Raw genomic sequence first — 72089 nt, 5'->3', positions numbered from 1 at the left:
ATAGGCATAACTACAAAGGAAAATGGGATTCTATGACAATCAACCTCTATATCACAACCCCTAACACCTTGTTTCAAAATCAATTCACCCCCAAGAGGTGACACTACACAAATAGGAGATGCTAACTGTGCTAACTCCAACTCCAAAACAGATGCAAATGCAGCAGACACAAAGGAATGAGATGCACCCGTATCAATCAAAACACTAGCAACCGAGTTGCAAAACAAGAAGGTACCTCTCACAACTGATGGTGCCGGCACAAGATCCTGCGCGGTAACAGCATACACGCGCCCAGACGACCTCTGATCAACCTACTCACCCCTAGGAGCATAAGATTGCTGCACCGACTGGGACGATGAAGCCCCCTGATTGGCTCTTGAGGCCTGACCTGACTGAGCTGGCTGCTGACCGTGAATCAGCCTCAAACCAGATGCACCAGGTGTGCCACCCAACTGCGGGCAATACCTCTTCATATGCCCTGGCTGACCACACTGATAACACGAAAGTGGCTGGCCTCTACCCTGACTCTGGCTCTGAGATCGAGCCGAAGATGATGCTGCTCTCTGCACTCCTCCCCTCTGAGGACAAACTGGAGACTTGTGGCCCAGCTGGCCACACTTGAAACAGGTAATGTCTCCCTGACTGCCTTTCCCCGAACTAGCACTCGGCACAGGAAAAGTCGATCTAGAAAAGCTACCCTGAGACTGCTGAGGATTAAAACCCTTCTGTCTCCTACCATCACTCTGACCATCCTGACTCCTCTTGGAGCCCTTCTGTCCTTCCTCCTTCTCCTGCATCATGATTTCCATGTGGGCTGCAGCATCAACCATACGCCCATAATCCCGAATCATAGTTCCCCCAACTCTCAGCTTGAGGCCACGCCTCAACTTCTTCTCAAACTCGATACAACGACGTTCCTCAAACGCCACCAACTCAGGTGCAAACCTGGACAAGCTAGTAAATGCAGCCTCAAACTCGGCCACTGAAGAACTCGACTGCCTAAGCTAACAAAACTGGTCTCTCAGCTTCTCCCTGACTGCTGGAGATAAGAACTTCTCCTGGAAAGCATTCACAAAAGCCTCCCATGTACCTCCTATACGACCCTTAGTGAACTTCCACCACTGACCCGCATCCCCCTTCAACTGGAAAGATGCCAAGGTCACTTTCAACCCCTCGTCTTCGATGCCAAGCATCTCAAATGTCTTCGTTGTCTGTTCGAGCCATTCATCTGCCTTAAGCGGCTCTTTAGGATCACTCACAAATTCATCCGGATTAGACCGGAAGAACTCCCTCTTCAGAAAGGAAGGTCCTGCATCTGCAACAACATCCCGAGCTTGATTCTCAGCTCTGAGAATCCCTACTGACTCCCTGAATGCCCCTGCTATCTCTCGGGCTAGAGCGCCCATAGCCTGTTGGCCTACTGGCTCGGCCACATTGGCCTGGCCAATTCCCTCCTGAACTGCCGGAATCTCCTCTGGCACAGGCACCTCCTGACTACCCGGCCTACCATGCCTACCGCGTCCTCGTCCTCGTCCTGACATCCTAATAAAGGAAACAAAGACGTTAGTACATTAATAAATGTGCCGAAGCTAAACACTCGCGTCCTAATGCATTGGACAACAATAATTCATTCCACGTAAGCACATAATCACATAAGCACCTACGAATTTCATTCCCGGATAATGATAGTCCCAATGCGTTACTATAGTTCCGGTTGGAAGCAGCAGTGATCAAGTGCCTTTCCAACAAGACTACTAGAAACTCAAGGGTCCAATCAACATCCTAGAAACTACATTCCATACCGACATAATCACATAAACATATAAGATTACACTAAGTCTCTATCAAATGAGACGAACCCAATGTGATACTAATCACTTCCCACGTACCCAAAGTATTCAAACCCGGTACGCTCTGATACCAAGTTGTCACGCCCTCAAAATAAACCCATTATATATATATCATTGGCATGCAATATTAAAAGAAACCAAATCATTATCTCATTCATCAGAGTATTACAAAAAGAAAACATTACATGTAATATCAAATTAAATGCCCTATGGGCTTACATCTTTCCAAGCCAGCACTTGGACACAAAAATATGAGTTCTAACTCAAATACAAATAAAGCCCTAGGCTTGAATGTTTATCAAATAAGAACAAATAACTAAATATAGTCTTCAAAATCCAAATCCTTCCAAGCTAAGTCCTTGGAGGTAGCTTATCACCTGCACCTGAAAATGATGTTCCCATAAAGGGTGAGCCACAGCCCAGTAGAAATATACTAAACCAAATATAAGCATTGATTAAAGGAATAGCATTCAATAGATGGTTAACCAAGATAATCAATTACATCATTTTACAGTTTCATGACACTATTGTCTAAGACACGTTTTACTTTCCAACTTTATCAATATGGCTCAGAACCTGGCCAAACTTACAACAGTGAACTATATATATATCATATTCACATTCTTCCAATGTCAACAAACAGATGAGACTCAGGCTCAAATCAAAACATTTCATACTTCCAGTTTAATACACATTTTAGTGCTGTATCAATAAAAACACTTCAATATAAATAAGCACACATAAAAGTGATGCTAATGGAGTCCATCCCCTATCTCCTCCCAAACAAAATCCGGTTTAGAGGTCCATCCCCTATCTTCCCCTAAACCGTGGAGTACATCCCCTGTCTCCTCCCACACAAAACAATGTATGCAAACACATAACATATACAACACACAATCAATACACATAATGTCTGTATTAATTCAGCAGTCAAAATTGATGACTTAATCAATGATTAGTTTCAGTTATCCCTAATCCACATGCAGTGTCTACAACAAGCACGGCTATCCCCCACTGATAGCCCAAAACAGTTATTTCTAAACTGAAAATAAATATATCATCAATTCAATAGGCGAGTGATTTAAATTATCCCACTACACCATTTAATCAATGAATTTCTCAATTCCATGAATTTAACCATATTTCCCCAATCTCCTTAAATTAATTATATAAATTAATTTATTAATACAACTAGGGTTTTTCCCAAAATTACCAAAGTACCCCCAACATATCAAAATACTAAAACTTAGAACAAAACTTATAAGATGGAGTAGGAAATCCCTACCTCGAAGAAAATAATCCGAATGGAGAAGACAGAGATGAATACCCAAATTCCAATATGCTCCAAATCACCAAATGCTCAGATTAAATGGAAGCCCTCGACTCACTCTATCTTTTTAATAAAGGATCTAAGGTAGAAACTCACTCTAAGTAGATCAAACCTAAGAGAGAAGGTGAGTAGAGGGAGAGAAAAGTCGGACCTAGGGTTTTGGAATCAAAAAGAGGATAAAAACTGATTAAAATCCCGCTGCTGCCTATTTAAACTGGACAGGCTCGCTCGAGCGAAGACTTGGTCGCTCGAGCTACCAGGCACACGAAAACCTCGCTCGAGCGAAGAAAAGCTCGCTCGAGCCAAGAATGCAATGCTTCAGGTCTGCAACCCTGGAGCACGCTCGAGCGACAGAATGCTCGCTCGAGCAAGGAACTCGAAAACATACACCTCGCTCGCTCGAGCGAAGAAAATCTCGCTCGAGCGAATAAGCACTGCCCTCAGGTCTATACCAGACGCAGTCGCTCGCTCGAGCGAAGCAAATCTGGATCGAGCCAGAGGACACAAAAACAAACCTCGCTCGAGCGACCAAATCCTGGCTCGAGCGACCAACCCAAAAACTGGACAGCAACACTTGGTTTACGAACCCAACCAACTTGAAACAAACCTGCCCAACACATCCTATAACTCCAAATGAGAAAATAAAGGACGACAACAACAAATATACAATGACAGAATAAACGGAACCTAAGTCCGAATACAATAATCAAATGGGAAAAGACCGGGGTCGCTATATGTCACAAATACGAGAATTTAAATAAAGTGTATCTTGGGTTTGTCTTTTCTTGGATTTCAAAGGTGTATAATTTCCGTATTCAGACCCTCCATATTTGTGTACCTAGAGGTCATTCGTCCTTTAAATTCTTTCTCCCTAAACTTGTGTTGGTCTCATCAATCCATGATTCTGGGAGGATGGACTGTGTACTGATTTAGGCTTTACTTTTTTCTTTTTTCTTTTTTCTTTTTTTGTGCTTGTCCTCGGATTTCTATCTCATTCTTTTTGTGAGTTAAAAATTAAAATGGGGCACTAATTCTACCTCCGATTACGAAACCTATCTCTTTTTCTACTACTCTTTATTCTCTTGGATCCTATGACTAAATTTGTTTGGTAATTGTTTCTTGGGGTTGTTGCCTAAATATTGTATGTGATGGTTATGGGTTGCATTTGACAAAGAATAGTGAGTGGCTACTCTTTCACTGTTATTGTTACAACTTGTTTTTGAAGTGGTAGAACTTTTAATGTTGTAGGTGAGGCAATAGGAATCCTTTGATTTTCAATTAACATTCAAAGAAACTTCCAGAATCCAGGAAATTTAAAAAATACTAAATATATGAAAGTTGTGTGTGCAAGCTTGTAGATGCCCATTGACCAATTATTGTGGTAGACTATGGCTGATGGGGTCACAGTCGCTTATTTCTTGCCCGAAAAGGTCCTAAATTTTTTTCTGCTAATTAAATGATTTTTGTCTTGTGTCTTTCAGGCTTTAGAATTCTACTGTAAATATTGCTAAATCTATTCAACAGGGGGGTATACCATCAGTTGGTTCTGTTTCCCCATCCTTAATAGAGGTACTCATGACACTTATCATCTTATTAATTGCTCGTAGTAACTTATTTTTGTGCCATTGTTTTATAGAGTGGAAAAGCTTTTACTGCAAAGAGAATGCAAGATCAACATATATTTTGTGCATAGTTTACCTTCGCATCTTGCTTGTATTCAGCCACAATACTCAAAATGTGTCTGCCCTTGTAAAAAATGTGTGTACATACGCAGAGGGCTTCAAACTAAGTTGATTTAAATCTTCAACACTATACCTTGTGGCATATACTTTTAGCCTCAATGTGCAAATCTCACAAAGCTTTGAAAATGATCCAGGATAAGATTTTGAATTTCAGTATTGTCTTAGGCTATTGGAAATAACTCTAGTGGTCTAGCCTTAAGGCATCGATTATATTCCTCACGTGTGTTTGACGAAAGGTGTGAACCTCAATTAAATGCATGTTTTGAGTGTAATCTTCACATGGTGGCAAAATTGATTTGTCTTATTACATGTAGGAACAAGGTTTTCAAATTTATTCAGGTTTATATATATTTGGAATGTTATGCTAAATGAGTTGGGAATTTACATGTTTGGGTCGATTTGCAATGAGTGACATTTTATAATTATTCCAGGCAGATTCAAATGATCTGATGCATCAGGCTCAGATATTCCTGTATGCAAATGGAAACACTCAGCCTCCAACAGCAATCAATCTTAACAAGTCACTATTAAGGGACTTGTTATTCAACCAGAGTCTTGCCAAGGTATGTATTAACTTGCTTATAGTTTCTTTTTGACATATGATTTGCTTCCAACAGAAGTCCTGATACCTACTCAATATTTGATACATGATTAGCTTTCTGGTTGATTATGTTTGTGCATGTGAGCATGTTTTAATCTTTGCTAAATTCCATTTTGTTGCTTGTGGTCCAGAATGTTTGCCCTGGCATCTGTGTCAATGAGGTCAATCCCTTTTGCACCAGTTTTAGAGAAGCTCTCTCTTTCTGAGATGAAGTATGGCTCTGTTAGGCGGTTTTATATAGAAACTCTGAAAGATAATGCTATATCCATCACAGTACAGGAAAACATGATAAACAAAAGCCCACCCAAATAGGTTTTTCATCTTAAAGGTGCCGACCACTCCCCTTTTTTTCTCAAAACCCCAAGCTCTACATAAGCTATCGGTAGAGATCTCAAAGATCCCATCAACTTAACATCTGTTTGCTAGTAAAAAAAATGTTTAGCACCCAAATGTCTACTTGGGGATTTCAATTAATTTAACATGTTCATATCCAAGTTCAGAATTCAATTTTTCTGCACTATGAGAAAATCTTCACAAGCAATGTTGTAGGGTTATTTTATTTTATTCTTTTTTTTTTTTTTTTTTTGTTTATATATTTGATGTTTTATGATTTAAGGAAGGATGTTCATTAAGCCTATGAAAATGTTGAATCGAACCTATGATTAATTGGATCCTACAAATAGTGCATAGAGATATGCATAGGTATATTTGCTTGGGATGAAATTTTTTCCATAGGCCTGTTGCCAATTAATTTTTTGAATTTTTAATTGAGATTTTATTTCAATTTTTGGTTGGAATATATTGCTTCCTTTCCTTTCAAGTGACACCAATCCAGAACAACATATGTGAAATGTGGTGCATTATATGTGTGTTCCCTGTTATTAAAATTCTAAGACAAATTTTTGGGGATGGCAAGCCCAAAAACTCACACCGACAGTAGCGCTCTCTCTCTCTCTCTCTCTCTCTCTCTCTCTCTCAAGGTGCTGCGTCGTACTCCAACTATTGGTTGACAGCTGTAGTTATAAATGTGACATGATGGAGAAAATTTTATTGATTGGTCATGAGGTATTTCTAGGCTAATCACAAATTCCTATGTTTTTTCATGTTTTTTTTCGTATCACTCTATAAAATTTGAGTCTTATCTCCTTTACTAGTCACAATGATGTTGTTTCTGAACCAACCAATAATTATGTTATTTTATTCTTTTGATTTTGTCCTCATGCATTTTAAAATTATTGAATTATTGGTGTTTTTTTTTTTTCAATATAACTTAATTGTAATTAAAACTGTTAAAATTCAAGTATTGTTGATTGATATTGATTGATTGTTATTCTGTCTATTACAAATGGTTCCTTATATAGATGTAGGTGTTAAAATTCAAGTATTATTGATTGATATTGATTGATTGTTATTCTGTCTATTACAAATGGTTCCTTATATAGATGTAGGTGTAGTGGATGGTGGTAGTGGTGTAGTGGGTTAGGTTTAGTGGAGTAGGTGACGTGGTAGTGGTGTAGTGGGTTAGGTTTAGTGGAGTAGGTGAGGTGGTAGTGGTGGTAGGTGATGGTAAATTCTAACAGCCCCCCGCAAACTCAAGGAGGATAGAAACTAACCAACTTGAGTTTGAAGAGAGGAACAAAATAATAAAATACATAAAAATAAAAAAGGATAGGAGACACTGTATGGGGGTGTCATAACGTGGTAGAGGACACTGTATGGTGGTGTCATAACGTTGTAGAGGACACTGTATGGGGGTGTCATAACGGTGTAGAGGACACTGGATGGCGGTGTCAGACCGATGTAGAAGACAGTTTATGGGGTCATGTCGGACCGTTGTAGCAGACAATGTTGTGACAGTTTACGGAGTCTTGCTGGACCCTTGTAGAAACTAACCGGAATCAATGTCGGGACAGTTTACAGAGTCTTGTCGGACCCTTAAAAAGTCGCACCCTCAAAAGGTGTGCCCAATCTTTCAAAAGGCGTGCCATCAAAAGGCGTGCCCAATCCATAAAAAGGCGTGCCATCAAAAGGCGAGCCCAAGTCATAAAAAGATGTGCCGGACATGATGGCGAGGCACGTGAGTGCCTTGGTTGGCGTGCCCGTTTGTCGTCTGGCGGCAAGTGGCGCGCGATACGCGTGGCTGCCTCGGCTATTTAACCAAGACGAAGGCTGAGGCTGAGGCATACCATTCTGAAACCTCTGAAACCAACCCTTCTCTGAAAAACTCTGCCTCTTCGGAGAGAGAAACTGTGGAACACTTTGTAGCCCAGAAAAATGGCTTCGTCTTCCCGCGGGCTGCTCACCCTCTTTCCCGACCTCAACGAGTCAACGAGAGAGAGAACTGGTGCGGTGGCACTGGAAACTCAACCAAGCGCCCCGGAGTTTGCTCCGTTGAACTTTCCGATGCGGTCTGTGGAGCAAAGAATGGCAGTGCAGTCGGATGTGGAGGCCAATCAGTATACTTTGAAGGCATGTGTGGAAAGCATGACGGCGGTCACAAACTTGTCGAACCGGCTGCAGAGTAGGACAAATGAGGTGCAGCATTTAAACTCCCAGCTGGCTCTGCTCCAACGCATGTATAAGGATGCGCGAGCAGAGATAAGTGTGCTAAAGGCAGAAAACAAAGAGCTGAAGCGGAAGGCCATCGTGATGTTCCGATTTGGAGGGCTGCCATATGCTGCAGTGGAGGAGTATGGGGGAGTGAACGTGCTCGGCGGCGTGGAAAACACGGAGGTAGCACCGTCAAGGACTGCCCAGGACGGAGGCAAAAAGAAGAGACCTGCAGTAGAGTAGAGGAGAAAAATTCCGCCTGTGGATGAGGTTGTTGTGTGTGGGTTTTTTTTTTTTTTTTTTTTTTTTTTTTTTTGTGTAAAATGGTAAGCGGGGTTGATCCCGATATGAATAAAATGAGTGTATTGTGCAAATCCGAATGGCGTGAAGGGACAAGACGGAGCAGAAAAATTAAACTGGAATGAAAGTTTTTTTTTTTTTTTTTTTTAATAAAATAATAATAAGAATAATAATAATAAATAAATAAAATGAAGTGGGGAACAAGGAGGGCATCAATAAGTTTGATAATTAAAAAAAAAGTTTGGGCGGTGGATGCAAAGTGAGGAGAGAGAGTGAATGTAAAGTGATGAAAAAAATAAAGAAATAAAAGAAGAAAAGTAAAAAAGGGTGGTGAAACCAATTATGGTGGGGGGACAAAAAGAGAGAGAGATGTGACGGCCCGTGGTAGGGTTTGATTTGTGCCCTGTTCCGTGAGTTGCCAGTGACAATGAAAGGTTGGAATCAAAACAACGGCAAAGGAAGCAAGATTAAGCAGAGTGCATGTCTAAGGCAGTTTGAATTGGTTGGGGGGGAAGACACACACACACACACTGAGATCTTCAGATCCAATCACAGAAAAGCTCCCCAGATATTTCAGATCCAAAGTCTCCCACCATCAAACCATTTAGATTATTATATATGGTTTTTAAGCACAGGCGCAAGGATTGTCAAGGAGAAGCACATCTTGATCGGCACTCCTGAAGAGCAAGTAGCCAAAGGCGAAGCCGACGACGATGGCGAGGAAGACGCCGGCGTTGAAAGACATGACAGCGAGCATAAGGAGGTATCCGAGGGCGGAGTTGACCCCGAAGAGGAGGGCTCCAGTGAATCTGGCAGGGCTCCAGCGGCCGCCGGAGGCGGAGGAGATGGTGGTGGAAGTGAGCTTCGAAGACGAGGGCTTCAGAGGGTCCTGTGACGACGTGACTGGGCGGCTCAGCCTCGGCAGAGAGGCGGTCGAGGGAGGAGCAAGGGGCGCCGAAGTAAGCGACGGGAGTGAGAGGGAGCGGTTGGTCTTTGAGCTCCTGAGACATGGCGCCGATGATGGCGCAGAGGCGGTGGTGGTGGTCCTCCGTGGAGTGATGTGGATTTGCACCTAGGACATGGTATGATCTTGTATGGTCTCTTGTCTGTTATTGTTTGATCAGGATGATGATGATCATCAGCTTTGTTTGGATGATCATTTTGTGTTGTTTGATTTGTACTGCGATTGTTGTGCCAAATAGCTTGATGCCTTGTGCTCCTCCATGATGAACATCCGCCATACTTACAAAAAAATTAAAGACAGAAGACACATGACAAATCAAAATAAACTTGATCGGTGAGGCTTACAAGTCTATTTATATATGTTTTTTTATTTTAAAAAATTTGTGTCATAGTCCTTGGCGCACGGTTTATGCCACAAATAATTTTGTCGCCAAAACGTTATGTTTGGCGACTAAGTTCGTTTTAGTAGTCGAAGATAAAATAATTAGTAACCAATGGCAATTTAGTCGCCATTGACTATTGCCGACAAGGCTTTGGCGACCAATGAGGCGACGAAGAACTTTAGTCACCATGGCAGTAGGGTGAAGGTGGATGTGGTGGTAGGGTAGTAGAAATGGCGGTGGTGGGGTAGGGAGTGACTGGTGGTGCTAGAGTAGTGGTTGTAGTGGAGTTCAAGTGGTGATAGGGCATGACAACTGTTGTAAGAGTGGTGGTGGTGGTGGTGAAATCGGTGATGTTGGTGTAAGAGGTGGGGTACCCTTTATCCAATCCATTTGTTTCATTAAATTTTAAGTTTGTAAGATAAAAGTCATTTAAATTATGACGAATTTCTCACATAAAATTACATAATTATTTAATGCTAATTAAATTTATAAATATTTATACACAAGCATCAACATATACCATTATAACCTCACAATCGCTACAATTATCACCAATATTGTTGCTACCATCATCACCGTCACTGTCACTGTCACCACCATTATCAAGCTACCATTGCTATTACCACCATCTTCATTATCATTATCATCATCACCATAAAACATACTATCATTTCACTGCCAGCATCATAGTTTCTATTATCATTGTCACTGCCTCTCCACCACCACTTTTACTAATACAATCATTCACTTCCATAATCATTACCACTATTACCAATGATTTTTTTAATTTTGGGCTTTCAAAAATCCAAACTAAAAGTAAATTATTTTATTAGTCAGGCACATGAACACGTAGTATTCTTGATCTATTGGATAATTTATGCAAATAGTAGCATTTTTTAATTAATTTGTTGTCTAATTAATTCTAAAATATTAAAGCTTTGTTTGACATTAGCTACAGTAGCCAATTTTTTTAAACAATAATAAATTGCACCAAACAATCTTTATATTGGGAAGTGCCATTACTAGCTAGTTTTTTTTTTTTTTTTTTTTTATTTTAAATAAAAATAAACTAGCCCTATATCTTTTTTTCTTTTTCATTTTTTTTTTCCCCTTTGTTCAGAACTTCATGCATTTTGCTTTTGATACCTAAGGGTATTACTTTTGGATTGGCCACCTGGCCAAACCTACATAACTTCAATCAGAGCAATTCCAATGGTTCTGCCAAATGCTTTGCCAGAAATTTGTCTTCCATTCACAAAATCACTCCTCTAATGGTGAGGATCACGGTTTTGTTAGTGAGTAAAATATCTTTAGGTTCTGTCATTGTATTTAAAGTTCTTTTATTTCCTACTGCTGTAAAAAAATTTCTTTGGGAATGATTTCCTTCTGTCGATCATCCTTCAAATTAATGAACCAACCAAAGCTAATAAAGAAAGATTATTTGGAGAACATTGTACATAATGCTTTAGATCAAATGAGCTCACTCAATCATCTGCATTGCACAATTACAAAATGATAACTTAGATCAAATGAACTCACTCAATTATCTACATTGCACAATTACAAAATGATAACTTAAATTGAACCCAAGTTTTGCAATATTGTTTTGCAACATTTTAACAATTTTGCTAAACCGGCTACAACATTCATAACCAGATTTTTTTTCCCCCTTAGAAACACTATCCTTTTGATCTACATCAACAACATAAAAAAAAAAAAGAAATTTAAAAAATTATCAAATTGACAGCGACCCTAGATAATAATAAACCACTGGAGGCATGATTCACTGTCCTCCAGTTCCTCGACAATCTAGATCTCTTATATTCGGCAGGTCTTTAGAAAAGGATCTGCAAACAAATCAAATTTTAAAACATAATCATTGCCATTTAAAATTTTGCATAGCTTAGTTCCAATAGCAATTTAATCTACACAATTCAACAAACAAATTGAAAGGTAACATGCTTCAATAGCAACATGACATCCTTTTCAATTCATTCAATTATCTCATTATCAATTGAATCAAATAATTAAACAATTCATAATGACGTCTAACAAAGCATCAAATACATTTTATATAATCTTATGAAATGAATGCATATGCCATGTCATGCTCAAAATATTTTTTTCATCTTTTGAAAATTTTATGCACAATGCCAATTTGAAAACACATTAATCCAACAATTTCAATAAATTCCAAGGTGGTAAATACGACTCAGGTAATCCCTAGGCTGGTGTCTGCAAGTAGGCATATCGAGCACTACCAAATCCCCACTTTACCAGTCTCTCACCGGAAGAGCAGTGGTTCCTCCTCCACGCGTGTTTTCGATCTTTCACCCTGGACACTCAGGCCAACTTAACCAACATTGAACTACACCCCCTATCCGGACTTACCAATGTATTTACCCAAAATAAATCAAAATGATTTGTTTCACCAAAAACAATTCCTCTTTCAAAATAATAGTTTTCAATTGCAATTCGAAATCCATAATAACAATGAAATGGAATGGCAACGTAATATGTAACAATGCATTAGAATATTTCCAATTTCAATTCTACCACACAATGCTCCATTGTGATCAATTTCCATATCTCTATCAATGTAATACTATGATACAATCCCAAGAGACAATATAATAATGTCAATGTTCATGTATTTACCACATGTAAATCAACAACTTCCCACTTAGTCTTTTCAAGAGAATTCAACAATATTCTTTATATAAAACAAACTTCCAAAATCAAACATTTTCTTACCTTTCCAAAAATCTCCTCATTTAAATACCAACATGGTAATCCTTTACCGGTTACCAAAACCAAAACTTTTAAACAATAGGTTTATTAATAGCAATAACATATTACACCAAAACGAGTTCAAGGTTTCATCAATTTCTAACTCACATACTTTATCAATGAAATGTAATTACAATCTTTCCAAAAATCATCCCCATCCCAAACAATAAATAGAATCAAATTCCCATTTTCTCATGCAAGTGAAATCTCGGGATTTTCAAGTTCAATCATAATGCTCAACAAGCATGAGTGAATATTCCAACACTTAATCAATTATATCAAAATCATCTCTTGACTATAATTATAAAATATAACACAAGTGTCCATCGAATTAAACCAAGGAAAAATAATAACTAAATAAAAGTTTTGATAACTCATTTTTATTTTAATCCAATTCATCCATTTACTTCAAGCGAGTTAAAAATCACATTCTATTCTTTTTTTGTCAAAAACTGCCAAACAATTCAAATATCTCATAAAAATTTTGAAGTATGAAATTATTATTGTAACATTACTCAACTGGTAAAACTAAGAACCCAATATCGTACCACATCAACTCAATCTCACTTATTTCTCCAAATCTCATACTTGGTCAATTTCGTCACTTTTTACCTCATAATATTAAAGTTAGAAATTAAACCAATAACACCCCTTTAATTAAAAAGTATTGAAAATATTAACCAAACTAATTTAATTCATCAAATTAGTAAGTTCATTATTTTCACCATCTTCCAAATTAATAACACCCACCTTAACCTCACATGTCTCATCTCTCAAATACGCACACATTTCATGCTTAGCCAATTTTCCCTAAATCTCTACAAATAACAATTTCACAACTTTTTCTAAAATTACCTAATCAACATGATATTTACCTCAAAAATTATAAAATATGCCCAAGAGTAACATTTTCAAGGTTGTGAGTTCAAAAGTCCACATTTCACATTTTTATTTTCACAAAAATGAACACAATCTAATCATCAACATATTATCGTGCATAAAATATCATGACTATAACACTTTTAGAGTTTTTAATCCCAAAACAACTCTATAATCCCAACTCAACAATTTACACAATATTCCTCAATGCCAATTTATTTTTCTCAAAAATAAATTTCAAAACTCAATGATGAGATAAATATTTCAATATTATTTTCTCAAAAAAAAATAAATTATCTAACCATAATATGAGGTAGATACAACCAATACAACTATAAATTTTATTTTTGAATTTTTAACGGAATTATTAACACAAGATGATTTTCTCAAATCAAGTTTCAAATATCAATGTCCTTAACACTTCAACATAATTTTTCTTTCAAAAAATTACCAAACAAAAATTTGAAAAAAAAATATAAATATATATATGCAATACTTCTTTTAATGACATATTTTCTCAAAATAATCCTAACATAGCTTTAATGTAATAATATGAAGAAAGTCCCTACCTCAAATATAAAGAAAAGCAAATTCGAAAATGCAAATATCGCCCGATCATGGATCCAAGACCACCATTGCGAAGATCACGACGAGCTCTCTGACTTTCATTTACAATACTTTTGTCAAATCTCACTCTAAAGACTCTCATTTCAAGTTCAAAGATTGAGCAAAAATGGTGAACATGGAGCGAGAGAGAGAGAGAGAGAGAGAGAGAGAGACGAACAGAGAGGGAGAGAGCAGGAGCTCTCTGCTCCAAACCCAAAAAGAAATGAATGGGAAAGGGAAATGATGGACAAGGCAGAAAAGGGGAAAGCAACCCCACGTGGGTTTGCTTTCCTAAGAATGAGTTTTTCAAAAAAAAAAATATAATATAATTTTTTATAATAATACTTTTAAATTTTATAATATAAATTATAAAATGATATAATTTTTCTCACTACAAAATATAACATTTTTGTACACCACAAAATATAATATTTTGCTCACCCTGAAATATACATTCATTTTATTCATTATAATTTTTCACCATATGGTACACACAATAAAATCAACTATCAAATATTTATTATAATCCTATACAATAAATAATAAGAACTCCCAATGTGGTTACTACCAATCACCTAATTAAAAAGGACCAAACAGTTAAACATGAGTCATTAAACAAACTCAATTCAAATTAAATCTAAGTCATGGGTCCCACCCATAAGCCAAACATGGTCCAAACACCCAAAACTCAATTTCAAATGCTACTATAAATTAAATTGAATCAGTCTGTGAATTTTTAAAAAAATTTAAAAATAAATACTCACCATTAAATTTCAAAATTTTTATCCAACATGCTAGACTCTTATAAGAACAACATAAATTTTTTTTATAATTTTTGAGATCGAAAATTATATATTAAAAAAAATATTACAAAATTGAACCATTTCGCACATAACTTTTCACAACACTCCAATCCAAATATTACTCAATTAATTTATGCACTGACTATTTAAAAAAATATATTTTGGGTTGTCATAGTCATAAAGGAAAGAACTGATAATAAAGACCAACCAAAATACTCTTGTTTATCTTCTTCCCAGAAGTAGTAGATAGTCTTAAACTATGCCTATACTTTGATATAAAAATCAAGCAGCATGATAAACACTATAAAATGTAGAACAAGGCTAATAGTTTAAAAAGACAAATTCAAATAATCAAATGAAAATACTAGTATTGTAATACAGTAAAATGCACTCACAGATTTATATAGCATATGCCCTATAAATTTCTACACGTAGGCGACTAGACAAGCACTGCACCAACCAAAAGAGTAACTACTTGGGGCCAACTACACGAACTCTTTCGATAGTTTAGCTCAATATGCCCATACCATTCATTAAATCATTGCCTATTACCTTTCCTAAAAGCCCAAATGCAAATTCCTATAGGATTTCCTATAGTCCACATGAACCCGTCAATTTTTTCAGAGTATATGCAGTCTCAATTTGAAATCAACATAAATAAATAAAGAAAATGTGGTTTCCTGTTGGTTTCCTATGGCAGATTTGGAAGCAATAAGAAGGTCGAAACATTGCGGTCTTGCATTATCTTTGCTATCTTTTGGACCATTTTGTTGGAAAAAAATGATAGAATTTTTAATGAAAAGGAATCTGGAGTTGATGCTTTGTTGGATAAAGTGAGGCATCTCACATCAGTTTGGGCCTGTGTGTCTGCCTCTTTCAAGGACATACCCCTTTTTTCAATTACTAGGGATCGAACTGCTGTTTGTTATACTTAGGCGGTTTATTTTATGTTTTAGTTGACACTTCTTAGATTTTGACGTAGATCTCTCGACTTTGTACAAGGACATCTTGTCCTCCCCTTATTTTCACCTTTTAGTTCAATAATATTGTTTTGTTGATGTTCAACGAAAAAAAAAAAAAAGAAGTGTTTTGTAAGTAAATTTTGAAACATCTATGACCTAGCGTTTTAGTTTCAGCAAGATAATGTATAGGATACAACTGCAAATCAATTCAATCTCCAAATTTGTTTCACTATTTCCATACTTGTTCATATTATTTGCAAATTTTAATACAAAGCTAAACCCAAAATCATCTGTTCTCACTTAAATATAGTAACTTTCAAAATAGAGTAAACCCATGCATTTAAGACCAAGAGAAAAACTCCCTTCTGTGTCATTCAGCCATTCAATCAAATCTAATTTCTCAAAATAAGAAAACCTATAAATCTGCAAGCAAAATTCAAGTTTCTTTAGAAATCCAAAATTTTATATGATGTTAATCCATATGAATAAATTGAAGATGAGCAGAACATTTTCACATCAATCCTAAGCAAGAAACTGTATAAAGAACCAATTTTGATACATATTTGAACATACTCACATACTAACCTTCAAGAACTCTATTCATTCTATTCCTCTTACCAGCAAAGCTGCCTCTTTTTTCTGAGAACACACACACACACACACACACACTCATTCCTCTGATTTCTTAAAGCTCAAACCCTGAAATCATTATCATCTAATCCATTAACACCAACACATCCACTATGTATACACTTGGGAGATACAGGTAAAAACTCAAAATTCAACAACCACATAATAAAAAAGGAATCAAAATGTCATAGCCCTCAATATATATGGAAACTACTAGAAATTATTTATAAAAAAACATATTCATAATTAAAATTGGAACAAGAATGATTTTTCTTTTTGACATATGATAAAGGGACACGCACAACTAAAAAGAGTGGGAATATATCGCCACGACAAGGTTAACATGGTTTCTGAGAAATAGGATTAAGAGGATTCTCAACAATCTTAAACCACATGTAACTAATCCATCAGGCTTCAATCAGAATTCCTTGCGAAGAAAGACAAGAAAATAAACTTCTAACATCTTTGATTAGGGAAAAAACAAGCAAACAAAATCTTAAAGGTTATAGTACAGTCATCAGTTGACATATATACTTAATGTGGGATTTGAAAATATTCTAAGGCATCTAGGTTGTACAATACATTCATCAATTGCACCACATGCACACATGAATGGATTTGTTGAATAATAATCTTGTTAACAAACACTTGGACTAAGTTTCCAATGTAAAAAAGAAAAACACTAAAAAAAAAATCTAATAATAAGTAAAAAATGATACTCCAGCTGCGTAGGTCGCATTACCTTAATAAACAGACTAAAATTTGAGTCTCCCTACCTTACCTAATAAAAACATGACAAAGGAAAAGAAAATACTATCAAAACATTTTTTTTTAAAAAAACAAAAACAAAAAGAAAAAGAAAAAGAAAAAAATGAAGCATGAAGAGAATAGAGATAGAGAACAGTATATCATGCAACACTAAACTCAGGTTGCTATGCAGCGCAATTTCCCCAAGGTTTAGTTTGGAAAGCAAAGAGCGTGCAAGTCGGGCCCTAATAGATGTACTTATCAAAAAATTAAATAAAATTGAATTTCATTAAGCCAGTGTCATCTTACTAAGTGAACAACCTCAACCTCATCATAGGGCACAATCAATGCTAGAAACTAGCAAGTTGTGCTAGATACAATTTAATTTATGAATTCAATTTCACCTTTCATCTGGATTAATAAAAATTCATACGAACTTAAATTGAATTGCCTATTTACCATTGCTCCATGAGCTTTGAATAATTTCTCCTATTTACCAACTGAATAAAAATCAAAACCAAGTTACACAGACAATTTAATCAATTAAAAATATAATAAATTAACTACAATGGATACATAAATAATCCCAACTCCGGACCTAATTTTTTCATGAAACAAATATTACATTCAAACTATAAATAGGCAAAAGATGAGATAAAATATAGAAAACAAAAATTAAAAAAAGAACAAGTAAGACAGCAACCAACTTGTAACACCCTCGAAATAACACATTAAACCCATCAATATAGACATGCATTGGTAATAAAGATAAACATTCTTCTATTCATCAGAGTAGTTCTTTACACAAGTATTACATGTTAATCAACAAAAGCAAATGCCCTACGGGCTTACAGCTTTCCAAGTTAACACTTGGTTACAACAAAAGAGTGCTAACTCATTTACACATTAAGCCCTTGGCTTGAATATACATGTAATACATCAAGAAATAAAACAACAAAAGTCCGCCTGCCTCTAGCCTCCCAAGCTACGTCCTTGGAGGTGGCATGCTACCTGTACCTGAAAATGATATTCCCATATAGGGTGAGCCACAGCCCAGTAGAAATATACTAAACCAAATATGAACAATGACTAAAAGATTAGCAGTTGATAGATGGACAACACTGATACTTTCCTTTATCACACTATACATTTTCATGACATACAAGTCCATATTACCATTCATTTTCCAATTCCTTTCAAATTCTCAATTTATAACCATGGCTCAGAACTTGGCCAAACAACTCGTATGAGACAGTAACTCATATCAAGCATCTTCCATTACATAACAGATAAGCATACTAACTATATCACATACTAACAGATAAGCATACAAGCTATATCATCACTTCCACAGATATGCATATGAGCACTATCACACTTCCAATGACAAGCATATGAGCTCTGTCAACACATTACTAGATAAGCATATGAGCTCTATCTACGGAGTCCATCCCCTATCTCCTCCCAACAACATCCGGTTTAGAGGTCCATCCCCTATCTTCCCCTAAACCGCGGAATACATCCCCTATCTCCTCCAACACAACACAATGCATATAAACAATAATTATACACATCATCAACCAATACAAAACATTTAATGTATTCATTCAACCGTCATACTCAATGACACATTCCGGGATTAGTTTTAGTTTGCCAAATCATCATGCATTGTCTACAACAACAACGACTATCCTCCACCGATAGCCCAAAGCAGTTATTTCTATACAGAAAATAAATGCAACAAATGGATATAAAATCGACATTTCCAACTAGGTGAGTGACATAAAATCCAACTACACCCTTTAATCCCATGTATTCCCAATCTCAACATTTCCAATTCAATTCCTCATTTCTCACAATTAATTTTGCAAATTAATTAACCAATGTAATTAGAGCATTTTCCATAATTAACATTTCAACCCTTAGGTTCCATTTTCATTAATGTTTTAACATTTATTCCACTTTTCCATGCCAAACATGCATCTAGGCTTTTAGATAGTTAAAACCCCAACTTTGTAAATTTGCACAAAAGTCTCAAACTTTCACAAAATTACCAAAATAACTCCAACATCTCAAACTACTAGAATTTAAAGACAAAACCCATAGTAAGGAGTAGGTTATCCCTACCTCCAAAGATAACTCCCAACCGAGAAGACGAAGAAAACGGGAGTGCTCCAAACCACAAACTTTTCGGATCAAAAGGTAGCCCTCGACGATCAACAACTCTTTTGTAAAGGCCAAAGGTGAGCAAATCACTCATACTAGATCAATACCTAGAGAGAAGGTAGAGTCCTAGAGTGAGAAGCTCAACAATGGGGTTTTTGGAAAAGTAAGAGAGAGAAGAGAAATGGAAAAAGTGATTTGAAAAGTCAAAACACGGAGCTTTAACCCAGTCGCCCCGCTCGAGCGTCCAACTCCCCGCTCGAGCGTCACTCACAGACTCCCGCTCGAGCGTCAACAATCCCGCTCGAGCGGCGAATACACACTTCCAAAACTTTTACAGAACCAGGTCTCCGCTCGAGCGTCAACCCTCCCGCTCGAGCGTCACACACAACAACCCGCTCGAGCGTCAAAACTCCCGCTCGAGCGTACAACTCTGCAGAGGAGATACTTGAAGATGGAAAACTACGCTCGAGCGTCGAAAACCCCGCTCGAGCGGACAGACAACAACAAAGGGCCTGCTCAAGCGTCAAAATCCCCGCTCGAGCGTGAGGGCCAAAATCTGGGCAACTACTCTTGGTTTCTAAGTTCAACCAACCTATTTCAAACTCGCCCAACACAACTCAAGACTCGAATGCAAGGAGTAAAGGATGTAAACAAGGCATATACAACAACCAACTCCACGGAACCTAAGTCCGGGTGCAACAGTTAAAGAAAAGGGGAAACCGGGATCGCTATAACTGGGCAAGAATCCATTATTAGATATAATGTATCAAATTCTACCAGCAAATTTCACTCAATATATCTTATAATTAAGTTGTGCGAGATACAGTTTGATTCATGGAATTGCCTATTTATCAAGAAATAGGGCTTTAGGGATTTCAAGCCATACCTCTTCAATGAGAACTCTTTTGAACCAATAAGCTACTGGAGAAGACAGAGATCTTCAAGAAGCCTTTGAAAGCAAGAGACGAGAGTGAGAGATGATAACGAGCAAGAGAACGGACAAAGAAATCAGAGAGAGGGGGGAGAAACCATTGATTTAGAGCGAGGGGGAGAAAATTTTAGGGATTTTAGAGCCATACCTTTTCAATCCTGCCATAGCCTGCGACTTCGATCTCCATTCATGAAAGACGACCAGAGAAGAGAGAGAAAGAGGGGAGTCCTGTTTAGCCAAACCACACAGAGAGAGAGAGAGAGAGAGGTGACAGATGAAAGTAAAGAGAATGGCTGGGAAAGTTTCAACCGATTTAGCAGGTAAATGATATAAACTGTATAAAATATTAAAGGGTTTAAATTAATTTAATCAAATCCAATGGATGAGAATTAACTTGCATATACTATGCAAGTTTCAAGCCTTGCACACTACAATAGCTCCCTTAAAGTTATAGCCATGTTTGACTTTTGAAAAAATAGAAACTAATTTAACGAAAATAAATATAAAAATAAAAAATTATTTAAAAAAATTATTTCTACCTTCCTAAAAGATAAAATTATATATTGACGTGTTTTTAATTATTTTTTTTTTACCAATTTAATTTTTAGTCTTTTAGAAAAATTTTCAAAAAATAAATTATGAAAACCAAACTAAACAGAATTTTTTAACCAAGAAAGTACCAGCATTATTCATTAAAAAAAAAAAAAGAAGAAAGGCCGTTACATTTTAAATAGCATACAAGTTAATCAATACAAAATAAACTGTATGACAACTTTACCCTTAAAATGAATTATTTACAAAAAAAAATTATAATTATTCTTATTTAGAATAAAATTTAAAATTTAAAATTAAATATATTATAATTAAATTCTCAGGACAGTTAATGTGGGGTTAGAAGGGTTTTGGGAGGATTACTCATTTCGCGGTCCAGTTTGATAATCTAAACCGTTCACATTTTAGAGTACATTAAGTAGAACATACATATAAAATATCAAATTAATCAGATATCGTTAACATTTTTATCTACTAACATTTGTATCTATAAAAATAAATGACATTGTGATCTAAAGTATTAAAATGAATACAAATGTGACTAGATGAAAAGGTTAACGATATCCGATTAACTTATTTTTTACCGGTATATTTTATTTAATATATTCTACAATATAAACGGATCAAATTATTAAATCGGACCCCAAATTAAACCCATAAATCAGCACAGCAATACCTGCTGTGCTAGGCGCACAGCAGGCACCCAGATCCGTTTTGAGATGTGATGGAAAGTGGGGGATGGTGTTTTTTCCTGGTGTGATTTAGTGGTGTGTTTTGGTTTAAAAGGGGGAATATTTTATTAGAGGGTTGATGGGTTGTGATGGTTAGCAGTGGATGGTGTTTGTCCTAATTGGGGAATAGTTGTTGAATTATCTTTGTTAGTGGGGTGTGGTTTAGTGTAAAAGCGTGATCTAGGGTTTGGTGTGTTAGAGTTAAGCTCTTCTTAACTCTTTTTATTTCTGTTTCTTGTTATTTTTTCATTTTGTTGTTTTAAAAAAATCATGAGGCTAAGGGTTGGTTTGATGATTGTAAGTAGCAATAGTAGGGATCGTTTGTACTTTTTCGAATCTCTCTCGATATTTATTATCTTCCTATAACTTTAATTTTATATTTTTAATGAAATTTTTTTCTACTGATCAAAATATATATATATATATATATGAACTGTTAGTATAATTTGTTTAAAAATATATACAAATAAATAGTAAATATTATAAATTTTAATAATTAAAATTATAAACTTTACCATAAATTTGTAATAAATTTTTTCTAACACTATTGAACAGTGATTTCCCCAAAGTTATTTGGTGCCCCACGTACCACATGACTTGCTAACAACTAATTACTAATTGTCAATTTGTCTTCGTATTGTTTCTCAATTATCAACGTATTGTTTCTCAATTATCAACAGAAATTAATGTGGCTCACGTTTTCTACCAATCATATTTGGTTTGTGGCTCAACCTGTTTGTACCTTGGGGCTGCGAGTAACTTTTAAAAAATTGGTATGACAATGATTTAAACTAATGGAACCGTAAAAATATTCAACACGATTAGAAGACTCAAATTATGCATGAAATTACTGAGTAATAATTATTTTATTGATATGAATACGAATATAACATGACTTAATAATATAAATATTAAATATGTTAGATTAGTGTCAAATATATGTAAAATTAAGTTTTTGTTTAATGAATATTAACTATATATTTTAAAATTATTTCCATTAAGAGGTGTCATTAATTTTTTTGAGTATTTCTGTAACTCCATCCATCCAAATAAAAAATGCAAAATAAGTTTTGAGGTTACTATAACTTTTATTTTATTTTTCATTTAAGATAATGTATATTTTTTATTATTTATTTTAGAGTCAATATAGTACAAAAATATGATAATAGGGTGTGCGTATTTTTTTAAATTAGAGAAATGAATTGAGTTGAAATTAAATATTCTTATAAATAATTTCATTTCGTAAAATTTAACTTGTAAGAAAAAATTTAATTTTGTTATATATTTACTATTTTTAATTTTGTATCGCCCTTAATAGGACGTTTTGAAAAAGACTTTTATTTTTATTTTTTATTTTTAATGTGACACAATAACATGACAAAGAATTAAGGCTATTTAATCCAACAAACGCTTCCTCACATGTACTCTGGTGCAACACTACCCCATGGCATTGAACTCAGTTGTCTTCCTCCATGAGCTCGCCATGGCTTTTCTCATCTTCCTTCTCACCCACTTCTTCATTCAATCCCTCTCCTCAAAAAGCATGAACCGGCTTCCTCCAGGCCCACGAGGGCTTCCACTCATTGGCGCCCTTCCCCTCCTAGGAACCATGCCACATGCTACACTAGCAAAAATGGCTGAAAATTATGGACCCATAATCTCACTACAACAAACTGCACTTTTGGCGACTAAAATTGCGACCAAAACAATTTTAGTCGCCAAAAACAGCATCTTGGGCGACTAAAATCCTGATTTAGTCCTCATTTGTTTAATCTTTTTGGCTACTAAATTATTTTAGTTGCCATATAGTCTTATTGGCGACCAAACTTAGTTTTAGTCGCCGTATAATAACATTTTGCGACAAAAAATTTTTGTCGCCAAAAAATGGACGTATTTTGATGAATTTTTGGCGACCAAAACTAAGTCAGTCGTTGTATATTAAACATTGCCGACAAAAATTTGAAATTAGTAGCCAAATAGGATGCTTTTGGCGACCAATTTTTAATCGTTGTTAAGGATATTTGGTGACAAATAATAATTTAGTCGCTAATGCTTCAAAAAATTTTTAGAGGGAAACTCATTAATATTGGCGCCCAGTACATATATTACACAGACACACATTTTTGTTCTGTTTTGTCTCACACACCAATATACAGAGCAGTCAAAACCAAACCTCACTGCCGCTCACCACCGCTGATCATCACCATCGCTGTCCACCGGCGCTCGCCACCACGACCACTGCAAATCTTCCCCACCACTGATTACAGGTATTTGTCTCTTTTCTCTCTTCCTCTCTGTCGATTTGGGTCTATCAGTTTGTATCTCTTTCTCGCTATCTCTCCCATCCTTGTGTCTGACGATTTCTATAGGGTTTTTATATGTTTTTATTCTTTCATTTTCTGTTGATTTCGTGAATAATTTTTTAGGGCTTTTTCTGATTTCGTGAATGGGTTTGGTTGAAATTTCGGATTCTGGATTTCTGATTCTCGATTTTGGATTGTTGAACCATATGACCAAATGTGCCTCTGTTTCCAGAATATTCCAAACTAACCATATATATATATATATGCATGCATAGGTGAGAAATGTAATTAATGTTTTAGCTTATTTTGTGTGTTAGTGAGAGGAGAAACCCTTTTGTTGTGCTTAAAGTGACAATCTAAGTAAGCTAAGGAGCTTAAAGTGACAATCCAGTTCCCTTCTGCTATGCTTTCTGGAGATTTAAGGTACCTTTTCTGTGAAAAAAAAATTCATTCTAATTTGCTTATAATTTTTTTTTGCCCTGATGATTAAAATCCTATTTATGTTGTTCCCACCGTTTATAACAACATATGTTTTGAATGTAATCAAACACTCAAATTTAGAGTAATAGAAAAAATAATTTATTAGTTGGTTAAATTTGATGTCTTCGTTGAGAATGAAAATCAAACAAGGAAGTATAAGATCCATTGCAGGTGTTTGTAAGGCACTTATTGGGGAAATTAAGCTCCTTAATTTGTTTGGTTTTATATATCTATAAATATATGAAAATGGTTACATCTTAAATTATCAAACGAGACACTTTATCATTAATCTTAAACTCTTGACAAATTTGAAAGAGGGCAAACATGCTTTCAGTGGATACAAAAATAGTCCCTTCCTACACTGCACCTCTTTACTTCTCTCAATCAAGACAGAAAAAAAATGCCTCTTCATCATAATTATTTTGATTGTGAACGTTAGATATCTTACAAAATTTAAAATAAAAATTATATCATCAAAAAATTACGACTACATTACAAAAAATGTTTGAGAGCCCCAATCATTCTTAAACATTTACAATTTTTACATACACTAGCAGCACTTGGACGGGGTTGTGGCAGCAATCCTACTATAACTTGCTGCTCATTCAATACCCCATCTCATCCACTATGGATTTAGTAGTAGTATATGGAAAAATAAAAATAAAATAACAAAAAAACTAAGCAGAGGATATAACTAAGGTTTACATTCAAAGTAGTGGCAATCATTAAAAAAACTAGGAGTCTAGTCACTCAGATTTCACAGGTGCACCTGATGATGATAACTTCCATTCTAAAGGCAGAGGCTGTCGGCCACCAAAGAGTCACTAACCAACCCAACATCAACTTCATCAAAATTCAGATTAAGTGAATGGCCCTAATTATGAGGGCATGGCCCAGATTTGTGTATTATATATGCCTCTGAATCTTCAAATATCATTATGGGAGTGTGTCCATTTAATTAGCTTCAGTTGCATACTCTAATGCCTTTAATAATGTAGGTAGAAATAGTTTGAGAGAAAACCACAAACAATTTGCCTTAGGATCCTGTGCACTACCACACATCCCAAACCACATCTTCTTGATTACCCAATAATGCCCTCACATAAATGTATTCAAGATATACTTCATGTGCCATGAATCATTTGCTTACGAGGGTCTTGTTAATAAAATTCAAAATACAAATTGTTGTTGTGTCCCCAAGATTATCTGTTAACAAAACATTTTCTTCTCCCCTCAGCATGGGTTAACAATATAATGTCATGAACTAAAATTATGGAAAGACGTTGCTGATGACCCAATAATGAACACATACCCCATGATGGCGTGCTGATGACCAATCAACAAACACACAACGAAAAACTTAAGGTTTACACTGTGAATGCTTTCTATAGTTGAAAATAATTTCTTTAAAAATCAACCTCAATTGAGAAATCTGTGGCCAAAACATAAGAAATTAGGATTAGAAAGTGTGGTTAATCAATAGCGTAAATACTCTCACATCTTTCTAGTGCAAACCTTTGCAACTCTATAGAAACAATAGAGGATAATCTGGTGTAGCCAACAAACCATATTCTAACTAGATTTTTTTTGTCTAGGCTTGAGCCATCTCAGCTGTAGACCAAAATGCCCTTACTACAAGAACATGAAAGCTTATAAATAAGTAGAGAACTCATAAAGGGGTGGTAATCTATGTAAATATATCACATTCGAACATTCTACACCAAATGTAGAATGTAATTAGTAGTAGTTGTTGGGTTTGAATGTTGGATTTTAGTAATTGAATATTACATTTTGTTGACTTCTTAACTATTTTGTTGTAAAGGTCAACTCGTATACGAGGACCTACATTAGGCAAAGGAGTGCAAAAAAAAAATAGCTAGGAAAAAAGAAGAGAAATTACATGTGTATGTCAATCGGGCATTGAACGAAATCACAGGAGGGAATGCCACCCCAGTGAAAAATGAGTTGGGATTGCAAATTAGACGGTTGTGCCCTTTCCAAAGCGTGAAGTCATGGAGAAAAATTGATCAAAGTACCAAAGATGCGGTCGTCCAAGCGGTGCTAGTATGAGATTCATCTTGCCATAATGTCTTTATTATGTTATTTGTAATTGCTTAAATTAATTGATGTACTAATTCTCTTATTATGTTTGTAGGACAAGTTTGTTATCGGCAATGATTTTGATAATGATGAACAAGCTTAAGAAATCCTCGATAGAAAGGCATATTTGCTATACAAGGATTGAAGGTACAATCTAGAGCAAGAGTTCCTCGAACTTGAGGAAAAGGGTGTTGATGACCCCTATAGTCATCTGCATAGTGGCGTGAGCTTGGAGGACTGGAAAAATATGATTGATGTTGCTTGAAAAGACGAATCTCACTTGGTAACAAATTAATTAGAACCCCCATTCTTGAAATTAATTTATGTGTTGATATGTAAAAATTCTTTACTAATTCTTTTTTTTTTTTTTTTTGTAATTTTGTTTTCTTTTTTTTCTTGTTAGAAACGCTCTAAAGCTGGTAACGTAAATAGGGGTATGCTCCCCTATAATCATACAAGTGGATCGCGATCATTTCCTATAGCAATGTCGCTTATGGTGAGAAGTGGTTATTTGTTTAGTAATGTAATGGATGATAGATTCTTTTTTAGTTTGAATATTACTATGTACTACTTCATCAATGGAATTTTTTCAAACCTAATAGGCAAATAAGGATGGAGATATAGATTTCCCTGAATTTTATAAGAAATCACACAAGTCCAAGTAGACGGGAGACTGGATTGACCCCAAATGTGGTGAGCTATATGTGGGTATTGAATGTTGAAACCAATTTTGTTGCATATCAATTAGTAAAGTTGTTTTCAATTCTTTCTGCCATCTTGACTTTATTGTTTTTTTGCCATGACAAGATGATATGGTGAATCTACAAGTCATAGCCACCGATGCGGGGTTGACATTGACCCACGAAGAATTATCAAGGCAAGTGCTCGGGGCAAAAAAAAATTACTTGCGTGGATGTGGGATAGGCCCATAACCCTCTTCCACAGCTTCTCGTGCGGCACAAGCACGCAATAAACATATGGAGTCAATGAGAGCGGAACTGGAGGTTCTTCGTAAGGAGCATCAAAGAGATCACGAGGAGTTGATGATGGAGAAAGAGGAGCGCCAAAAAGATCGAGAGGAAATTATGAGGGAAAGAGAGGAGCTGATGAAACAAGTCGAAGAAGAAAAAAAAGCACGGGAGGCACAACAAGTACAACTCAATCATCTGAGCGACGTGGTGTCACAGCTCACAACCCTGTTGCAGGGTTCAGATGGTCATCTTACTATTCAATAAACATAAATTTATTGATAAGCTAATGCAAGTTCTACAAAAATATGGATCATATTGGCATAGAATTGTTTTCTAAAGTTGCTATGTAAATTTTTTTTTTGTCATGTGCTTCTAATAGGTTTTGAGGCATAATGTGAGTAGACTTTGCAGCAGACGGACCGTAATCTGATTTTCATAAGGTAACCACATGATTTCAATGAAATATTAAGTTTCCCAAAATTGGGTACGATGAGCCTATGAATATGAGGGCAGTTACTATATTAGGAGCCCCATCCAATTGAATGCCATTTCAGATTGAAGACTAATTAAATAAACCAAGTGCACTTGGAATGAATTTACAATTACTACAAGTATTTTGTTTGCAATGTCTCAATAATTCCACTATAAAATTGTAATTTTTGTTGCCTAAAAAGGATGCTAATATGTGAAATAAATTAATGAAAGCCTCATGGTGCATTAGGAGTTCTCAACATTGAATCATGATTTTATTTGGGTTGTAATCAACATAATTCCGGGTCTTTTTCTCCCTATCGACCATGTTGAATCCGTTGGACAATTATGAACTTCATTATTGGCATATTGGAAAAATATATTAGCTCAGTTAATATTAGATCTCCTAGGTTATTTGTTGTCTTACCAAAACGCCGTAAACTTAGTCGAAAAAGGCCTTCGAGGGCCGAAAATTGAAAGCAGCCCCCGAACCACTGTAGAGATGGCACGGGTAGCTTCCTTGCGTTAAATACGACCTGTGGGGACATACGGGACATAATTAGCACTTATACGTTGGGAGTTGGTGTGAAAAATGCCATAAACTTAGCCGAAAGAGGCCTTCGAGGGCCGAAAATTGAAAGCAACCTCCGAACCACTATAGGGATGGCACGGGTAACTTCCTTACGTCAAATAAGACCTGTGGGGACATGCGGGACGCAATTATCACATGTACGTTGGGAGTTGGCGTGAAAAACGCCATAAATTTAGCCAAAAAAGGTCTTTGAGAGCCAAAAATTCAAATCAGCCCCCGAAGCACTCTACGGATGGCACGGGTAGCTTCCTTCTATCAAATACGACCTTTTGGGACAGACGGGAGGTAAATAGCATGTGTACGTTGGGAGTTGGCGTGAAAACACATTAAACTCAGCCGAAAAAGGCCTTTGAGAGCCGAAAATTGAAAGCAGCCCCCGAACCGCTGTAGTGACGGCACGAGTAGCTTTCTCATGTCAAGTAGGACCTGTGGGGACATGCGGGATGTAATTACCACGCGTACGTTGGGAGTTGGCGTGAAAAATGCCACAAATTTAGCTGAAAAAGGCCTTCGAGGGCTGAAAATTGAAAGCAACCCCCGAACCACTGTAGGGATGGCATGGGTATCTTCCTTGTGTCAAAAAGGACCTGTGGGGGCAAACGGGACGAAAACAGCAAGCGTACGTTGGGAGTTTGCGTGAAAAATGCCATAAACTTAGTCGAAAAAGGGCTTTTGGGGCCTAAAATTAAAATCAGCCCTCGAAGCACTCTATGGATGGCACGGGTAGCTTCCTTGTATCAAATAGGACCTGTGGGGACAGACAAGACATAATTAGCACGCGTACGTTGGGAGTTGGCGTGATAAATGCCATAAACTTAGCCGAAAAATGCCTTTCGGGGCCGGAAATTCAAAGCAGCCCCCGAAGCACTCTATGGATGCCACGGGTATCTTTCTCATGTCAAATAGGACCTGTGAGGTCAGATGGGATGTAATTAGCATGCGTACGTTGGGGGTGGCCATGACAAATGCCAGAAAGCTTATAAATATATATTAAAGCTTATATATTACAGCTTATAAATATATATGTTATATAAGCATCTCTATATATTTAGTTTTATGAATAAAATACCAACATAGTTAAGTAGACTTTGTGAATAAAATACCAACACATTTAACCATCTGAATTGTAACTTATTTGTGACTTTCGATCATGATTGCCAAGACATGGACTATATAACATAATCTGTTACAGCATCACTGTTGTGGCTGAACAACTTCTTATTGAATTGAAATTTTAAGTGTTTCGCTCAACAAAAGAATGACTGTGAAGCTGATTAAAAAAAAAGAAAATTTTGGAGCAAATAAATGAGACCAGTGTCATAATCTTTTTATGGCATCTGTGAATCTGTGGTGATCACTCAACTTTAACCTTCCTCTCAATTTTGTATTTTTCTGAAACAGTATCTATGAGCATATATTGTGGTGGAAACAAAATGATAGGTAATTATTCACTTTGTTTTAGTGAGAGCCTCATGTGCTGGTTCATCCTTTTTTTGTTTATGCTTAGATACATGATGGCAGGTGCGAAGGGAATGGCGCATCAAGTGGGGTCCTGCCCCCTCAAACATTTGTACATACCTTTTTGTTGAAAATTTTTGTTTACAATGGAACTAATGGGTGTAATTTTTGTTATGTAGATGGCTTTTGGCATTGACATGTGGATCACAGTTTTGCAAATTTGGGAAGTTTTTGGTCATCCTCTACATTTTGTGTGAAATTTGGATGAATCATACATACAATTTTTGGCGGGGTACATAGCATTTTTGGAACTTGTATTCATTGCTCTGGTGGTATATATAGATTACATTTTGTTGTGGTACATATTACCATGGTCATTTGTACCATACCAAATGGTCATTACAATGCATAGTATAGTCAAAATGTTTTGTGTATAGGGGACATTGTTTTGATAACATATTTGGAATGTATGACGTTATTATTTGTAATTGGAATATATTAGTTGGTTTGTATATAAGTTTACGTTGTTGGGTGTTCTTTTTGTTTGATGGTTGTAAGTGAAACATGCATTACGGGATAGGTGATAATATATTTATTGATTTGTTTGTATACCTATTACAGGTTGCGGTGGATATATACAGGTTGTGAAAAAATTTATTAAAATGAAAAAAAAAAACAAAACAAAAATAAAAAATGACGTTTTTGGTGACAACAATTGGTAGCCAAAGAAAGAAATAAATGTTTTGGCAACTAAATATTTAGTAGCCAAAATGAATTGAAAACAGTTTTGGCGACTAATTGTTTAGTAGCTAAAACTCAAAACACTTTTGGTGACTAAATATTTAGTCGTCAAAACATAAACTAATATGTCATAGGCGACTAAACTGTGTAGTAGCTAAACAATAATCAACCTTTCCGCGACTAAACATTTAGTAGCTAAAATACCATTATTGGCGACAACTAATTTGGTCGCCATAGATAATTTAATTTTTTGGCGACAAAAGATTTAGTAGCTAAAGATGTGAGTTAAATGAATTGATGTACCCTTTGTGCGACTAATATGTTAGTCGCCAATATCACTCATCAGCGACTAAGCCACTTTCAGTCGCTAATACTGCTACTTTTGCCTACTAAAATATTAGTCGCCATTCTGTTGGATTTTTGGCGACTAAATTTTTTTTAGTTGCCAATATCTTCGCCAACAATGTACTCGCAACAAAGCCAGCGACCAAAATTTTTGGTCGGGAAATCATTTCGGCGACTAAAATCAATGCTTTTGGCGACTAAAACATTAGTCGCCAAAAATATATTTTCTTGTGGTGTCTACCTCAAAATAGGAACTAGTGGTACGGTGGTTGCCTCAACTCCAGCTTCTGCTCAAACGTTCCTCAAAGCGCTTGACACCAATTTCTCTAACCGCGCACCCAACGCGAGTGCAACCCACATGGCCTATAGATCCCATGACTTGGTTTTTGCCGATTACGGACCTAGGTGGAAGTTGCTTAGGAAATTAGGTAACCTACACATGCTTGGTGGGAAGGCTCTTGAGGGTTGGGCCCCGTTTCGCACGGTTGAGCTTGGCCACGTGTTGAAAGCTATGCACGATTTGAGTTGTCGTGGTGAGGCGGTGGTGGTGGCAGAGATGCTGTCGTTTACGATGGAAAATATGATAGGGAAAGTGGGGCTCAGCCGGAGATTGTTTGAGAAGCAGGGTTTGGAGTCTAATGAGTTTAAGGACATGGTGGTGGAGCTCATGACTAAGGCTGGGTTTTTCAACTTTGGTGCTTTCATGCCTTCGTCTGTTGCGTCGTGGCTCGACTTTGGAGGAGTTGAGCTTAGGATGAAGCATATACATAAGAAGTTTGATGTGTTTTTAACAAGGATGATTGAGGAACACAAGGCTGAATCTTATAAGCAGGACAAGGAAAAGCAGGATTTCCTAGATGTTCTTATGGTTAAACAAGAAAATTGCAGGGATGATGAGAGGCTCAGCATGACCAACATTAAGGCTGTACTCTTGGTATTCTTCTTCAAGGCCCTTCCGTAGTTACATTTTTTGATTTGTTTACTTTTGTTTTGTGTGTTTTTTTCTCCTTCTACATGCACAAAATAATATAATAGAATTACACTCAACTCTTTCATACATGATGACATCCATGGGGTTGGTTTGGGGTGTCCTAAAAAGTGCACTTTTTGTCTTTTTATGAAAAGATGTGCAGAAAAGTAAAGAGGTGATGTGATGGAAAAAGATAAAAAGATAAAAAGATGGATTATATAGGTTATGCCAAACGAGGCCTTAATATGCCATAGTTCATGTAAGAAGATTTTGTTGGATTCTGTGCACCTACAAATTTTTTTTCATTTTTGTTTTGGTAACTAAAACACCAACTCATTAATGATATTTAACTAGGAATTCCTAATGTTTTACTAATATTTCTATTAAATGTCTCATATGTAAGTCTCACATCATGTAAGTTTCACGCTTATATGACATATTTAGTAAAAATATTGGTAAAACATTTGAGATCCCTAGCAATACTCTATTCACTATACATGATAACATAGTTCTAAATCGCAGTATCGAGTAACGTAACGGTATCAATCACAGAGTATCGGTATCAATAGTATCGACCGGTAGGTATCGGGAATCAGGTGTCCCGATCGTAAAATATTAGAAATCATTAGCAATTCTTCTAAAACTCAATTTTATGCATTTTTTTGACTCTTTTAGTCTTAATTTATTACATTTTAATCAAAATTTTAATATGCAGGAGCACTTTTGACTCATTTTCAACTAAATGATATGTTAAACTTTTAATAAAAAAATTGATATGGAAATATTTTTTTTACTTATTTTTAACAATGAAATACTTCCAAATGCACAACAAATCCATCATAAACACAAGCACCTTCATGTACTTGAGAGTACCTCTGTCTTCTTATCCATTTCATTCTCCCATGCCATATTATAAATAAATATAGCCACAAACATTCCTATTCTCTCTCTCTCTCTCTATCTCTAAAAGATGCAGAATAGTGGCTTTACGACACAAAAAAACAGAATATGTATATAATATGCCATAGTTCTTGTAAGAAGATTTTGTCGGATTCTGTGCACCTACAAAAAAAATTTCATTTTTATTTTAGTATCCGAAACACCAACTCATTAATGATATTCAATTAGAGATTCTTAATGTTTTACCAATACTTTTACTAAATTTCTTATATGTAAATCTTACATCATGTAGATCTCACACTCATATGATATATTTAGTAAAAATGTTAGTAAAACATTTGAGCTCCCTAACAATACTCTATTCACTATACATGATAAAAGTATTTTATCCTATGGCCACAAATGAGCAAAGTTGGACAGAAATTTTGGGTGTTGATGCCTCTTTGGTAAGAATTAGTCGATCTTAATAATCAAACTTAAGCTCAGCTCGTAAAGTATTTGAGAAACTCGAACTCTACTTGAGTCAACTAAATTATATAAATGAGTTGAATTTCAACATTTCAACTTAAACTTGAACTTCACTTAAAAAAAAAAAAAAAAAAAAAAAAAAAAAAACAACAACAACAACAACACACACACTTAAATTAATTTGTTTATTAAATAAAAAAGACAAAATTATGAACAAAATGTAAAGTAATGCTTATATTAATGTACGCAAACACAAATAAAAAAATAAATAAATACTCAAAATAGATTTAATATATTACTATAAATAAATATTAATTTATTCTCTTCAGGTTTACTTACCTTATTGAACCAAGCTTAGGTCAATTCGAGCTCAGCTCGACTATTGAAGGAGCTTAAAAATTGAGTTTAAGTTTATCTATTTATAAAACAAACTGAACTTCAACAAGTTTTAAATGAGTCAAGTCTAAATTGTTTATAAATAGTTTGATTTGTTTGTCGGCTTAATCCTAACTTTATTGATATCAAATTGTTACATTTGTATGCATGTACTTAATTTTCACATTCCATGCTATTTTCCTTTGCCAGAATATATTTACTGCAGGCACAGATACATCATCGAGTAGTATTGAATGGGCACTAGCCGAGATGTTGAAAAACCCAAGAATCCTAAACCAAGCTCAGGAAGAGATGGATTGAGTTATAGGCCAAAAACCGAAGGCTAGAGGAATCCGACATACCCAAACTCCCATGCTTACAAGCCATATGCAAGGAAACATTTCGAAAGCACCGTTCAACACCTCTCAATCTTCCTAGAGTCTCGGCCGAAGCTTGTGAAGTGAATGGCTACTACATTCCGAAGAACACTAGACTTGCTGTGAACATATGGGCAATAGGGCGAGACCCGGATGTGTGGGAAAACCCACTAGATTTCATCCTTGAAAGATTTTTGAGCGGAAAGAATACAAAGATAGATCCGCTTGGAAACCATTTCAAGCTTATACCATTTGGATCTGGAAGGAGGATCTGTGCCGGTGCTAGAAGGGGGGTTGTGTTTGTTGAGTACATTTTGGGCACATTGGTGCACTCTTTTGATTGGAAACTAGCTCATGGGGCTGCTGAGCTCAACATGGATGAAGCTTTTGGTCTTGCACTGCAGAAGGCTGTGCCTCTTGTTAGGGAAAATATGTGATTCCCCACAAGTAAATCAATCAATAGGAATAAAAACTAATGCGGAAAAATTAAATCAAAGGCAACACAAGAATTTTACGTGGTTCCCTCAATGTGAGGTACGTCCACGGGATCGAAATTCGATTCCACTATCAACCAAATAGTTTCTAAATGATTACAAACGAGACACTAATGGTCTCACAAAAAGTGAATTCCAAATAATCACAAATAAACAAGAGGAAAGACCTCACCAAATAGATGGACCAAAATCTTCAGAACCAGAGTTGTAGAAGATCCAAAATAACGAACCAAATCAACTTCCACACAAAGCAGCCGAAACGAAGCAGAGAAGCAAACCAAAGGCACCAATCCTTAAATTGACCAAGTCAAATCCAGAGAAAACAATCTAATTGAAACTCACCAAAGCACTGTTGTCCAATAAATCAATTAGTTGTTCCACAAAGCAAATCCCACCAAATTGATTGATACCCCAACCACTCTCACGGAAAAAAAAAAAAGAATTGTTGCTTCTGCGTTTTTTTTTTCTTGGGAAAAACAATACACATCATATTTTGAATCTAGGGTTTTCTTCTCAAAACCTTAATTGTTTCCAAATTAGATTGGGTCTCCACAAATTAAATATAATATATAAAAATATATTATACCTAAACCAAACCAAATTAAAACTCTTTTAATAAACCAATTGGGTCCCACACTCCAATAAAGAGGTATACCCAACAATTCTCCCCCTACCGACTTAGGTGGAGACATCAACCATATCCGCCAAAGTTCGACACTTCAAATGTTTGTCCCTCGACAAAGTCTTTGTCAACATGTTTGAAATATTATCATATGTGTGAACCTTTTCGAGTTGTAACAATTTTGAATCTAACACATCACGAATCCAATGGTATCTCACATCAATGTGTTTCGATCTCGAATGAAAAGTAGAATTTTTACTCAAGTGAATAGCACTTTGACTATCACAATAAAGCACATACTTTTCTTGCTTTAAACCCAACTCTTGCAAAAATTTCTTCAACCATAACTCTTCTTTGCAAGCTTTTGTAATAGCAATAAATTCAGCTTTGGTAGTTGAGAGAGCAACATATTTTTGTAATTTAGATTGCCATGCCACAGCTCCCCCTGCAAATGTCATCAAATATCCCGAAGTAGATTTCCTAGAATCAACATCGCCGGCCATGTCAGAATCCGTGAACCCACCAAGCATCGGCTTACCATCCCCAAAACACAAACACACCTTCGAAGTCCCTCGAAGATATCTTAGAATCCATTTTACCGCTGCCCAATGTTCTTTACCCGGATTAGAGAGAAACCGACTCACCACACCAACGGCGTGAGCAATATCCGGCCTTGTACAAACCATGGCGTACATCAAAGAACCAACTGCTGAAGCATAAGGAACTTTCAACATCTCTTCTTTGTCTTTCTCACTTGTAGGACATTGATTCGAACTAAGCTTGAAGTGACCCGCAAGTGGACAACCAACCGGCTTTGCTTTATTCATGTTGAACCTCTGAAGAACTTTCTCAATGTAGCTTTCTTGAGACAACCAAATCAATCCCCCTTTGCGACCACGAACAATTTTCATATCAAGTATTTGCTTTGCCAGCTCCAAATCTTTCATAGCAAAGGACTTGCTCAACTCGAACTTCAACTTGTTAATCATGGTAGAATCTTGGCCCACAATTAACATGTCATCAACATAAAGCAAAAGAATAATAAATTTGCCATCCGAGAAATTTTTCACAAACACACAATGGTCCGAAGTGGTTTTAGAAAAACCATTATTCATCATGAAAGAGTCAAATTTTTTGTACCATTGCCGCGGGGCTTGCTTGAGACCATACAAACTTTTCTTCAATTTGCAAACAAATTTCTCTTTCCCTTTCTCTACAAAACCTTCCGGTTGCTCCATGTAAATTTCTTCTTCAAGATCACCATGAAGAAATGCAGTCTTCACATCAAGTTGCTCAACTTCAAGGTTCATACTTGCAGCCATGCCAAGTACAACCCGAATAGAAGACATCTTTACAACAGGTGAGAAAATCTCGTCAAAGTCAATACCTTTCTTTTTCCCAAAGCCTTTCACTACAAGACATGCGTTGTACCTCAGATTCTTGCTATCATTCTTCAATTTGAAGACCCACTTATTTTTCAGAATTTTCCTCCCCTTAGGCAACTTCACTAAGTCATAGGTGTGATTTTCAAGTAAGGAGTTCATCTCCTCTTCCATGGCCTTTTTCCAATCATCTTTCTTTGCATGCTCAATTGCTTCTTGGTAGCTCTCGGGCTCCCCTTGATTGGAAATCAACACAAATTCATTGGGAGGATACTTTCTTGAAGGTTGTCGGTCCCTTGTAGGTTTTCTTAACTCAAGTTGTGGTGGCGGTTCTTGAGTTCGATGCTCTTCCTCAATTTCTAGCTCAACTTCATTAGGATTAGCATCATCTTCTACATCTTCAATGGGTGGTTGCACATCTCCCCAATTTTCATCATCAACTGAAGATGAAGGAGATGGATCCATGTCAATGAGATCACTAGTTTTTGGCTCTGGTTGATCACCTTTGCCAAAGTCTTCAATTGTTTGTTCTTCAAGAAACACAACATTACGGCTTCGAATGACTTTCTTGTCGACCGGATCCCACAATCTATACCCGAACTTATCACGCCTATAGCCAAGAAAAATACATTGTCTTGACTTACTATCAAGCTTGGACCTCTCATCCTTTGGAATGTGAACAAAAGCTCGGCAACCAAACACTCTCAAGTGCTCATAAGATACATCTTTACCGGTCCAAACTCTTTCTGGAACATCACCATTCAAAGGATAGGAAGGTGACAAATTCATCACGTCAACCACTGTCTTCAATGCCTCACCCCAAAAGGATTTTGGCAATTTAGCTTGTGAAAGCAAACACCTTGTTCTTTCACAATGGTGCGGTTCATCCTCTCGGCAACTCCATTTTGTTGAGGAGTCTTCTTAACTGTTTTTTGATGCCGAATACCTTGGCTGCGACAATACTCATCAAATGGCCCAATGTATTCACCACCATTGTCTGATCGAATGCACTTCAATTTCTGCCCTGTTTCTTTTTCAGCCATGGCCTGAAAATGCTTAAATACTTCTAGAACTTGATCTTTAGTTCTTAGTAGAAAAGTCCAAACTTTCCTTGAATAATCATCAATGAAAGTAACAAAATAAAGTGCACCACCATGTGTTCTAACTTTTAAAGGACCACAAACATCCGAATAAATCAACTCCAAAACATTTTCTTTTCTAGAAGCAACATTTTTATAAAAAGAAACTCTATGTTGTTTACCCGCCAAACAATGAACACAAGTTTTAAGGTGTGTACCTTTCAAACCGGGTAGAAGCTCTTTCTTGAACAAAACTTGCAGCCCCTTTCGCTCATATGGCCAAGCCGCTTGTGCCACAATTCGGTAGAAGTATCATCTTGAAGTGTATTGACAACACCTTTACCAATTTTTTCTCGCATCGAATAAAGTGTATGAGTCTTCTTGCACTTAGCCACCACCAAAGAACCCTTTGTGAGCTTCCATATTCCATCACCAAATTTGTTGTTGAAGCCTTCATCATCTAGCTTCCCAATAGAGATCAAATTGAGGCAAATGTTGGGAACATGCCTCATATCTTTAAGCAACAACTTGCAGCCCAAATTTGTTTCCAAGCAAACATCACCCATACCAATAATCTTGGACAAAATTTCATTACCCATTCGAACAGAACCATAATCTCCTTCGGTGTAGGTAGTGAAGAAATCAACTCGAGAAGTCACATGAAAAGAAGCACCGGAATCAATCACCCAATTGCTTCCATTGAAGCTAGGTATACGACCCATATTCCCCTCCATTGATTTACACAAATAAATAGATCCAAATAAACCGTAAGCTCTGATACCAGTTGTTAGGGAAAATATGTGATTCCCTACAAGTAAATCAATCAATGGGAATAAAAACTAATGCGGAAAAATTAAATCAAAGGCAACACAAGAATTTTACGTAGTTCCCTCAATGTGAGGTACGTCCACGGGATCGAAATCCAATTCCACTATCAACCAAATAGTTTCTAAACGATTACAAACGAGACACTAATGGTCTCACAAAAAGTGAATTCTAAATAATCACAAATAAACAAGAGGAAAGACCTCACCAAATAGATGAACCAAAATCTTCAGAACTAGAGTTGTAGAAGATCCAAAATAACGAACCAAATCAACTTCCACACAAAGCAGCTGAAACAAAGCAGAGAAGCAAACCAAAGGCACCAATCCTTAAATTGACCAAGTCAAATCCAGAGAAAACAATCTAATTGAAACTCACCAAGGCACTGTTGTCCAATAAATCAATTAGTTGTTCCACAAAGCAAATCCCACCAAATTGATTGATACCCCAACCACTCTCACGGAAAAAAAAAAAAATTGCTGCTGCTGCGTTTTTTTTTTTCTTGGGAAAAACAATACACGTCATATTCTGAATCTAGGGTTTTCTTCTCAAAACCTTAGTTGTTTCCAAATTAGATTGGGTCTCTACAAATTAAATATAATATATAAAAATATATTATACGTTAACCAAACCAAATTAAAACTCTTTTAATAAACTAATTGGGTTCCACACTCCAACAAGGAGGTATACCCAACACCTCTTTCAGCTATGGTGAATCCCCGGCTTCCTGCTAGTTTGTATGTTGCAGCTTAAGGGCCTGTTTAATGCTACAGATCATGCATTCAGATACAAAAAAATTACAAAGAAAAACAGTGTAGGGTTCATACTCATTCTAAATATGAGCTCCAATATAAATTTTGAGTTTGGATGACATACTGTTTTCTTTGTTATTTTTCTGTGTTTGAATTCTTAGGCTGTAGTATTATTGTTCATCAAACTCTTCTTAAAATGTTTTTTTCTCAAACCTAAGTAATTTTAAATTTATTTTCTAAACTTGTTTTATTTTTTTGAAGTCATGTTTTGAATCATATTTTCAAAACATGGCTTTAAAAAATTTAAAACTGTTTGAGTTTACAAAATAAATTTAAAATTACTTTGATTTGATAAATATGTTTAAGAGAATGTGATTTCACCTATAGAGTCCTTTTAAAGTCATTGCAGTCGAATCACAAATAAAGCCCATGGAGAAGTCTATTATTGGAAATAATTTGAAAATTTTCATGCAAAAAACAATTTGGTATGAAAAAGATCTAGTCCATTGTCAAGTACGTGCCAATATGTGTCTCTTAGCATTGCAATGTGCGAGTTGTTAGTTATCTAAGCTTGAATTAATTACAGAATTTGAATAATATCTAGACTATTATAGTCACTCCCATGTCTTTAAAATATGTATGTTATGTACTGAAGCAACATATTAAATGAATATTTATTTTATCGTAATATAAATTTGTTCAAACATTAATTTGGATGAATGATTTTATTTTTCGTACTTCTTGTTCAGTTCTTTATATATTTGGGTGATCGTAGCATTCAAGCTGATTATGTTGTTAAATAGAATGACTTAAGTCCACAAATCACGTAGGATTTTTGTGATCATTTCCAAACATTAGAAGTGTAAATCATACATAACTCAAACCACATAGAGTAAAGTGAAATTTTCCCTTTATACAGTAACACTTTACTATTTACTTTTCGATGAAATTATTTTGATACAATTGTCAAATCAATTTATTTTGGTGTGAATAATCAACACACAGGGATCTAAAGTATCAACAGAGCTGATCATTAAAATATGAACCGTCACTACAAGAATTAACACTTTTGCCGACTAAATATTTAGTCGGCAAAAGTCATCCGCGACTAATTTTTTTGGTCGCCAATTAAGGGTCGCGAAAATTAATTGGCGACTAAAAAGTTTTTTAGTCGCGAAAAAGTTATATTTGCCGACTAAATTTTTGGTCGCTAAATATATAATTATTCCGACTAATCCATTTAGTAAAAAAACATTTTAGTCGCAAAAAGTCATATTTGCCGACTAAAGTTTTGGTCGCTAAATATATAATTACTGCGATTAATCTATTTAGTAGCTAAAACATTTTAGTTACGAAAAGTCATATTTGCCGATTAAATTTTTGGTTGCTAAATATATAATTACTGTGACTAATCTATTTAGTAGCTAAAACATTTTAGTCGCGAAAAGTCATATTTCCGGACCAAATATGTTAGACGCCAATTTGCACATTTAACAACCAAATAGTTTGGTCGGCAACTGAGGCCCGTTTCCACAACCAAAAAATTTGGTTGCCAATTGTCACATTCCACGACTAACAAGTTTGGTCGGCAAATTGCACATTCCATGACCAAAAAAGTTTGGTTGGCAATTGTCACATTCCACCACCAAATATGTTAGTCGTGGAAAAGAATGTTTGCGCGACTAAAACTTTAGTCGGCAATTAACATATTAGCGACGAATTCCTTTTTATTCGCCAAAATTAATGATTTTAACGACTAATTATTTTTTCGGCAAAAGTATTAGTTATCTTTCCCAACTAATCAATTGGTCGCCAAAACAAAAAAAACAAGATCAACATTTGGTCGCCAACATCCAACAAAATAAACCTGTAATTCATAATAATTCATCCAATCCATTCAATATAATATGTAATTTGGAAGCTTCATTCAAATCAATTGAATCATGAACAATCGACAAAAATATCTATACAGCGACTAAAATATTTTTTAGTCGCTGAAATTACATTTTTGCCGACCAAAATTTTGGTTGCCAAAAATAAAAAGTAAATTTTTATTTTTCTTTCAGCGACTAAATTATTTTAGTTGCCAAAACTATCTATACAGCGACTAAAATATTTTTTAGTTGCTGAAGTTACATTTTTGCCGACCAAAATTTTGGTCGCCAAAGATAAAAAGTAAATTTTTATTTTTCTTTCAGCGACTAAATTATTTTAGTTGCTAAAACTATCTATACAGCGACAAAAATATTTTTTTAGTCGCCAATTGTGACAAATTTAGCGACTAAATTTTTTTTAGTCGCCAATTGTGAGATTTTTAGCGACTAAATTTTTTTTAGTCGCCAAAAATTAATAAACCTCGACTAAAAAAATTTAATTGCTAAATATTATACTTTTACCGACTAACATAATTTTTGGTCACCAATTCCACAACTTTTGACAATCAAAATATTTTTAGTCGACAAAAATGATCGCCACAACTGTATTTTCTTGTAGTGCGTGGTTAGCCCACTTGCCCTGATTGGATGGTCCAGTACTCTTAGAAAGACTGAGACAAGCACATTTTCATATTTTTTTGGTCTTCAATAAAATTTTCAGATATTTTGATAAATATTTTATATTTTAGGTACATCTAAATTATATGTATTTTATAAAATACAAATAAAAAAGGTACTACTAATTAAAAAAATATTTAAAAAAAACAAAAAATTCAACAACAATTTTAAAAATTAAATCAAATAGACTAATAACTTTTTAATATATTTGTCTACATACATTTTTTTTTATTTGGATTATAAAAACAAAAGTTTATTTCATTTGGAGAAAAAAGCATCACTACAAAAAAAATAGTTTTTTGCGACGGCAAAACGCCGTCGCTAATAATCCATACGCCGTCTCAAAAGCTATTTGCGACGGTATTTTTTTTTTTGCAACGGCACGTGGGGGTCGCAACAAGGGGGGTTACAAAAGAACTTTAGCGACGGCACCTGCCGTCGCCATTGTTTTTGCGACGGGAATATCTCTTTTTTGCGACGGCAGATTTCTGTCGCCATTATGGATGAAGATCTGGGCTTTTTTGCGACGACACAAGAACCCCGTCGCTAAAATAGATATTTGCGACGGCAAAATTCCATCGCAAAAAATGTCGTCGCAAGATACGTCGGCGTTAATGACTATTGGTGACGGCAAATTCACCGTCGCTAAAGCCTTGTTTGTCAAATAAATTCCACACCTTTTGCGACGGTATGGCTGCCGTCGCAAAAAGTCTAGCACCATTTTTTTTTTTTTTTTTGCGACGGGGTGTTCTGCCGTCTCAAAAAAAATTTTAAAAAAAAACCCTGTTTTAGAATTATTTAAAATATAAAAATAACCTTTAATGTTGGCAAATGATATAATAATATAAATACATAAATAAAATAACTAATGTTGGCAAGTGAAAAATAGCTAAAAAAAAATCAAAAAATTACATAATAATATAAATCCATACATAAACAAAAGTTGGCAAATGATAAAAATTCCTAATGTTGGCCACATAATACATACATAATGTTGGTCACAAATTTAAATAACATAAATCAAAATCAAAACCAAAAGTTTTCGTCTTGATTCTTTCGTGAGTTACAAAAACAGAAGTTTGTCATAATCTTTACGCGCCCACATTCCACACGAAGCAAACTGCTACTTAGGAAATATCTAAAAAAAACAAAATAAAAATAATTAATAACAATATAATGGTGTTAATATTTTAATTACAGAAAAATATAAAAAAAATTAACTACCATATAATTAGAAAGATTGTTTAGTAAATAATTTTAACTAGAGGAACTAGTTTGCCTAAAGTGAAATCCGGCTCTAACTCCCAAACCGGGAACCCGATTTGAGCCCCGTCTTCTCCCACAAGTCTCCCGTGCCTAGGCGGTCGTGTGTGCCAAGTTTCGTGCAAAACCGATGCCTTTTGGTGATTTTGGGGCGTTAACTCCTCGAATTCAAGCTTCTTAAAGGAACTAGTTTGTCCAAAGTGAAATCCGGCTCTAACTCCCAAACCAGGAACCCGATTCGAGCCCCGTCTTCTCCCACAAGTCTCTCGTGCCAAGGCGGTCGTGTGTGCCAAGTTTCGTGCTAAACCGACCCGTTTGGTGATTTTGGAGCGTTAACTCCTCGAATTCAAGTTTCTTAAGGAACTAGTTTGCCTAAAGTGAAATACGGCTCTAACTCCCAAACCAGGAACCCGATTCGAGCCCCGTCTTCTCCCACAAGTCTCCCGTGCCTAGGCGGTCGTGTGTGCCAAGTTTCGTGCTAAAGCGACGCCTTTTGGTGATTTTGGGGCGTTAACTCCTCGAATTCAAGTTTCTTAAGGAACTAGTTTGCCCAAAGTGAAATCCAGCTCTAACTCCCAAACCGGGAACCCGATTCGAGCCCCGTCTTCTCCCACAAGTCTCTCGTGCCTAGGCGGTCGTGTGTGCCAAGTTTCGTGCTAAACTGACGCCGTTTGGTGATTTTGGGGCGTTAACTCCTCGAATTCAAGTTTCTTAAGGAACTAGTTTGCCCAAAGTGAAATCCGGCTCTAACTCCCAAACCGGGAACCCGATTCGAGCCCCGTCTTCTCCCACAAGTCTCTCGTGCCTAGGCGGTCGTGTGTGCCAAGTTTCGTGCTAAACCGACGTCGTTTGGTGATTTTGGAGCGTTAACTCCTCGAATTCAAGTTTCTTAAGGAACTAGTTTGCCTAAAGTGAAATCCGGCTCTAACTCCCAAACCGGGAACCCGATTCGGGCCCCGTCTTCTCCCACAAGTCTCCCGTGCCTAGGCGGTCGTGTGTGCCAAGTTTCGTGCTAAACCGACGCCTTTTGGTTATTTTGGGGTGTTAACTCCTCGAATTCAAGTTTCTTAAGGAACTAGTTTGCCCAAAGTGAAATTCGGCTCTAACTCCCAAACCGGGAACCCGATTCGAGCCCCGTCTTCTCCCACAAGTCTCTCGTGCCTAGGCGGTCGTGTGTGCCAAGTTTCGTGCTAAACCGATGCCGTTTGGTGATTTTGGAGCGTTAACTCCTCGAATTCAAGTTTCTTAAGGAACTAGTTTGCCTAAAGTGAAATCCGGCTCCAACTCCCAAACCGGGAACCCGATTCGAGCCCCGTCTTCTCCTACAAGTCTCTCGTGACTAGGCGGTCGTGTGTGCCAAGTTTCGTGCTAAACCGACGGCGTTTGGTGATTTTGGGGCGTTAACTCCTCGAATTCAAGTTTCTTAAGGAACTAGTTTGCCCAAAGTGAAATCTGGCTCTAACTCCCAAACCGGGAACCCGATTCGAGCCCCGTCTTCTCCCACAAGTCTCTCGTGCCTAGGCGGTCGTGTGTGCCAAGTTTCGTGCTAAACCGACGCCGTTTGGTGATTTTGGAGGGTTAACTCCTCGAATTCAAGTTTCTTAAGGAACTAGTTTGCCTAAAGTGAAATCCGGCTCTAACTCCCAAACCGGGAACCCGATTCGAGCCCCGTCTTCTCCCACAAGTCTCCCCTGCCTAGGCGGTCGTGTGTGCCAAGTTTCGTGCTAAAGCGATGCCTTTTGGTGATTTTGGGGCATTAACTCCTCGAATTCAAGTTTCTTAAGGAACTAGTTTGCCCAAAGTGAAATCCGGCTCTAACTCCCAAACCGGGAACCCGATTCGAGCCCCGTCTTCTCCCACAAGTCTCTCGTGCCTAGGCGGTCGTGTGTGCCAAGTTTCGTGCTAAACCGACGCCGTCTGGTGATTTTGTAGCATTAACTCCTCGAATTCAAGTTTCTTAAGGAACTAGTTTGCCTAAAGTGAAATCCGGCTCCAACTCCCAAACCGGGAACCCGATTCGAGCCCCGTCTTCTCCCACAAGTCTCTCGTGCCTAGGCGGTCGTGTGTGCCAAGTTTCGTGCTAAATCGACGCCGTTTGGTGATTTTGGAACGTAACTCCTCGAATTCAAGTTTCTTAAGGAACTAGTTTGCCCAAAGTGAAATCCGGCTCCAACTCCCAAACCGAGAACCCGATTTGAGCCCCGTCTTCTCCCACAAGTCTCTCGTGCCTAGGCGGTCGTGTGTGCCAAGTTTCGTGCTAAACCGACGCCGTTTGGTGATTTTGGAGCGTTAACTCCTCGAATTCAAGTTTCTTAAGGAACTAGCTTGCCTAAAGTGAAATCCGGCTCCAACTCCCAAACCGGGAACCCGATTCGAGCCCCGTCTTCTCCCATAAGTCTCTCGTGCCTTGGCGGTCGTGTGGGCCAAGTTTCGTGCTAAACCGTCGCCTTTTGGTGATTTTGGGGCGTTAACTCCCCGATTCAAAAAACGTCTTCTCCCACAAGTCTCTCTTTAACTTAGAATGTCTAAATTATGCAAAGTTACATTTTAGCTTAGAATGCAAAGATACATTTTATACCTGATCTTCTGGTGGTGGGGTATATGGATTCTCGTCTTCTGCAGATTCCCTAAATGCCCGGTGGCCACTCGATGCATCAGGAACCTATGATAGTCAATACTTAATGTGTTAATCATATTCGAATTTTATACATAATCTTGTGTGAAAATTGAACTATCAAACAATTTAATTTATATCGAACCTGTCTGTTGGGATCCACACTCGCCCCCTGTGACACTAAGGCCATCATCTCAGCTCTCATCTGCTGTAAATGTGTAGAGAACTCTGCTCGCAGCTCCTCCCTCAACTCATCCCTTAGCTCTGCACAAACCTTCTGCGTGATCTGATCAATAGTCGATGGCTGGGGTGTTGACTGTGATGGCCCAGCACCAGCTTTATACACCGCTCTCCGAGGCACAATTCTCCCGTATGCGCGACAATATCCATGTCCGTCATGACCTATCAACTCATGGAAAATGGCATTCCTAGCCTCCAATGTCCGACCATCCTCATGTAGCATAGAGAGTTGACGATTAAACTCATCTTGTATTGAATAAGACATACAAGTATATGCCAAATTAAGATGGTTGACACACAAAAAATAAATTTTAAATACAATCAAAGGTGTTTGTAAACTACCAGGGTCTGAATAACCTCTGGGTCATCTACTCTACGTGTCATAAGCCAAACATTCATCTTATCAGTAGACTCCCCCTTACTTGTCATCTGCATTTTTTTAGAAATATGAAAATTACAATCTAAATAATTTGTAAATATACAATGTTTATTTATATACAAAAATAAAACAATAAAATGTAAACCTCATGCCGTATCTGAGAGAAAGTAGTACGCCCTGTGGTATGAGCTATGCCGTGAGCTCGTCGATTTTTAGCGTTCCTACTTGCAATTTTCTATAACAGGTTCGACAAATGTGAGTATGTAAATATGATTTGTATGTTTACATATCATAAATATAACTTATTTGTATACCTCAGCATCGGAAGTACGCCAATACTCCACAAGTTCTTCCCACTGGCTTGGCACAATGTGCATAGGAACATCATCCTTCAGATTAGGATCAGAACTTCTAGGCTTGAAATACTTAGCCTTAAGCTTGTTCTTGTGATCCTTCCATATGCTGTTGCAGTTTTTCATGCAGATTGGCTTGTACTCCTCTGGACATATATTCAAATTGTCCTATAAAACACAATTTCAAAGTTTAAATAATAATAACACAATTTTGGAATTCGAATTTGTGGACAAAAATATACTTTTACCTTCACATCCTTCCAGATAGCATCAATAATATCATCGGGCACATTGTTCCAGTCAAGAAAAGTAAGAGGAACAATGTTACCATTCCGCACAATAATGCCAAGTTTAGTAGTTAACTTAGCCACGTTATCCCCTATTGGGCAGTAATTTCCATCAAATTGTATGTCTAGCTTTTTACCAGTACCCCACTCTTTAATGCCCTTGGCACATCCTCTACCACGCCTAGTCGAGGTTGATGAAGAACTAACATGACCTGTGAGATACAATAACAATAAACAATATGCAATGGTAATAAACAAATGCAAATTTAAATAATGTGAATACAAATCATATCAAATAAACCTGAGGTGGGCTGTGAAGAAGTCGAAGGGTCTGCAAAATACAATGAGAATAAACAAGTTATATATAATGAGCATAAATAAATGTATGCTTCAATAATTTTTATACAAATCAAAGCAAATTTATATACCTGCGGATGGCTCATAAGCTGATGATGATAGCTGCTGTGGTGCCACTGATGGTGGACGCACCGATGGTAGGCGTGGAGGCTGAGTACATGGTAGCTGCTGTGGTGCCACTAAAGGCCCCTCCGATAGTGGCCGATGTGATGCCTCCTCTGATGGTGGTGCTACTGATGTCCTGTTATGTAGCACATCAGACATCATGCACCGGGGATGATCAGGCTTCCTCTTCCTTCCCATAATAATCTGCAAGCAATATAACATTAATTGACATTAGAAACATAGACAATGGTTTGTCGTCAACTATAATATGACATTAATTGAACTAATACAATTAGAAAGATAAAGTAAATTACGAAATTGATGATTAACTACAACCTTGGCCTTAATTGAATTACTAATGTTTCCACCACCATCAGCCTATTTGAACATCAACTGTTTCCCCTTCTGCGGCTTCCCTCACCCAACCAACTTCTTCATCACGAAGCATTATATTTTCGTCCAATTGTTGGCTCATGTATGGCTCGATTTGTGGATCAGTCGAACTCATATCAAATAAACCTCTTTGAGACATCTTCACCACGACTTGCCAATTTGGTTTTAACGGGTCTGCAACATACCAAACTTGCTCTGCTTGGGACGCCAAGATGAAAGGTTCATTGGTAATTCGATCATCTCGGTACAACAAATGATTGAAGTTCACCAACGTAAAATTGAAGACATCTTCTTTCTTTCCGTGAATGTTGTCAATCCAATCACACTTAAACAACACATGTTTCTTCTCATTGGAATATCGAATCTCAACAATATCTGTCAATTGTCCATAATAGTACACAGACCCCACACGAGGATTCTTGTCTTTTCGACTAGCATAACTTATGGTATCTGCCTTCAAAGCTACACCACAATTTTGTGTGGCTCAACGATCATCCATGGCCTTTACTCGATACCGAAACCCATTCAGTATATACCCGTTGAACCTCCTTGCCAAGTTATGAGGACCATTTGCCAATAGAATAATCTCTTCAGAAAATATGACACCAGTAGTCCTTCGCAAAGTTTGGACCTATTTAACACGAAAATGTAAAATTTAAAATGTAGTTCGACTTAAGTAACTAGAATCTATAGAGTTAAATACATACATGTTCCTTGAACCAAATGTGAAAAGTTTCGAAATGTTCACGCCGAAGCTAATGATCGTCAACACGAGGCATTTTGAGCTTAAGTACTTCAAGGTGTTCGCTGTGTAAATTGAAATTTTAGCAATACAAAAAATTTTGTAGAAAATTCAATAAAACATAATAAAATATTGAGTGAGTGACTTAACCTACTTTATGAATGGTTGAACCGCGCTTGTATTGAATAAGATGTACCGATGAGCTTGTACCCAACAAGTATTATCAAGATAAAAGCTTGTGTTTTCACCAATAGCATGACCCAAATTATCAGCACCACTATAGTTCCTCACGGGTCGACTAGATTTGGTTTCCACATCATTGAGATATTGTGCACAAAAATTCATGCATTCTTCCATAAGATATCCTTTAGCAATTGATCCTTCAGGATGAGCTCTATTACGCACGTATTGCTTCAAAGTAAGAAGATACCTCTCAATTGCATACATCCATCGAAACTGAATCGCTCCACCCAATAAGGCTTCATCAGCTAGATGTATAGGCAAGTGCTCCATTATATCAAAAAAACTCGGAGGAAATATTTTCTCTAGATGACAAAGTGTTATAGCGATACGATCTTGAATATATTGCAAATCCGTCGCACGATTCACTTTTGAACACAATTGTCTAAAGAAATTGCTCAATTCAATCAAGGGTTCAATTACATTCTTCGGTAACGATCTTCGAATAGCCAATGGAATAAGTTGTTGCATCAGAATATGACTATCGTGACTTCTATCATGTGAGCGCACACGATGTGATATATTGGATGAATACCTGTCGGGAACTCTTACTTCCTTCAACACTTTCAAAAACAAATCTTTCTCATCCTTGGTCATCGTGAATTGTGCTGCTGGTAAATAGGCTTTATTCGACCCTCTTAACTGCAAATGTAGGGGTTTTCTAATATTCATATCTTGTAAATCACGCCGAGCATTAACACCATCTTTCGATTTTCCTGCAACCCCTAATATTGTCCACAACACATTGTCACAAACATTCTTCTCTATATGCATCACATCGAGGTTGTGTCTTATTAGATTGTGCTCCCAATATGGCAATTCATAAAAGATACTCTTTTTCTTCCAACTGTGGGTGCGATGTCCAACTTTCTCCTTCTCTACCTGTCTCCTGTGCCTCTCCTTAAGGTCATCCCTCTTGTATTGGGTTAAAATACCCTCATATTCTAATTGTAGCAACATCTCAGTTCCAGACAACAATTTGGGTTTGAGTCGGACTTCCCGACTACCATCAAATGATACTTTATCCTTCCGGAATTTATGGCCAGTAGGTAAAAATCTGCGATGACCCAAGTATGATTGTTTCCTACTATGCTTCAACCAACACGATGTAGTTTCCTTATTGCAACAAGGACATGCATATTCGCCTTTAGTGCTCCATCCTGACAAGTTTGCGTATGCAGGAAAATCACTAATGGTCCACAGTAAAGCTGCATGCATTTGAAACATTTGATTTGTTGATGCATCAAATGTTGACACACCCTCATTCCATAGTTCTTTCAACTCCTCAATCAACGGTTGCATATACACATAAATCTTGTCACCAGGTCCTTTTGGGCCGTTAATAAGCACGGCTAAAATTAGAAATGGTTGCTTCATGCACATCCATGGCGGCAAGTTGTATGGAACGAGCACAACAGGCCAAGTGCTATGAACTATGTTCATCGTTCTGAATGGGTTAAAACCATCAGATGCTAAGCCAAGCCTTACACTTCGGCAATCATTACTGAAGTCAATATTCTGACGGTCAAAATCTTTACATGCAAGGGAGTCAGCAGGATGCCTAAAGACACCATCATCAGTTCGTTCCTCTGCATGCCATCTCATTAACTTGGCCGTCTTGGATGACATAAACAACCTCTACAACCTTGGCTTTAAAGGAAAATACCTCATCTGTTTTGCAGCTATTCGTTTGCCACCTTTGTTAGGACCATTTGAACCACCATCGCCATTTGATTTCCATCTACAACTGTTGCATATGACACATTTATCAAGATTGGCGTCCTCGTTTCGAAACAACATGTAACTATTGGGACATGCATCCTACGTCTCATACGTGAAGCCCAAATCTGTTGTGACCTTTTGAGCTTTATAATATGAGTCCGGGAGTTTCACACCCAACGGGAACGCCTCATTCAATAACTCAAGCAGCATGTCAACAGACTTGTCTGTCCACTGATTAAGCACCTTCAAATGTAAAAGTCGAACAATGAATGACAAAGATGTGAACTTCTGACAACCCGGATACAATTCACTTTGTGCATCTTGAAGAAGTTTGAAATACTTTGCAGTCTCTGCATTTGGACCGAGCTGGGGTTCAAATGCATGGGGATCAGGCCCCTGTGGTTCATTACCCTCAACACTTGTACCGGCATGTGGATTTCCCATAGCCCCTTGTATCATTCCAATCATATCATCCCCAATGTCTAAATTAGCTAATGTTTCATTCTCTCGATTACCATGCAGAGATACGTAAGATTCCCCATGATTAATCCAATGTTTGTATTTTTTAAAAAAACCATTCAAAATCAGATGCTCCCGTACACCCTCTCGTACAAAATAGTATCGATTCTCGCACTTCCTACACGGACAACTGATCATCGAACCTTCAACCCTATTGGTGTAGGCAAACAAAAGGAATTCATCAATCCCATTAATGTATTCGCTCGACATCCTATTGGGCAAATCAATCCAACTCTTATCCATCATCTATACACATCCACAAAAATATCTCATCAAAGTAACTCTAAATATAATACCTACGTATTCATGTACCATGATACCTATCCGTCCAATTTCTCTCAAATAGGTAGGTGGTCTTATCCCAGTTAGTTATTTACCGATTTGATGGGAGAACATAAAAAATGAAATACTTATCCCAGTTAGTTCAATGCAAGGTGAATTACAAGTCCAAGAGAAATTGGAAAAACTTGACATAACAGTGGAAAATTATAGATGGAGATGTAATAAACAAGCATTGAAAAGAGAATTTATGTGAACATGTTTGGTTTACGATAATTTTCCAATAACCTCCATTGGTTGGCAAAGATTTTTTTTGCTTTAACTCTCCCACATGATTTTTAAACAACAACAACAATAATAATAATAAGAACAACATGAGAGCTATGCATTTATGCTTGTCTACTTTATTTTCATATCCTTTCTTTAGTTCTCGAATTTAGTCTACCACTTCGAAAGAGTTTTATTCATGAAGTTATCTCAAGATCAAGGGTTGCACAAATTCTATAGTGTATAACCATTACTTCTGAATTTAAAATAAAAAAGAAAAAGAAAGGCTTATTGCAGATTTTTTTTAATTAGTAATAAATTAATTATAAATATAAAAATAATTACATTAAATTAGACAATTATTATACAACAACACAAAATGAGAAATCTAACCACCACAAGGTATAGCCCATAATTTGTAGAAGTAAACAAAGGACTATGGACCTCTTAAATAAGAGTGTATAAGAATAAAAAGAAATTACCCTTTAGAGGAGATTTTCAAAAATTATTACATATTAGTGAAAAAATTTATGATTATAATTATTAATATTTATAAAATTTATTATTTTTTTGTAAATAATTTTTCTCACTACCACTGGTAGATAATTTTCCCAAAGAATAATTAATTAAAATTGCGTACTTGGTTGACCTACTGCACATTTAATAGTGTAATTTTCTAACACTTTTTGTGGGTGGATGTATCTATCAATTTCACCACTATGAAGCAAATGAAGCCTTACCTTGGTCGCTGAGTGATTAGAGGGATTAGAGGGGGAGAGAGAGAGAGAGAGAGAAAGAGAGAGAGCATACGCTGAGTGAGATCGCTGTCGTCGTCGCCAGTCCGGCCCTCGCCGCCGTCGTCGCCGCACCACCGCACCACCCCTACCTTGGTTGCCGTTCGTCGCTTGTCCAGAGGGGGAAAAAGTCCGCCGTTCGTCGTTTGGAGATTTCGAACATTTAGGAATTTCGACCCAAATGTGACCGCCAAGATGAAAGGGAAGAGTGGCAAATGTTTTCCACTTTTTGCGACGGTAAATTTTTCCCCGTCGCAACTGATAACTTATTAGAGCTAACGGCGCTGTTTTAATAACCTTTTTTGGGGACGGAAATTTTGGCCGTCGCAAATGAACCACTAATTTCCGTATTTTTATCCCTATGCGTGTAGTTTTATTGCCGACGGTAAAATGCCGTCGCTAAAGATCTTATTTGCGACGGTACAAAACGCCGTCGCTAAAAATCATTTTTTGCGACGGTAATCTCACCGTCGCAAAAACTTCTGTCTTTTTAAGTCCCTTTTCTTGTAGTGCATATAAGATTCTAATACATACATGTTTCTTAAAGTAAATTTTTTGAAAAACACAATTAAAATATTGATGGATTGAGCAATTACAATATTAAAACAATCAGTGGTGTTCCATGTACCAATTAATATACCAACTAATGTACCAACACTAGTTATGACATTATTATTGACCTCACTTATTATACAAATTACAAATATCAAAAACTTTTTAAATTATGTCACATCATTAATTAGTACACTAGTTAGTATACTAATTAGTGCAAATATTATAGCGTTATTCTAAAACAATTTGAATTTTTTTTTTAAACTAATGGCCCATTAACGATCTAATATTTATTGGGAATACGAAAGCAACATCAAATAATGGTAATTAAGAGAGAGATTTGTGACCAGCAAATGGGCCAAGCATAATCAAAATTTGGGCCACTGGCCTAGATCTTATAGTTGGGCTGGACAGAAGGACAAGCGTTGGGCTGAGATGCTTCATCATCAAAGGCATGACCCAATCAAATGACTGCATGACTTTCAACCGGGCAAGGGATGGCTTATGATCTCGGTCAAGCCAAGGAACTAGGCAAAATTTTCCTGGATGAACCAATACAACCGAGCAAAGGAGTAGCCGAGGCCGACGACTACGTCGCAAATGGACCAATCGTGTCGGCCATGATTTGAAGCCGGATAAAGTCATCTTGAAAGTGCTCACCGAGTTCGACCGAGCTAAAAATGTTCAGTTGGGCATTTTGTGTGTTAGGCCAATTGGTAGTAGCTAATCTTGGATGGTGGCGTTGCACCGGGCTAAAGACAGTGTGGCTGTAGTACCACGTGGCCCAATGGGAATGCGAAGAACGGATTCTACCATCCGTACGCGCAGTTTGGTCAATGCTATTTGGCACTATTGATGCGCACACGTGTAAAGAAGAGAGAGGACAGTACTGCCATGCATCCAGAATAGGATAATAGAGGTAATGCTCGCACAAGTTATATAAGCCCTACAACGCCTTCATGGAAAAGGTCTGCAATTTCTCTTTACTCAAAGCTATTTTTGCTTAGTCTTTCTTCTCTCTCTAAGGGTGTTAACTTGACTGTCGGAGGGGTTTTCCGGAAACACTCCCACCGGGTAGCTCACCGTTGTTGTGCTAATAGGCTGAACTACATCGTTCGGAGTGACACAGAACTTGGACACAAGGAGTACGGAAGGTGATGAATATTTCCTCCTCGTATAGTAATAAAGCTAACTTGGCCTGTTAATGTCAGCTTGTGTAGGTTGATGTTGTTAAAAAAAAAAATGTGTAAAACAATTTAGATATTGATAGTGAAGGGTTTCAATTTTGTATTTTAAAATGGGTTTGACTCATTTTAAATTGAAATTCAAAGTTAATCATTGTGCTCGGGTTTGCGAGACCCATTGTAAGTCTTGTTTTGATGATCTAAATTGATCTGATAATTATATATATATATATATATTCATTTTAGAACATCCGTCTCGAAGAATAGATAGTTTATTTCAAAAAATGCTTGCCATTTACTTTTTTGGAGACAGACGTAATAAAATGAAAAGTTACAATTATCAAATCAATTTAAATTTTTTTTTTTTTTTATGAATGATACACACAAATGATCTTACAAAATAAACAATTCACATTATTAAAATGGAACCTGTGATGGGTTTAAGCAAGGGCAGAGAGAGGTGGTGTAGTTAAGGATAGTCATGGGTCGGGTTTTGGGACAGGTTTATAGAAATCTATCCCCGTGCCATATCATATCGAAGGCGGGGCAAATCGAGGAATGATGGAAGCAGGACGGGTACGGAGCAGGAGACGAGTTGATTTTGTAAGTTGAAAAATGAAAATATTAATAAAATTTATAAATAATTTAGTACATTACGAATAATAATTTATATTTAATGAGAATTATATTATATAAAATAGAAAATAAATAAATAAAAATTTATATTAAGTAGTATCATATTTTAGCGTTTTAACTTTATAACAAAAAAAAAAAAAAATTATATTATATATACATATATATTTAATAAATATAATCAAAGTGGGATCCGAGTGGAACGGGACGTGTGGGATTCAGGTGGAACGGGACACCGCGGGGGGGTGGGGAATTAAAACCAGTTCCTATCCCACTTCTTAATAGGGTGGAAAAGATCCATGCAAGACAGAATGAGAGATGCGGGTATAGAGTGGGGATGGAGGAAAATTACCATCCCTAGGTGCAATCAGGGTGGGTTGTTGCCCCTGCAAAAATATTGGACTCTCTATGTTTATGTCAATACATGTTCGGCCCTTGCGAAATTCCTGACCCCACCCGAAACATAATCCATCTGATGTAAAATGGAATTGAGCCCAGTCCAAACATAAGAGAGGCCCAATAAGAAATATTTGGTAGTAGTTTGAATGGATTTTTATTAATGTGTGTTTTTGGGCTCATTATTGAAAAGATTGTATATTTTGAATAAAGTGCATAATAAAAAATATATAATTTATCCCTTTTAATATATATTTTAAAGACACATTAACAATGTTTATTTCTATTAAACCAATAAAAAATTAATTCTAAATTTGAATTTTGTAATTTCGTTTTTAAAATTTGCCTACTTGGAGAGTATAATAGAATAAACCTCACGCATATTTATTTAAAGGAAAACATTTTTTCAGTTATTTTTTAGAGAAAAAGTATTTATATATTTAGGCCTCATTTGGCAAGTGACTTTTTTTGCTAAAACCTTAAAAAATCACTAAAAAAATTAAAAAGCCAACAACCATACCAAAAAGTTAAAAATTCTATTTTCTCTCTACTATTTGCATATCTTTTCGTAAAAAGTCAAAAAATCATCCCAAACTTACTAGTTTTGTTTAGCTCATATTTTAGCCAAATAACCAAAAGTTACTAAATTAGCCTGTTCCCAAACAAGGCCTTAGTTGCAAGTTTAAAATTAACATACTAAAGGTTGTATTGGTAGTTGGTGGCGGCAGCGACTACTGAGATGGTAGCGATGATAGTGTGAAGGCATTGATAAAACTTTAATTCGGAAAATATTTCTACCTTTTAAAAGTAAAAAATATGTTCCGTTCAAAAAAGTTTGTTTTCCGTTGACTTTCATTTTTTGTTGTATCAAATACCAAAAAAGTAATAGTGGTTGGTGGCTGCGATTGAGATGGTGGCAGTGATAATGTGGAGGCATTGATAAAACTTTAATTTGATAAACATTTCTACCTTTTAAAAGTGAAAAATATTTTCCGTTCAAAAAAGTTTATTTTTCGTTGATTTTCATTTTCTGTTGTATCAGATAGCAAAAAATTAAGATAATATCTTTTATAAAATGTTTTTTGCCTAAAGGAACGGAGTGTTAACATTTACTGCAGTGTTCTTTTTCAATTTTTTCTGTTTTTCCTTTCATAAATACAAAATCCAAAGGCAATCTCAGTAGTCATACCATTGTAAGTTGAAACTCAATTTCCCTATTACTCCATGTTGTACAATTGAAAAAGAAATGTACAACTTGAGCATTACATATTGGCTAAGAACTATTTGGTATTCACTATTTCATTCTCCTGGGCTTTGAATTGTAACAACACGATGGGGTGGTTCTTCTATACTCGAACATGGCCGCAGCGTTTCTTCGCTAGTCAATGCGGGTGATTCCTTCGTTACTACATCATCGACACTCTTGAATTTTGCTAGAGAAGCGAGTTCGATTCAGCAATTTTCTCAGTGCAAGTAACAGCATCAATGAGCAGCGAAGCTACAGTTGCAGGGGGATGATATCTAGAAGGTCAGCGCCCCACCATGAGCCTGTTTTGAGCAAGGATTTGAGGGTTTTTGCAATAATTTTTGAGTTTGCAATGTGGGAATTGTGCAAGACTCTTCAATTTTTGCTTGCATCTCTGAACATGCCTGAAAGAGGATTGCAAAATTGTCAAAGTTATACAAAGTTCATAATTATTTGTAGAAAGATAAGAAAACTTGTAGCCGTGAGAATAGGATAAAACTAATCCTTCTCAAATTATGCGATTTGTCTTACTTAAATCCATAATTTTAAAATTTGTGCTTTTTGGTCCTAAAACATACAATTTGTTACCCACAAGCCTTCGATTTAAAAAAATTTCACAGTACGCAATCTATTACACTTTAGTATTTATTTTTTCCCCCATTTGGTCCCCAAAGTACACAATTTATTATGCTTTAGTAACTTGTGTTGACCCTATGCAAAATTAATAATAAGAGGAGGATATTTTCAAAATTTCATATCAAGTATAAACAAAATGAAAAAGAGCTAATGCATACATGGTCAAAAATATCATACCTTTGTCATTTATTTTGAATGGCACTTTAACAGATTGCATTCATTAAATACCAAAGTGAAAAAAACTAAAAAAATTGAGTATAGGGTAGTTGAAAAGGTTTTTTTTTTTTTTTTTTTTTTTTTTTTTTTTTTTTTTTTTTTTTTAATGTTTTGGCAGAACAAATCATTTGTAAATGAAAACATAGTGTTCCGTTAGTTTAAAAAAAACTACAAAATAAATAAAACAAAGAGAAAGATAACAATGCATGTGAGCATGAAGGGAGTTTGATTGGAGAGTGGGGAGGCTTCAACAACCGAGGTGTACTAAAGCAGCAGAACCACATGTGAGTGTATATGTATATGTAAGTACCTTGAGATCAGAATTAAGGTAGGTGTTGAGAGCATCAATACGGCAGGCACATTGCCTTGTCAAAGATCCTATTCTCAGGTATTTCTCCCATGGATGTCTGTACTTAAATTTGCCATGCCTGGGCTCCCATTTTGCAAAATTAGCCTACACAATTATTATTATTGACACTATTATTTAATCAAAGCGCCTCCAAAGGCAACCCAAGTCCGACTGGTGGAGGTCGTATTCTCCGGGATCTTAGAGGTAACATTCTATATGCTTTGTCGAACTTTTATGGCTTGTCCTCAACAAATTCTAAAGTGCAGTGCAAGTTTACTACTTACCTAGGACTCTTCAGTGCTTTTTGAATTCAAAACACTTTTATATCCCTGCAGAAGTGCTTTGTCATCCTTGGATTCTTCATTGCTCTGCTTTTCGCAGTATTCACTTCCAAATCCTGTAAATTCATTTAGTCTTGCTCTTGTAAATGTTATACTTCTTAATGAAAAATCAAGAAGAAATAAAGTTCAAATCATAAGTACATTGGTGGCTTTTGGAATTACAAACATATATATATATATATATTCCTTCAATGAAGAATAAATACATAATAAAACAAAAGACAAAAACGAACTCAACGAACTATCTGCATGGAAATGTATAAGGGTAGGGTAGTCAACTGAGCTAATTCAATTAGTTGGTTTAATGTATGATTTGAGACCTAGATTTAAAAAATGAATTTTAAATAACTTGGTAAACATGATTTTAACAGAGTACATCAATTAATAAACTAACACACTCACATTAAAAAATTAATGTGATTCGGTAATACTTATGTCCTACAAAGAATGAGAGAAATTCATTTTTAATAATTCATCACTGAGACCTTCAACCACTAATAAGTGAAGAATCCCAACTACAATCACCATAAAATAATCTCTCATAATTTTAGCACAATCCATAATTACTAACATCTCATTCCTTCTCACCAACAATCCATGTCAATAATGAACTCTCCTTCAATGTTATAAAGTTTAATCTCAAATTCTTTCATTTCAAATCTACCAATGCAAACATAACCTTATTTTATTGAAATTTTTACACACAATCTCCATCAGAATGACTTGACAATGATAGTTTTGTTTTGTAGTTTAAAGTTATTTAGATAGCTTCTTGTTTATTCAAATTTTGCATAATTAATCTATTTTTATATCAATATTCTTTCAAATTAGACAAGTAATAATGGGTATGGTGACAGATCATCTATAAGAATGATGTACCTTCAAGGAAGGTCCCAAGCTTTTCCAAGTTAGAAGCAACCAAATAGTGAAGATCATCACCAGCCCACACTGGACAAATACATACACATACAATCGTAGCGCTGGCACCACCGATGAGTATGGTGGATAGCCTCCTGTGGCCATCTCTAACACCGCATCATCTCTATACCCAGATACTGATATTAAACAGAATGTTAATATAAATATCAGCAGCCTACAACTGTATCTTGCTTTCATTCTTGGAAAAAATCTTATGAATGTTACTATTGTAGCTGCACTCGTCTTCTTTGCTTTCATGTCTTCCTCTGCCCTTGCATACTTCTCAATCCTTGCTATGAGGCTCTCCATGTTCTTTGAGAGGGTCTTTGCAAGGGATTGCCGAAGGGGGGGATCATCCTCCAAGTTGTTCTTGAAGACATGACTACAAGTTCCTGATTACAAGCCGAGATCCGGTTATAAATCTCGTAGTACATCTTGACGTAAGCCTTAAGGCTTTCGCCATCGTTAATCTTAAGAGCCAATAGGGAATCTACCATCAATGACTGCAAACTGTTCGTAACAAATCTGGCCATCGGTCAGGCCTTTCGAACTCTTCACACATCCCTTCGACGATTTGTGAAATCAGTCCAATGCTATTTCCCCAAATATCGATGGGAACATTTTGAGAAATAGCTACTCATTCTCACAGATGGCACCAAATTGTGGGTGTTGATTTCCGACCTCGCAACCAAATATGGAACTTAGCTAGAGAGCATGCGGGTATAATAGATTCAACCAAACACATACCAACAAGAAGATAAAAATACCACGGTGGCTCATCTACTCGGGGGCACTCCGACGATAAAATCAATCACTTATCTCACAAGATATCAACTCAAATCAAGAGCTCACAAAATAAATCACATACCGTAGACCCACGAGGTGCCTTACTTTTATAATAATCAGTATCCAATTTCTCCTAGAAGTCTCACTTCATAGGACTCAAGCACAATACTTATCTTAAACTTTTAGTTAGATATAGATGAACTCCTCAAAAGTTTTATTATTATCCGAACTAAGCGCATCACTTATCCATCACTTAACATACCGTATCTCGGTAATACCATAATCACCTCGGTAATCTGGCTCGTCCACATGGCACTTCGGCCAACACCTCAGCCATATCTCGACCACGTGGCACGACCCTAAAAATAGATTCCCTACATCAAATATGAAATGTGTAATTTCATTATAAATTAGCATAATAAAAAATTTCATAACTAACCCACAAATTTTTACAATATCAATTACAAAATTTTAAATATTTTATTATGTCAATTTGTGATGAAATTATATATTTTATAATTAATATTATAAAATTTTGTGATAAAATTACAGATTACCCATCGGGTAAAACAATTCACATTACACAAGTCATAGCTAAATACATATTAAAAGGATGAATAGTAAATATTTCTGATGGACATGACCCACATGGCCCAGGAAAGCCCAACCCACAACTGTCTTGGGTGGCCCAAACGGTCATTTAGTCATGGCCTAGTAGGTAAAGCTCAATAGCAGGCCCATCGAAGAACCCACATTGGTCCAAACCCTATGGCATTTAGACACTTGTTAGATAGGGAGCTACCCACGTGGTAGACAAAGATCCTATAGAGCTATTGAGCCCAAGCATCAAGCATTAAATGAGGCTGTCATGGCATTAAATGCAACAAGGCATTTCGCTCCTTAGTGTGATGAAACTGCCATGGCCAACGGCGAGTAGACCATAGACTTTTGGCTAACAAGACTGTTTGAATAGACAAAGAAATGATGAGAAAAGGATATGAGGAAGCTTGTGAAGAATGTTGATGGAAACAAGTAATACTCTCTCTTTTCTTCCTCTTCTCTCTCTCTCTCTACTCTCAACCTTCTCTACTCTTCCTTTTTTCCGACCACTTCTTGTCTAACTTAACCATCAGAGAGTCCACGGGAAAGAACCACTTTAGTTTTGGTACCTTCCTATTGGACCTTTTTGCAGGGATACTCCAAGAAGATGAAGACCACCAGGACTGTGGAGCACGTGGATCAGTCTGACCTATCCTTAATTGACCGCATTACATTATTAGTTGGCGCCGTCTGTGGGAAACCCATGGTTGACATTTGTGTTCATTGTCACTAGAGGAAATTTCACTATCATCCATCTTCCACGTTAGAGTGGATGGTTACAACGAGATTCATTGCTTCATAACACAATGCTAGTAACCCTCAAGCTGAGTCCTCCCATCTAAACAACCCACTTCCGTATTTCGCAGATCTCACTAACAGCATCAACCGGCTAGCCGAGCAAAACCAAGCCCTGATTAACACTTTGCTCTAGCGCGACCTATTTATCCCTCCTCCTTCACCACCGCAAGAAATTCCCTCAAACCCGGAAAAAGCCCACAATCATCACCTCTTCCACCCACATGTGTCCTAAGGGTCGTTACCGCCCTTCCCCCCACAAGCTTAACCGTTGAATCTTGGAGGTCTACATACCCCTCCTCTAGGCTCGCAATTTCACTAGCAGGAACCTCCACTCTTCTACAATCACCCTCCACAACACCGCGCTGCTATCCATGAGGGAGAAGCTAGTAGCGTTCAACCTCCGTTTCATGCTAGAGGGGATAATGTTCCTGTTTAGGACAAAGAACTACGAGCCATGACACTCCAGCTTCAAGGTCATGCAAAACATGTAGAGCAAACCTTTTTCCACTGTCAACTCTCTCTTTACTACTTCTATCAGGGACAAACCTCTACCTGCTAAGTTGAAAATGCCGTCGATTGACACTTTTGATGATACAACCGATCCGATCGACCACGTGGAAGCGTATAGATCACTCATGATCCTCTATGCCTTTCCAAACGAAATCATGTGTCACGCTTTCCCCGTCGTGCTGAAGGGGTCGGCACGACTATGTTTTAGTTAGCTTCAACCAGACTTTGTCACTTCTTTTCGCCAGCTCAGCCAATCTTTCTTAAGCCATTTCATTAGTGCTCAATGACAGCGGCATTTGGCAACTTAATTGCTAAATATTCGACAGACGGAAGGGGAATCGTTGTGTAGCTTTGTCACCCGTTTCAATATAAAGGCCCTGCAGGTCGAAAAGATCAATGACAAGGTCATTCTAACCGCCTTCATGGTCGGTTTGTGCCCGTCAAATTTTCTCTTTTCTTTTTCGAAAAATCCTCCAACCACCATGGTCGTCCTCCTCACTAAAGCCCAAAAATACATGAACGCCGAAGACACTTTGGCGGCCCACTAAGATTTCATATCTAAGACCCCACAATCCAAAGAAAATAGAAAGGACCCTGAGCCCAGACATTCACAATGCACTCACCGACCTCCTCAATATACAGACCAACCCCCACAATCCGATCGACCGGCTTTTACCCGTCCACCTGGCCGTTTCAAACGATACACCCCTCTCAACTCACCCATGGAACAAGTCCTAAACCAAATTCAACGTGACTATAAAATAAAATGGCAATCATCAAGATCTCCTTCCATTCAACAGGACCAATCCAAGTACTGTCGTTTCCATCGTGATCATGACCATAACACTGAAGAGTGTATCAATCTTAAGGACCAGGTTAAGGAACTAATTCTTCAGGGGTGCCTAAACCGATTCACCACAACCCGTCCTAACCAAAGAGCCAAGGCCAACCCCCCAAAGAAGAACGATAGACGCACTCCCCCTAGGTAACCCGAACTGCCTAAGCGGAATGATGGCAGAGCCCAACAACAACCCTGAGTCCAAAGAGGGGTTGCACCGTTATTGGGAGAGATCAGGGTTATTGTGGCAGGACTCACATGTGGCAGACCATCTCGGTTGGCACAGAGAGTCGAGTTCAGAAAGATTGGGCAAGGTTCAGATAAAGAAGTGGTGACGGTAGACCGGATCCACAAGCAACCCAAACAATGGTCGGAGCCGGTCACCTTCACGAATGCGGACTGCACATGAATCTGCTACCCTCATGACGACTCTCCGGTCATTTATGCTCTACTATCAAACTACAAAACCAGGAATGTACTTGTTGATAATGTCAATTCATCAGATATTATCTTCCTTAATGTCTTTAAACAACTCAAGGTCGGGAAAGAAAACTTGTCGCCCCTACAAACCTCTTTGGTCGGCTTCAGTGGGGATTGAGTGACCTCCAATTGCTCAATTGACCTTCCAATCACCATCGAAGAGTATCCACGCCAGTCCACCAAACTCCTCACCTTTCTTGTTGTCTTTTTAGTTACAATATTATACTTGGACGCACAGCTCTCAACGCCCTCTAAACTATGACATCCATGTATCATTTGGCCATAAAGTTTCCAACTAAACAAGAGGTCGGCACTGTGAAAGACGAGCAGAAGGTGGCCAGGGAATGTTACGTCGCCTCATTAGAAGTAGTTAAGATAAGAGAGGCTATGATCATTGAGGGCCTTGACACCAGAGACGAAGAGAAGCTTATTCGGGAGGGGGGGGGGGACCAGTTGAGGAGTTAGTTGAAGTACCCATCTCTCACTTATACCCAATGAAGACAACTAAAATCGACAACCAGCTAAGCCGTCAAGCCAAAGCTGACCTTACAACTCTCCTCACTGAGCACAAGGATGTATTCGCCTGGACTCATGCAGATATGCCTAGCATCAACCCCTCTACTATCACTCACCACCTCAGTGTCGAGCCCCAATTCTGATCGATTTGCCAAAAGCAACGCATTTTTCATCCAAAACGAAACAACCTCATTGCTAACAAAATGGACAAATTCTTGAAGGCTAAGTTTATTAAAAATGCAGACTATCTGAAGTGGTTATCGAATGTGGTTCTGGTTCATTAGCACAATAGCAAATGGCGACTCTGTGTGGATTACTCCAACCTCAACCGCGCTTGTCCCAAGGATAGCTACCTGTTACTCAGGATCGATATTTTAGTCGATATCATTGTAGGCCACCAAATGCTTAGCTTCATGGATGCCTTTTCAGGCTATAATCAAATCCTAATGCATGCAGCTGACTAGGAACATATATCCTTCATTACAGATAGGGGAACTTAGCAGTACCACGTGATGCCATTAGGCCTAAAAAACGCGAGGGCCACCTACTAGCGATTGGTCACCGCCATGTTCAAAGACCAAATCGATCGGAATGTTAAGGTCTACGGTGACGATGTGCTTGTCAAAAGCAAGTTAGCTTCATATCACCTTTCAGATCTACGCGAGACCTTCCGGACCTTGCGTAGGTACCAAATGAAACTAGAAATGTGCCTTTGGTGTTGGATCTGGCAAGTTCTTGGGTTTCATGGTCAGCTACAGGGGAATCGAAGCCAATCCAAAGAAAATCAAAGCCTTAACTGAAATGTGGTCTCCTACAACTATAAAGGAAGTTCAACAGCTTACTGGCAGAGTAGCCGCTCTCAACCATTTCATTTCAACGGCAACTGACAAGTGCCTCTAATTTTTTAAGGTGCTTAAAAAGGCTTTCACTTGGAACACTGAATGTGAAGAGGCATTCCAACAACTGAAACAGTGTATGGCCAACCCCCTTCTCATTTTCCAAGAACTTCCAGAGGAAACTCTCTTCCTTTATTTAGCCGTTTCCCACACAGTGGTCAGTGCCGCTCTAATTAGGGAAGAAGACTCAGTCCGATGCTCTGTTTACTACATCAGTTGCGCGCTCACGAGGGCAAACACAGAAATATCCCCTATTGAAGAAATTAACACTTTCCCTAGACATCTCCTCAAGGCTCCTTTAACCATACTTTCAAGCCCACTCCATAGCCGTTCTCACAGAACAACCCTTAAAAAAAGTCATGCAGTAACCGGAATCTTCTGGCAGACTTATGCAGTGGCCTATCAAACTTAGCCAATATGAAATCTCCTACCGATCCCACACAGCTATCAAAGGACAAGCCGTCGCGGACTTCATCCTAGGGTTCACCAATGTCAACCTTTCTGAGCCTCCCCCTCTGGTCAACACAACTCCTAACAAAATCGATCCTCTTTCCTGGACTTTAAATGTTGATGGTTTATCCCGAAAAGAGGGAAGCGGGCTGGATTAATCCTCACCACCCCAAAAGGGGAAGATCTCAAATGTGCCCTCTGTTTCTAATTTGCAGCCAGTAATAATGAGGTAGAGTACAAAGCTTTGATAATAGGTCTCAAGCTGGCCAAAGACATTATGGTGGATTGCATTCAAATATTTAGTGATTCCCAACTGGTCGTTAGGCAAAATAAATGGGGATTTCGACGCAAAGGAGGAAAAAATGAAATCGTACAGGGCTATCACCCTACTCCTCACACGTCTCTTCAACAACTTCCACATCAAACACATTCCACTGTCAGAGAATTCTTAAGCAGACAAAATGGCCCAATTGGCCTCTACAGACTAGGCAGACCTCAGTCACGGAGTCAGAATAGGCTACTTAGTATACCTAGCAATCTCACTAGGTCTGGAAGAGCTCCACCTACTTTGAAACAAACATATCCCATAGACACAAGACATTATCCAATTCCTTGAGCAAGGAATATTACTAGGAGATAAGAATGAGGCAGACAAAGTCAGAGCTCGGTCGACCAACTACATCATCATTAAAGGCATCTTATACAAGCGAGGGTTCTCACGACCATACCTCCGATGTTTGAATACTACCCAGTCCACCTATGTTATGAGAGAAATACATGAAAGGGTTTGTGGCAATCATTCTGAGGGACGTTCATTGGCTCATACGATCCTTCGCACAGGTTACTTTTGGCCCACACTCAACCAAGATGCCATCGAATTTGTACTTAAATGTGACAAATGCCAATGCTTCGCCAACATACCTCACGCTCCTCCAACAAAGCTGATCATGCTTAGCAGTCCTTATCTCTTCGCCAAATAGGGAATCGACCTATTAGGCCCCTTGCCGTTCGGCAGAGGCCAAGTTAAGTTTGTCATGGTCACCATTGACTACTTCACTAAGTGGGTAGAGGTAGAACCCTCGCCAAGATTGCTGAGCGTAATACCACTAGATTCATTTGGTAGTCTATTGTATGCCTATTTGGGGTCTCTCAGGCGATCATCTCAGACAATGGTAAACAGTTTGACAATGCCAAATTCAGGAAATTTTGTGAAGAGCTCAACATCAAAAACCTATTTTTCCTCTCCTAGTCATCCCTAAGCTCAAGGCCAGGTTAAAGTCACCAACCGTTCTCTGTTAAAAATCATTAAAACCAAGCTAGAAGCAGCCAAAGGTCTCTGGGCAAAAGAGTTTCTGAATGTACTCTGGGTATATCGAATGACAACGCGAACCTCCACAGAAGAGTCCCACTTCTGCTTAACATATGGTGCCAAAGCGGTCATCTCTATGAAGATCGACTTGCCGACCCCTCGAGTCATGCACCTGAACCCAAAACTCAATGAAGAGCTATGGAGAGCTGACCTCGACCTCATTGAAGAACTTCGAGAGACAGCCGCTCTCAGACTAGCTTCTTACTAGAAACAGATGTGACGACACTATAACTGCAAATTTTGACCTAGAGTTTTTACTATGAGTGACCTGGTCCTGAGGGAACCAACTTTGGCCGCCAAAAACCCAGCAGAAGGTAAGCTAGCAGCTAAGTGGAAGGGACCTTATATCGTCAAGTCTAAACCACGCCCAGGTACTTACCGTTGCAAGACATGGAGGGTAGAGATCTTCCCCATCCATGGAATGCTAAACACTTGAAGCAATATTATCAGTAAAATAATTCCTTATTTGTTTCCCCATCTTGTTCAATTCCAGTCACTTATTGTATTTTATCTTTTCCAAACGCAAGCAAATGTCTAAAGCGACCTTGGTAGGATTTTGTATTAATGTGAAAGAAATTCTACTTATATTACTTGTGTTCGTATGAAGAGCCCAGCCAAACTGAGCATGAAGAGCCTAGCCAAATTGAGCCACCAAGTCTCAGCCAGACTAAGCATAAAGAGCCCAGCCAGACTGAGCCCTCCAAGCCCCAGCTAGAGTGAACACGAAGAGTCGAGCCAGACTGAGCCCTCCAAGCCTCAGCCAGACTGAGCATGCAGTGTGACACCCTAATTGTTTAATTAAATACCATGTATAATTAGAATAAAATAAAATAGTGAATGTTATGGTTGTATGTGATAAAATGAAATTTAATTAGAGATTATATATTATAAAAAAAATGGTATATAATTAGTTTACAACTTGGGCCAAATTAGAATTAAATCAAAGATTAAAGAAAAAAAAAAGTACAGTGATTTATCACCATCCTAATAAATAGGAGATAGTGATTAAGCAATATAGCCAAGGTTAATCACCAGCCTAGGCCATATAGTCTTGATGAATAATCCTAGTTGATGGTCACGTGGGGGAAGGGGGAAATGGCACCTGTTAGACAGGTGGCCAATTTTAAGCAAGCCACATGTCATGGTTAATTAGAAACCATGCAATCACCACCTATAAATAATGAGCAATTGAGGGAGCTTCGAAAATATAGGAAATATACAAATAACTAAGGAGTAGCGTACTAGTAGTGGAGAGTCCATAGTAGGAAAGTAAAAGCTAAAGGTCAATATCTAGGTGAGTTAAATTATACATTGAGTCACCATAATATATTTTACGTATGTTCTGATTTACCATAATTTATTTTACGCAATTTGTGTTTTATAAATTATATTAATATTTCGATTTTGCTAATTATTTTCTAAACTCTATTTGCTTAAATTGAAACCCATGAATATGTTTGTTTAAATTTTAATAATTATTTAACAATGATTTTATAAAACAATTATGTTTTGTAAGTACCACCATGGGAGTCCCATGCCTTGGGAGACTTAAATAACCATTAGCCTTTGTTTGGTTACTTTGTGGCCCTCTGTTTGTCATGGATTCATTGACCTCTATTTTGACTGTCATTACAGTAACCTCTGTTCTATTCTGTTCTGTACCATGGTTATGGTTATTTATTTACATAGTTTCTATATTTCAATTTCTATCACTTAAATAATTTATTTATTCAAATTAAGTTATGTTAATGTTTTAGCTTAAATGACTATCCATGGTTATTTTGTGTCTCCCATACTCTTGGCGTAATATTTCTCACTCTACTATGTGCTTTATAACTATTACCCTTTCAGATGATGAGATGTAAAAAAGAACTGTAACCTCGTATAGTGGGACCTGTACGGAATTTGATGTCGATCTGTTGCATTTTGTTTTTCTTTTCTTTTCTTTCTTTTTTTCCTAAAATTTTGTCACTGCATAATAAAATAATAAAAGCCCCATAGATGTATTTTTAATCATTAACGAAGTAAATTTTTTGTTTAATTATTTTCTTACTTCTATTCTACCTCTGCATCTACCTCTGCCTGTGCCATTTAATTTGTTAAGATTAGAATTAATTAGTAAGTTGCGATTCCAGCCCTAAGCCCCTGGGGTTGGGTCGTGACAAAGATGGTATTAGAGCAATAGTTTTAACCTTCTATGTAGAATCTTACGTTTGTACCATGACGAATTCTGGTGATGTAAGGATGTCCGAGTTTATCCTTGATGAGGCATTATGAAATGAGCTCGAGGCTATAAATTTGGAGGAAATCTTGGTAGAGCACCACGCCTCCGCCTCGCCAGAAGGGTGTGAGGGACTTTGAAGACATAGTCAGGCGACTACATCCAGGCTTTGCCTAACTGATGGGTCGACCAATGTATGTACATGTCAATCTTGATGATGTAGCATACTTATCATGGAGGCAGAGCCATGCCTATACGTGTGAATGATATCTCGGACCTACCTACGTAATCAGTCTTACCCCAGGATTTGACCGCCCTCACTACATAGTAGCAGGTCCTCAGGCACATCCTCAGTGAAATCAGTGAAGGCTTTGATGCCTCTTGCTGCAGGTACTATGTGAGTCTCCGAATGATACCTCGCTGGGTCAAAGGGGTGTATGCTCGGTGGTAAAGTCTCAGACTCGGCCTCGGGCTCGACCGCAAAGTCTGCCTCAAACTCTATCGGAGAAAGCGTAGGGAGGGCCCCGTCATGTGAGACATCATCAGCCATCTGAAATAGGTGCAAGAGAAGCAAATATGAGGAAAAAAATGAAGAAAATGGGGAAGCTTTGAAAATGTCAAACCCTAGGAGAAAGGAAAAGCCAAAGAAAGTCACAACCCGAGAAAAGTGTACTAACCTTGGAAGAAACTCGAGGGGAATCCACTTATAACGGTGGAAATGATGAAAGAAGCGTCGAAATCAAATTTTGATCGGTTCAAAGTGAAAAGAACTAGAGGGTTTTAGCGAATAAAGTTTGTTTAGAGTCTTGGAAAACGCGTGGAACACGCTTATCTAGAGAGAAGGAGCACCTAGAAAGCAAGGGAGAGGGATTTTGTGCAAGGGGTTGTAAGGAAATGAAATGTCTCCACTTGTATTTAAAGACCCACGGGTGAAAGGACAAAATTGCCCAAAGCAGCCATCGATGGCCGACAGTGGCACATTGATGGCCGGCAGTGCCACTGTCGGCCGGCAGGGGGCCGGCGGCCTCCCCTTATGGCCGGTAGGCTTCCATAAGCTCCCCCTGCCACTTTGGCCTTGATTTGTGTCCTTGGATTCCGAGATGTGCAAAGTATGCTCAAAGTTTGATTCAGAATGCCTCTGCGGAAGCCCAGAATTGCGTTCGCAGTGCGCGAGGGTTATCACCTATCAACACAAACAAGATGTATCCTTTTTAACATGTTGCAACTCTTCCGAGAGGTAAATCGGAAGTTGCCTTTGAGTCGTCTTTAGCGAGCATGCTATTGCATAGAATTTGCACTTTGCATTGAATATGCATTTTGCGTTGCATTGCATTACACATGCTCTCATGTTTGCATAGAATATGCATGTTGTATTGCATTGTACATGCCCTTACATTCACATAGAAAATGTTCATACCAGTTGCATCAACCATGCATTTGCTATTGTTGCATAGAGCATGCTTTGTTGTTATGTTGCATTGAGTATGCATAGTTGATTATCTTACATAGAATATGCCTTTGTTTTGTTTCTTGCATGTTGTGCATGAAGCATGCTTTTAACAGGTGGATTACGATTATTCATCTTGCATGGAATATGCATTTGTATTGCATTGCACCTGTGAAGTTTCTTTCTTATGCAGGCATGGTATTGTATATATGGTTCATCTGAAGCTGAGGCAACCGGACGATATTATATGTACGGTTCATTCAGATGGATTCCGGATAAGATCATTCTTGTCCTTCGAACACCTTGCTTCGGTTAGAAACATTCGGGTACACCCGATGTTTACACCACACTTTGACGGTTAGAAACATTCACCGCCCCTTTGGTTAGAAACGTTTGGACCGTGCGCCCGACGCTTATACCTCTCTGTTTTGGTTAGAAGCATTTGGTCCGTGTGTCCGACGCTTATACCTCTCTCCTTTGGTTAGAAGCATTTGGATTGTGTGTCCAACGCTTATACCATCCTCTGGTTAGAAGCGTTTGGACCATGTGCCCAACGCTTATACCACCTTGCTCCTTGCTGGTTAAAGACATTGGTTCATGTGCCCGATGTCTATATCACTCCGTTGGTTAGAAGCATTGGGTTGTGTGCCCGATGTTTATACCACCTTCTCGGATAGAAGTGTTTAGGACATGTGTCCGACGCTTATACCATCTCGTTGGTTAGAAGCATTAGGTTGCGTGCCCGATGTTTATACCACCCTTTCTGGTTAGAAGTGTTTGGAATGAGTTTCGACACTTATACCTCTCTGCTTTGGTTAGAAACATTGGAGCATGCTCTGATGTTTATACCACCCTCCGGTGCTTGCACCGCTCCCTTTTTCCTCTCACGTGTGGCGCGTTAGGATGCTTTGGTTAAATGCACCTAGATGGATCCCGATGCTTACACCACTTTTTGTTTTGATTGCATGACAGTTGGATGTGTTTCACTTGTTATCACTGTTTCTTTCCTCGCGTGTGCCACACATTGGGATCTGTTTGCTGCCTTGGGTGCGCCCAACGGTTGTTGTACTTTACCTTTTTTGCATGAGGCGCAGTTGAGATTGCATAATTTTCTTATATCCTTTCTGCATGAAATGTAGTTTGGTTCGTGTTAACTTACTTATATACGAGTTTGCTGTAGCATTTCTTTGCATAACATTTGCATCTCGATGTTTCATTACAACCCTCATTGCATGATCATAAGTTATGTTCGGCATCGTGCATATCATTTGCATTTTGCCCCAGCCTGCGAGCGCATCTATTTTGTTATCTTGAATGTTCGTCCAAGTCTTCGACCTTGTCAAAAATGGGTCGTCTCTGGGCTTTGACATTCAGTCCCATCATTTCATGACTTCCGAGTTCTGTCAAAGAGGGGCAACTGTAGACACCCCATTATTTACTGTCCTCAAGACTTGGATGTTCTTGCAGGTACATCCAGCGACAAGTTTGATTGCTCGTCGAGCACTCGAATCCCGTGACGAAATGCTCCAGGTTTGATCTTTCCAAACCCTATTTCCATTCTGTCTCATATTTGGACCATGTGTTGGTCCTTTCAGAAGGATGTTTTTGATGGCCTGCCGGCCATCATTGAGGGCTGCCGGCCATGGTCTTTGCCTTGCCGGCCATTGATGTGCCCTGCTGGCCATCAATGAGGCCCTGCCAGCCACCACTGATGGTCGGTCAGCCACCAATGCATCAGTAGATATTTTTGCAGATATTTTGACAGCTGTTTGCACAGATAAGCTCATCTGCACCCACGTGGATGGCTGGATCTCTTCAAGGGGCCTTTGAATCTCCTATATATAGAGTACATCTATATGCATGCAAAGGTTTACAAAGTTTGAGCTGAGCAAGATTTCTCTCTCTCTCTCTAGAATCCTCTCTCTTTACATTTTGTGCTTGAAAGTGTGTTTTCTCTACACATTTGCACTAGCACCCTTAGCCAAACACCATCACCTTAGAGTTGAGGTTCTTGGAGGCCTTGTTGGAGCTCCTTGGAGTGGTTTTGGCTCAGAAGTTTGGCTGTTTTCTTGCTGTTTTAGAGTTGTGCTTCAAGGGTAAGAATCTACCTCTTTTAAGCTTTGTTCTAGTTCATACTTGGCCATCTTTGTATGCTACTTTGAAGCTGGTTTTAGCCTCTAAAAATTTCTGTTTTTAAGGTCTTAAAATGTTGGTTTAGGCCTTGTGTGGTTAGGGGATGGTTTCCTCCCTTTACTCTTTGGCTTGTAAAGCCTTTTGAGCCATCTTTGATAGCTTTTGAAACACCCTTTGTTTGGTCTTTTAACCACTAAAACTTAGAGGAATTTCAGTGATAGAAAGTTGGTTTTGAGGTCCAAAATAG

At 37.5% G+C, this 72089-nt stretch overlaps 1 protein-coding gene, 2 long non-coding RNA genes and 2 pseudogenes across 6 annotated transcripts in view; 3 read left to right on the top strand and 2 right to left on the bottom strand.

Moving 5' to 3' along the window:
* Window positions 1–6343, top strand: part of LOC114309345 (uncharacterized) — a 15478-nt gene extending 9135 nt beyond the window's left edge. The window contains exons 4-6 of one of the 2 annotated variants that reach the window (XR_003645743.2): window positions 4662–4749; window positions 5354–5485; window positions 5655–6343. This is a non-coding gene — a long non-coding RNA (uncharacterized LOC114309345). Of the gene's footprint in view, window positions 1–4661; window positions 4750–5353 lie in introns of both variants that reach the window. The other variant, XR_003645742.2, reaches the window with a different exon arrangement.
* A 580-nt stretch (window positions 6344–6923) lies between these two features.
* Window positions 6924–7864, top strand: LOC145814193 (uncharacterized). The gene is made up of 2 exons (XR_014357531.1): window positions 6924–7020; window positions 7063–7864. It is a non-coding gene; the product is annotated as an uncharacterized LOC145814193 (long non-coding RNA).
* Window positions 7865–22960: 15096 nt separating this feature from the next.
* Window positions 22961–39222, top strand: LOC145814351 (flavonoid 3',5'-hydroxylase 2-like; annotated as a pseudogene).
* A 3459-nt stretch (window positions 39223–42681) lies between these two features.
* On the bottom strand, window positions 42682–52814 carry LOC145814224 (uncharacterized). Of its 3 annotated transcripts, none has more exons than XM_082910791.1 (9): window positions 52344–52814; window positions 47338–47575; window positions 47211–47240; window positions 46871–47121; window positions 46584–46790; window positions 46415–46504; window positions 45796–46319; window positions 45615–45698; window positions 42682–42911 (listed from the first exon to the last, which is right to left on the bottom strand). In XM_082910791.1, exons 2-7 carry the CDS (start codon window positions 47567–47569, stop codon window positions 46212–46214), a joined length of 918 nt encoding a protein of 305 aa, XP_082766917.1. In that variant the 5' UTR covers window positions 47570–47575; window positions 52344–52814; the 3' UTR covers window positions 42682–42911; window positions 45615–45698; window positions 45796–46211. The 3 variants fall into 3 exon arrangements, with proteins under 3 accessions (XP_082766917.1, XP_082766918.1, XP_082766919.1); XM_082910792.1 differs by lacking the exon at window positions 52344–52814 and adding an exon at window positions 47708–48210; XM_082910793.1 differs by lacking the exon at window positions 52344–52814 and having other exon boundaries at window positions 46871–46955; window positions 47048–47121; window positions 47338–47492.
* Window positions 52815–56590: 3776 nt separating this feature from the next.
* Window positions 56591–59107, bottom strand: LOC145814122 (aluminum-activated malate transporter 2-like; annotated as a pseudogene).
* Between the last annotated feature and the right edge of the window lie 12982 nt (window positions 59108–72089).

The sequence above is a fragment of the Camellia sinensis genome, unplaced genomic scaffold, assembly GCF_055761805.1.
Source record: "Camellia sinensis isolate YWXY unplaced genomic scaffold, ASM5576180v1 Unanchor1, whole genome shotgun sequence".
Taxonomy (NCBI): domain Eukaryota; kingdom Viridiplantae; phylum Streptophyta; class Magnoliopsida; order Ericales; family Theaceae; genus Camellia; species Camellia sinensis.
The sequence above is the reverse complement of the archived record's forward strand: the minus strand, read 5'-3'. Positions and strand labels throughout refer to the sequence as shown.

Coding starts and splice junctions, on each gene's coding strand:
- LOC145814224 (XM_082910791.1), bottom strand. CDS start 47,569: ATGGGAAGGAAGAGGAAGCCTGATCATCCCCGGTGCATGATGTCTGAT. Junction 47,241..47,337: donor AGCTTATGAGCCATCCGCAG/GTATATAAATTT, acceptor TGTATTTTGCAG/ACCCTTCGACTTCTTCACAG. Junction 46,320..46,414: donor TCTCTCAGATACGGCATGAG/GTTTACATTTTA, acceptor AAAAAAATGCAG/ATGACAAGTAAGGGGGAGTC.